The sequence below is a fragment of the Oncorhynchus nerka genome, linkage group LG24, assembly GCF_034236695.1.
Source record: "Oncorhynchus nerka isolate Pitt River linkage group LG24, Oner_Uvic_2.0, whole genome shotgun sequence".
NCBI classification, from domain to species: domain Eukaryota; kingdom Metazoa; phylum Chordata; class Actinopteri; order Salmoniformes; family Salmonidae; genus Oncorhynchus; species Oncorhynchus nerka.
In genome coordinates, this window is record NC_088419.1 from 62,141,751 (window position 1) to 62,194,228 (window position 52,478).

Consider the following 52,478-nt stretch of genomic DNA (forward strand, 5'->3'; position numbering starts at 1 on the left):
TCTGTCTGCTCGGAGTCCTGCACTGGGACTTGCCATCCCATAAGGTGCAGTGGGACAGAGCTGGGGTGACCGCTGGACCAGGGGGCTCACAATAGGTGCTAGCTGTGTGCAAACAGACTACTCCAGCCTCTCCTCGGATAGAATAATGCTATTTTTGAGTAAATGTACACCCCAGTGTCAGCTTTAACCCCCCCAACGGAAACAGCTGTTCAGAGCCATTGTGTTGCAGCAGGCTCACATTGTTTGGGTTTTATGAATGTTTGGTTTACCCGAGGTTATCTTGGTATCTCCTTCAACCAGAGCACCATTCATGATAAAGCTAGCTAGCCAATCAGGAGTGTTGAAAGGGTGTCCTTGATACCTCTCCTGACCTGAGCTCTGGGTTTAGTTTATATGGTCTGGTCAATCTAACCCTACAGATTGAGGAATCATCATGTTTGTTGATTATTGTAATCTTTACCGCATTTTTGTGATATCCAATTGTCTCATCGCTTCAACAGCCTCTGGAGAGGTGAAGGTCGAGACATGCATCCTCCGAAACATGACCCGCCAAGCTGCACTGCTTCTTAACACACTGCTCGCTTCACATGGAAGTCGGATGTATTATTTGCCACGAGGTTGTTTTAGTTTCTCTGAAAGTAAACAGAGAGAAGCTCATTAAATCTGAGCAGGGCACTGAGGGCAGCCAACTCTTAAGAAGTGGCTTTATTCTCCTGTCCTCCTGAACTAGCGACCCACACATTCCTTCATCCCTGCTCAAAGTATTAAAACACCATTGGGTGTTTGATGGAGTTATGCAACTGTGCTAGGCTTTCTTAGACTGACTCACCGACAATCCTCTTTTCCTAGCTCAGTGTTTGGCCTAGTTTCACATCCCACAGTCACGCTGAGCCTGTAGCCTGACCAGTCGGTCCACTGTGGGCTTTGAGCTGAGTGCTAAGATCAGGCCCCACTCATCCCTGCCCTCACCTCCCAGCCCACTGCACATAATGTTCTTCATGCCTCGTTACATTTTCTGTAGAGATGTTTTGGCGCAGGGGGACTTAAAGAAATCCATCAGTGTGGATAATCCTCCCCCACCCCCTTGAGCCCATCTGTACTGCTTTAGTTTAGCCCAGAGCTGCTGTCTACTATGTGACTCTCATACAGCCTTATTCTTCTGTGCAGAGGCACATGAGGCATCAGCTGAATAGAGCAGGCAGAAATGTTTTGTTCGGGGACATTGGACAGCATAGAATTGTTTTTCATTTTCACTGTTTTACTCTCATATTACATTCAGCTGTTTTATATAGCTGCAGCAGTAGCCTCAGGTGGGAGTTGTTGACTGTTCCCAGCCCAGAGCTAACTAACCCTGCAATCTGTCTGTCTCCTGCAGTGTGGCTCAGCAGAGTACATGGCTCCTGAGGTCGTGGAGGCCTTCAGTGAGGAGGCCACCAACTATGACAAGCGCTGTGACCTGTGGAGCCTGGGGGTCATCCTTTACATCCTGCTGAGCGGCTACCCGCCCTTTGTGGGCCGCTGCGGCAGTGACTGTGGCTGGGATATGGGAGAACCGTGCCACACATGCCAGGTAAGGAAGGAAGCAAAGACCACCTCCGGCTGCATCAGATTCTCGCTCTAGCTTTCTCTCCCTTTATCATGTGTGCTCCTGAAACTGTATTCTGTTTTTTTAGTAGGACGTATAGTAGTCCTAGATGCATGTATACATTTTGTGAAATTCAAGCTGTATGTTCTTTACTATGTGATGGTCAAGAAAGCTCTTTCTTCTCCAGAACACATTGTTTGAGAGTATCCAGGAAGGGAAGTATGAGTTTCCTGAGAAAGACTGGGCTCACATCTCCTCAAGTGCCAAAGACCTGATCTCCAAACTGCTTGTTCGGGACGCCAAGAACCGCCTGAGTGCCGGCCAGGTCCTGCAGCACCCATGGGTGCAGGGGGTAAGTCTCGAGCGCTCTCCCTCCCACTCCTTGACACACATTTCAGTGGGTAGAATGGGTGGGGGTTGTTTTTGTCTAAAATGGGTCCCTCTGCTTTATTTTTTATTTTATTAGGGCTTCTCTGACACTCTGCCAACATCTATCCTACATCAAAGGTGAGTTCATATTTTCAGAGTTCCTGAGGGATAGGGGGTATGTTTAGTGTAGTGTATCCTGATCAACTCATTATAGGAAAGTACAACTATTGAAAATGCAGTGTCACCTTCTGCATTGTTAATGTCTATATTTGGTGTCATCCTATCAGAAACAGTGCCAAGGACCTGACGTTCTTTGCTGGCAAGGCGGTGGCCATGAACCGACAATTGGCTGAGCAGGCTGTGATGGAGGAGCAGCAGCAGCTTGACGAGGCTCCCATGGTCATCACAGCCAGCTCCGCCTCCATGCGCCTCTCCCCTCCATCCAAATCAAAGCTGGCCAAGCGCAGGCAGAGGGGCAGCCTCTTGAAGACTGGGCCCGTCTCTGCCTCCGAGCTCAGTCAGCTCCTCACACCCCTCGTCATCACGTCATCATGTGCCTAAACAACCACCTTTGCCCCCCCCACCCCCACCCCCAACTCAGATCTCTAGACGACCGCTCAGCCTGGCCTCTACCTGACCGCAGCTCTTCAGCCACACTGACTGCAGGCATGTCCCCATCTTTAACAGGAGACCACCATGCCTGCTGTCTGTTTCCTAACTGCCTTCTGCCCCACAGCAGCACTTATAAAGCACATCAGCCAGGGCATGCATACGCATGCACATCCAGCCTGCTGGGACTGGGAGGTCGATGGGATGGGAGGGCTCTTCAAGCTCTGTTTTTATTTAGTTAAGTCTAAGGCAGAACGTTTGAACCAAGCTCAGACACCAAAGGACTATCTGTTGTGCTGCTTTCACGTTATAACTAGATCAACTGTGACTTAAGTTTACCTGGAATGTTCTCTTTGCCTGTATGTATGTGTATGCATGAATGCCCCATCAGCAGATGCATACATGCTTATGCAATAGCCAAGATGATGTGGAGGGATTCAGTGTAGAGTTCAGAATGCTGGAAGCGGATGCTGTTAGGTCCTGGTGTAGTCCATTGTTTGGCTGGGACTTTCAAAGCTTTCAGATTATTTTGATTTATCTTAATGGATAAATTCCTCTTCAACTGAGCCTCGTCTCTAGAAGGTTTTAAGCCCACAGTACAAAACATTGTGGCTGTGTACTTGAGCCTCTAGTACCAGAGAATGTGTATCTATAACAGCCCTTATTACGCTGCAATGTCTACCAATTCAGTTTCATAGATGAAATGAACTATGCCAAACTAGCACTGGCCATGCATCATTCAACATTCATTCCTCCTGCATTTCTACAACGCAATATGGGTTGAATTCCATTTGTTTCGCCTGCCTCTGCAAGAGAGACTTTATGCACCAACCCAAAGTTTTTGGTGCATGTAACTAATTTGATACCAGACAGGTATACCACAAGGCAGGAAAAAAATTAGCCAGCTAACTTGGATTAAAAATCAGAAATAACTTGATTTCTTCATTTAAGAAAGCTAAACGTAATGTTTTTTGGGGTTTAGTCACTAACCATGTTTCCATCCTAACTTTATATGAATTTTTTAAAAATTAAATGGCTTGTCTGTCACAGCAGGCCTGACGGAAACGCCAAATTTGTTGGTGAACTTTAACAAATGCTTAAACAAAATATGATAGACAAGGTGAGATTTGTCAGTACAATTAATTATGTGAGGAGATGGTGACGCAATTGCCTTTTATTGCGCAAATATTGATATAACATATTGTAGTAAATTTGGAGTCATGCGATTATGTTGTGGTCGGCCCACTACGGCTCATCACAGAATGTAGTTTATTAGGCTACAGATGACAAGTTATGATTAACTTCACAAGGTGGAGAAAGATCATGCAGTGATTTGATTGTTCCTTTCCAATAATATTGAGGGTCTTATTCTGGAAACATGATGATGGTGCTTGGCTGCTTTTTGACACATCTGGCTATTTCGTCCATAATCTCATGTAGGCTATCCTACCAGCACTCTATCTGCAAGCTGTTGACTAGAGCACATGTATCAATACGAGTGGGCATATTTGCAATACAACACCATTTTTATTTTGTTGACAACCATCAGAGTTGCAAATGCGATGGAAACTTGTATTTGGTACATGGGAATTTAACCGCAAGTTATTTTTATGTGCACTACGTCATCACGTACAGCATTTTTATCCTCAACAGGTCAACTTGATGGAAACTCATCTCTGGGAAAATGCGTGTATTTGTTTTTATGCAAAGTTTCAGACTATTTACATAAATCTGTTGCCAATTGGATGGAAACTTAGCTAATGAGACTTTCCATTTCAAGCTTCTCTTTCAAAAAGAAAAATAATTTTTGAACATTTTTAGGCACGTTAGCTGGCTAACTCCTTGATCCAGCTTAGTTGTTTACCCCGCTGACATTTCAAAGGGGTTTGCCTGACGCTACCCTCGCTTAAAAATGGCAAATTTGGTTCCCCATGCCAAGTTGTGTACTAAATTGTCATCAGACCATTTAGATGTTCACATCTAATACATCGTCAGTAATTTGACTGCTGGTTAGTGTGAAGTCATTTTATGCCATGGCTGTCATAACCTGCCAAGCATAGCAGGGGTAGAAAAGCACATTTTGGCTGCTGTGACTTAGCTATTCTATTTGGATTTGAAACCTGATCTCAGAACAATCAGGCTTTTCCGTTAAGAGGGTAACCTGATACTGTCCTTTTATAATGTGACACACCCTCTCAGAATGATTCTAAACTGCATCATAACTTTGCATAAAACATGGTGAAGGAGACTATTGGGGGGAGAAAAAAATATATACAAAATGGAAAAGCATTCCGAAGAAAATAACTATTCTGAGGCCATGTAGCTGTAATTAATCAGTTATTTTTAAAAAGTTTACTTTAACTCCATGTCAATGTTTAAATGTGCCACTGATATTTTAGTTTTTATGTCAACCTGCATGTGGTGTTCAGGTGGAATACTAGATTTTTTTTAAAGTGTTGATGGGGGGTATTTTTTTATTTTTTATTAAACATTTATTTGTATCTGGAGCAAAATAATGAAGGCTTTTACTGTTTTGTATGTGAAAAGTGTTGGTAACTATCTGTTTGGAAAGAAGTTAGGCTCTTTCTGAAATTTGAACAATTTATTTTATGGTGATGGTCTCAAGACACTGTAGCCATTTGCCAAAGAGGGTGAAAGTCATGAAAAACAAGTGTTTTTTTTTACCTGAGGTTTCTCACAGGTTTATGACACGAGCATGCATTCTCAAGGAGTAAAACTACTAAACCTATGAATGTCCATGTGGTGTTGCCAGCACCGCAGTGTGGTACTCTGGGGGGGGAGAATGACTCCCTTGACTTCATATGGCCCATTATGCTGATAATAGGACACTGATTGTAATCTTTTAAAGAAACCTTCTACCAATGCATCTTTGTGGGGTTTTATGTCTTATAGTAAGACTTACTTGAATTTGTGTATGCAGCTGTTTTCTTTGTTTGTGAAACTACCATGCTATCAAGAATCTGAACAAAAGCATTAAGCTAAGTAAGGGGGTCTTTAGGGTTTTGAAAATACATATTCAAATCAGTTTCTACTTTAAAACAAAGTATTAAATATGTTTCTCTCTCTGTTTTGTTAGGGTTGGGATTCTCAGAAATGCAGAAAGACTTAGATATAATTAAGAGTACTACCAAAGGTATGAGTTACCTTCGTCATAATCATTTCTACTTTTACCCAATGCAGTAGTTTAGGACTGCTTTTTTTATTTGGAGAGCATGAATACAAGCTATCCCTAGCCTCTTATTTTTAGCTTTTTGTAATACCTTTTTTTATAAAGTCAGCTGGACAGTCATAATCCACTTCCCCACAATTTGAATAGCCCACCGGCAATGCATTTTAACGTTGAAATTAAATAAACATTTTTATAAATAGTTGAGTTTGAGGGAGGTAACATGTAGATTTGTTTTTCTACCATGTGGTTATGATATCCTCAAGCCTTGAGGCTTCTCTTGCGTGTTGATACTTGTTTTTAACCTCTCCCAGCACAAAAATATTGATGGAAAAATGTTGGAAAGTACATATTACATCCGAGACAAACATTGATTTTAAATAAGCACTTTACTGTACCATGTGACTGATTTTGCAGTTCACGTAAAGCAACATTTGACTGGAGAATTGTGTTTTTCTAAAGATTCAATAAAAATGCTTTGAACCACTTTTGCTTTTATTTATTCTGCTAAGAATACTTTAATGCCTTCAGAAAATGCACACCCCTTGAGTTTTTCAAAATGTTTGTTACTTCCTGAATTTTAAAATGTATTAAATAAGAGTGAATTCACTGGCCTACACACAATACCCCATAATGTCCAAGTGGAATTATGATTTTAATTTAAAATGAAAAGTTAGTCTTGAGTCAAGTGTTCAACTCCTTTGTTATGGCAAGCTTAAATAAGTTCAAGAGAAAATGTGCAATAGTGTTTAACATGATTTTTCAATGACTACCTTGTCTCTGTACCCCACACATTAGTTTGGTTGTGTATGTGGACACCTCGTCGAATATCTCATTCTGAAATCATGGGCATTAATAAGGAGTCGGTACCGCCTCTTTGCTATAATGGCCTCTAGTCTTCTTTGAAGGTTTTCCACTAGATGCGGGGACTTAATTCCATTCAGCCATAAGAGCATTACTGAGGTCGAGCAGTCCGCGTTTCAATTCAACCCAAAGGTGTTTGATGGGATTGAAATCGGCTCTGTGCAGGCCAGTCAAGTTCTTCCACATCGATCTTGACGAACCATATCTGTATGGACCTCGCTTTCTGCACGGGGGCATTGTCATGCTGAAACAGGAAAGGGCCTTCCTCAAACTGTTGCCGCAATGTTGGAAGCACAGAATCGTCTAGAATGTCATTGTATGCTGTAGCGTTAAGATTTCCCTTAACTGGAACTAAGGGGCCTAGCCCGACCCATGAAAACCAGCCCCGGACCATTATTCATCCTCCACCAAACTTTACAGTTGGCACTATTCATTCTGGCAAGGAGCGTTCTGCTGGCATCCGCCAAACCCAGATTTGTCCGTCGGACTGCCAGATGGTGAAGCGTGAGTCATCACTCCAGAGAATGTTATTCCAGAGTCCAATGGCGGCAAGCTTTACGCCACTCCAGCCGATGCTTGGCATTGCGCATGGTGATCTTCGGCTTGTGTGCGGCTGCTCAGCTATGGAAACCCATTTCATGAAGCTCCCGACGAACAGCTCTTGTGCTGACAACGTGTTGCAACTAAGGACAGAAGATTTTTATGCGCCTCAGCACTTAGTGGTCCCGTTCTGTGAGCTTGTGTGGCCTACAACTTTGTGGCTGAGCTGTTGTTGCTTCTAGATGTGTCCACTTTACAGTAGCAGCACTTACAGTTCACTGGGGCAGCTCAAGCAGGACAGAAACTTGAACTGACTTGTTGGAAAGGTAGCATCCTATGATGGTGCCTTGTTGAAAGTTACTGAGCTCTTTAGTAAGGCCATTCTACTGCCAATGTTTGTCTATGGAGATTGCATGGCCGTGTGCTCGATTTTATACCCCTGTCAGCAACGTGTGTCAAATAGCCGAATCCACTAATTTCAAGGGCTATCCACATACTTTCATATACAGTCGGAAGTTTACACACTTAGGTTGGAGTCATTAAAACTTGTCTTTCAACCAATCCACAAATTTCTTGTTAACCAACTATAGTTTTCGCAAGTCGGTTGGGACATCTACTGTGTGCAAGACACAAGTACTTTTTCCAACAATTGTTTACAGACAGATTATTTCACTTATAACTCACTGTATCACAATTCCAGTGGGTCAGAAGTTTACATACACTAAATTGACTGTGCCTTTAGGTGCAATCTTACTGGCAGCGATATCCTTGCCTGTGAAGCCCTTTTTGTCCAAAGCAATGATGACGGCGCGTGTTTCCTTGCAGGAAACCATGGTTGACAGAGGAAGAACAATGATTCCATGCACCACCCTCCTTTTGAAGCTTCCAGTCTGTTATTCGAACTCAATCAGCATGACAGAGTGATCTCCAGCCTTGTCCTCTTCAATACTCACACCTGTGTTAACGAGAGAATCACTAACATGATGTCAGCTGGTCCTGGATTCAGTCCATTTACATGGCAAAGAGGGACTTTGCAATTAATAGCAATTCATCTGATCACGCTTCATAACATTCTGGAGTATATGCAAATTGCCACAAAGACCAGGGAGGTATTCCAATGCCTCCCAACAAAGGGCACCTATGGCTGCGCCCTTGAATTGATTTAAATTGACTGATTTCTTCATACAAACTGTAACTGAGTAAAATCTTTGAAATTGTTGCATGTTGCGTTTATATTTTTGTTCAGTGTATTTACACTTTGGATGGTGTGTCAATACACCCAGTCACTACAAAGATAAAAGCGTCCTTCCTAACTCAGTTGCTGAAGAGGAAGAAACCGCTCAGGGATTTCACCATGAGGCAAATTACAGAGTTTAATGACTGTGATAGGAAAAAACTGAGGATGGGTCAACAACATTGTTAGTTACTCTACAGAATATTTTTTTCCAAAACATGCATCCTGTTTGCAACAAGGCACTAAAGTAATACTGCAAAAAATGTGGCCAAGCAATTCCCTTTGTCCTGAATACAATGTGTTATGCTTTGGGCAAAAACAAAACATTACAACACACAACACTGAGTATCACTCTCCATATTTTCAAGCATAGTGGTGGCTGTATCATGTTATGGGTATGCTTGTTAAGGACTGGGGACATTTTCAGGATAAAAAATAAATGAAATGGAGTACAGGCAAAATCCTAGAGGAAAACCTTGTTCAGTCTCCTTTCCAACAGACACTGGGAGTTGGATTCACCTTTCAGCAGGACAGTAACCTAAAACACAAGGCCAAATCTACCTTGGAGTTGCTTACCAAGATGACAGTGAATGTTCCTGACTGGCCAAGTTACAGTTTTGACTTAAATCTACTTGAAGATCTATGGCAAGAGCTGAAAATGGTTGTCTAGCAATGATCAACAACCAATTTTACAGAGCTTGACATTTTTTGAAAATAATTTTTAAAATCCAGGTGTAGAAAGCTCTTAGAGATTTACCCAGAAAGACTCACAGCTGTAATTGCACAGCTGTAGGTGCATCTACAAAGTATTGACTCAGGGGGGTGAATACTGAATACTTATGTAAATGAGACATTTCTGTATTTCCTTTTCAATAGATTTGCAAACATTTCTAAAACATGTTTTCACGTTGTCATTATGGAGTATTGTGTTTTGATGAAAAAAACTATGTATTTAATCAATTTTGAATTCAGGCTGTAACACAACAAAATGTGGAATAAGTCAAGGGGTATGAATACTTTCTGAAGGCACTGTAGATGCCTTGGGGCCAATTCAAGGAAGTAACTGCTGAACCATCTGTAGCATGTTGTCACTTGTTAACTGGCACAATCACCATAGTTTTACTCTGCCAGTTTATCTCTTGACCAAGGCTGAAGTCATTTGACCACCCCCAGCCAGCATTCTACTGTAAATTGCTCTTGAACAGATACAAGGCCGATACCTGAGTATCGGCTTGTTTGACCTTGGCTTGGGGGTGGTTAGTAAATATTAGTTATCAACCTAGTCACACGTAATGGTTTTGTCCCTAGTCAGAGGTGTTAAGGATTCATGACTGTCTATTCACATTAAGAAACTGATGCAGCTTGCTGTAAGAGCTGCCACTTAATGTTTCCCCAGGAGATCTGGCAGTGTTGCTTACCATTCCAGGGGCTGTGACACTGAATGCCTGCAAATACTCAGTGAGCACACACAAGTCATATGCTCTGAATCTGATACTGTACTTTCCAATTACCCAACATCATACAAAAAAGGAATGTCCACCTAGGTCTCTATCATATATCTTGTATTATGTAACAGACACACTGCTAACCCATTGCCCAATGGGTTACTTGTTGCGCAAATAGGGCTCGAGGAAATGAGACATTAGCAATGCTAGTTTGCTTGGGGCTGAGCTATACTCCCCTACATATTTATATGGACAGTGAAGCTAAAACGTTTCATTTGGTTCTATAGTCCAGCTTTTTGGATTTGAGATCAAATATTTTACAGAGAGGACAGTACAGAATGTCACCTTTTATTTGAGGATATTTTCATACATTGGCCTATCTGTTTTACCTTTAGAAATAAAAGCACTTCAAATATCTAGTCCCCCCATTTGAAGGTGTCATAAGTATTTGGACAAATTCACTTATAGTGTATTCATTTTAGTCACAAGTTTAGTATTTGTTCCCATATTCCTAGCCCGCAATGACTGCACCAAGCTTGTGACTCTACAAACTTATTGGATGCTTTTGCATTGTGTTTTATTTGGAGAATTAGGCCTTTTATAAACGCATTTCATGCAATTCTATATAATTTTACATGACTGGAGACTTTAGCAGAATATTTTGTAATACCGCACAAATGATTGAAATGTCAGGCTACTTTGACACTGACAAACTGAAAATGTGAGATCATTAAAAACGACCTAGTCTTGAATCCATCAATAGCCTAGTCCTAAATGTGTGGAGGAGAAACACATATTGTACAATATGAGGGGAAAATTATAGTCCTAAAAAAGCTTTTCAGTTGCACAGACTAACCCAATGATGTGCAGCTCACTCACCAGCGATGGCCGATACACTCGTGCCAAAATCCTATTTCTCTCCTTTTATACTGAACAAAAATATAAACTTAACATGTGACAATTTTAATGATTTTACTGAATTACATGACACTGCTGTCCAAATAAATTTGTAGGAGAGTTTATATATTACATTATATATTTGGGGCATCAGGTTGCCTAGTGGTTAGAGCGTTGGGCTAGTCACCGAAAGGTTGCAAGATCGAATCCCTGAGCTGAGAAGGTAAAGATCTGTTGTTCTTCCCCTGAACAAGGCAGTTAGCCCACTGTTCCTAGGCCGTCATTGAAAATAAGAATGCGTTCTTAACTGACTTGCCTAGTTAAATAAAGGTAAAGCAAAAACATTAGTTTTTTCTGGTTTAGTACATTTAGATCAGTGCTCAAATCCTAAGAGAATGTGTCCCCCTAGTGTTTACTTTCTGAAACTACTCCAGCTCACCTAAAAACATTGCACAGAATTAAGGGATAAATGCAAAATAATAATATCTGTATTTATTTGATGTTGGTCAAAATAAATTATTATTTCTTCAGAAAGAGGACTCATGTTGAGGGAAATAAACTTTTCTTCCTTCAGGACTCCTGTTGAGGGAAAATAAGAAATTATTACTAAAGGGCAAATATCTTTGAATGATAACATTGCATTGTATCAGCCATAGAGTACATTTATGTTGGTACTCACAGTCATAAAAAATATGTTCCAAACCTGCAGGGTCTGCTAGTTGACACTGATGGCTGCTCTGACAGACAGGTAGTCTGTGTCTGTGGAGATGGGGATGCATTGTCTCTTCCCTCCCCTTCTGTGCTCCTTGCTATCAACTCTCTGTGCACGTTGGATCCTTTGTGTAGTGAATATTTATTTAGATTGGATCCACATTTCAAACACGTTGTGAGTACTGGATACTCGGAATGGAAACACTTCTTAGAAAAAGGCCCAAAAGCGACTTTGGGAAATCCTCTTTCTTGAATCTCAGCGGCACTGGATTCTGATAGGCTATGGGAGTTGTTCTGGTTGTTCTGTTGTTTTTTACTAATTTCTTTGAGGTCGTTAGTTTTGGATGTAGCTGATGTCTGAGGCTCTTTGGGCTCCACAGGGATATCCTTAAACTTAGAGGCCGCTCGGGGGTGTTGGACTTTGGCTCCAGGGTGACTTCTCTTGTACAGGTCTTTGGCCACACCCTCAGGAACCTCAAATGCCTTCAGAGAGTCCATTATCCGTTTTGGGTAACCCCAGTTTTTGTGAGCCTTCTTTTTCCTCACATTGCCCTCTAAAGCCTCTTTCTGTTCGTCAGTCAAAAATGGCAAGTCACTTGTCATCACCTCTATGTCATACTTTGGCTTTGGGGAAACTCTGCTATGGTCTATATTTGGTGCCTTGGGAATTAGGGCTTCAATAGACTTTGTCACCACATGAGGCAGACCCCAGAGGTGTTGGATTTTCTTGCGTTTGATGTGGAACTCTAGCTTGTCTCTCATTTCTTTGCTGATGAAAAGTGTCTTAGAGCAATTCAATTCCAACTCTACCTCTGATGATGTCACTTCCTTAGGCTGAGAAGTTTCTTCGGGTGTGATCAGTTCCATGGACTTGCTGAAGATGGTGGGCGCTCCCAATACATTTTCCAAACGCTTCTGTTTCAGGTTCATCTCAAGAAGTTGAATGGATGCCTTTTCCATGAATAAAACATGTTTCACTCTGGGTATAGGGATGTGAATACCTGGTCTGACTAGCTTCTTCACTAACCTGTTAGGACAGGCATTCCCCTGTGGCTTAGACAAGAGATCCATCTTTTCCCGTTTCTGATCATTGAAGGCTACCCGGGATATATCAGTAGAGTTCATTTTTGATAATTTGCCAAAAGATTTTTCCTTCATTTTGATAAGATATTCAAACATGGCAAGACTTTTTTGAAATGGGGTCTTTGCATTTTCCTGTTCGGGATCTGTAACTTTGTCACACACCATAGTTCGATGTTTTTCCTCTTCAACATTGAAAACAAGCTCAGGAATCTTCTTTGTGGCCTCTTTCCAGATACTGTTCTCTAGACTGTGCATCCCCTGCAATTCTACTGGTAGTGGGTTATTCAACTCTGACCTGCCAGCAGGACCTTTGTTAGTAGAGCATGGCTCATCCTTGGAAACCACTGGTGGAGCATGGATCGCTTCACTCATCTCAGATCTTACAGACACAAGAGTGGATAGACTGGATCTTGAGGAGCTGAGGGAGGACCAGGAGTTAAATGAGCTGATATAATCAGATGACCCCATAATGCTCAGAGGCCAAAAGCTGTCCTCAGTCTTACTGCTGGTGGTGGTTTTGTTTGTGGAATCTGGAGTGTCCACCCTGATGTCGACGCACCTGCCACCATCATTGTTACACAGGTGCATAGACCTGCACTGTCTGCAGTCAGACGGTAACTCGACATGCCATTTGGAGGAAAATGAAGGTTTTCCCTTTGTATCAAGTTCACTTGTCGTGTTGTAGAAAGAGTCAAATTCAGAGTCATATTCAGTAGTAAGGCTACAACCTGAGCTTGAGTCAACATGGGAATCTGGAGACTGCTGCCACCTTGGCTTCCTCTGTCTTCTGCTCCTACAGCTGACCTTGTGCACAGATCTGTTCTCCAGCAGATCATCCAGTTCATTCACATGGTCTAAGCAGCTACTGTATAGGGTGTAGCTCTGGGTGGTCAAATCCTTCAGCATGTCCCTTGTGAGAAAAGATACCACTGATATTTGTAAAAACATTTTTTGAAGAAATGTATGAAATGACTTAAGTGTTGGCTAGAGCACACACACACTCTCTCTCTCTCTTTATTGGCATGTTTACATTGCCAAAGCAAGTGAAATAGATAAAAGAGAAATAAACAATAAAAAATTAACAGGAAACATTAAAAGTTTACAAAAACTTCCAAAAGAATATATACAGTGTGTAATGATGTGCAATGGTGTTTGTTCTTCACTGGTTGACCTTTTCTTGTGACAACAGGTCACAAATCTTGCTGCTCTGATGGCACACTGTGGTATTTCACCCAATATGTATGGGAGTTTATCAAATGGAATTTGTTTTCAAATTCTTTGTGGGTCTGTGTAGTTTGAGGGAAATATATGTCTCTAATATGGTCTTACATTTGGCAGGAGGTTAGGAAGCGCAGCTCAGTTTCCACCTCATTTTGTGGGCAGTGTGCACATAGCCTGTCTTCTCTTGAGAGCCAGGTCTGCCTTCAGCTGCCTTTCTCAATAGCTAGACTATGCTCACTGGGTCTACATAGTCAAAGATTTCCTTAATTTTAGGCATTCTAGTTTGCTCTGTTTAAAAATATATATTTCCAATGTGCCAAGTAATTATCTTTTTATTTTCTCATGATTTGGTTGGGTCTAATTGTGTTGCTATCCTGGGGCTCTGTGGGTTCTGTTTGTGTTTGTGAACAGAGACCCAGGACCAGCTTGCTTAGGGGGCTCTTCTCCGAGTTCATTTTTCTGTAGGTGATAGCTTTGTTATGGAAAGTTTGGGAATCACTTCCCTTTAGGTGGTTGTAGAATTTAACGTCTCTTTTCTGGATTGTGATAATTAGCGGGTATCGGCCGAATTCTGCTCTGCATGCATTATTTGTTTTTTTTTACGTTGTACACTGAGGATATTTTTGCAGAATTCTTGGTTAGTGAGCATACCCCTGACCTCACAATCACAAAGGGCACAGGGTTCTACAGTGCCTTGCAAAAGTATTCATCCCCCTTGGCGTTTTTCCTATTTTGTTGCATTTACATTTACATTTACATTTAAGTCATTTAGCAGACGCTCTTATCCAGAGCGACTTACAAATTGGTGCATTCACCTTAAGACATCCAGTGGAACAGCCACTTTACAATAGTGCATCTAAATATTTTAAGGGGGGTGAGAAGGATTACTTTATCCTATCCTAGGTATTCCTGAAAGAGGTGGGGTTTCAGGTGTCTCCGGAAGGTGGTGATTGACTCCGCTGTCCTGGCGTCGTGAGGGAGTTTGTTCCACCATTGGGGGGCCAGAGCAGCGAACAGTTTTGACTGGGCTGAGCAGGAACTGTACTTCCTCAGTGGTAGGGAGGCGAGCAGGCCAGAGGTGGATGAACGCAGTGCCCTTGTTTGGGTGTAGGGCCTGATCAGAGCCTGGAGGTACTGAGGTGCCGTTCCCCTCACAGCTCCGTATGCAAGCACCATGGTCTTGTAGCGGATGCGAGCTTCAACTGGAAGCCAGTGGAGAGAGCGGAGGAGCGGGGTGACGTGAGAGAACTTGGGAAGGTTGAACACCAGACGGGCTGCGGCGTTCTGGATGAGTTGTAGGGGTTTAATGGCACAGTTGCATTACAACCTGTAATTTAAATAGATTTTTATTTGGATTTCATGTAATGGACATACACAAAATAGTCCAAATTGGTGAAGTGATTTTTTTTTTACTTGGTTAAAAAAATAATGAAAAAGAAAAATCTGGAAAAGTGGTGTGTGCATACTGTATATACAGTTGAAGTCGGAAGTTTACATACACTTAGGTTGGAGTCATTAAAACTCGTCTTTCAACCCCTCCACAAATTTCTTGTTAAACTATTGTTTTGGCAAGTCGGATAGGACATCTACTTTGTGCATGACACAAGTAATTCTTCCAACAATTGTTTACAGACAGATTATTTCACTGTATCACAATTCCAGTGGGTCAGAAGTTAACATACACTAAGTTGACTGTGCCTTTAAACAGCTTGGAAAATTCCAGAAAACAATGTCATGGCTTTAGAAGCTTCTGATAGGCTAACTGACATCATTTGAGTCAATTGGAGGTGTACCTGTGGATGTATTTGAAGGCCTACTTTCAAACGCAGTGCCTCTTTGCTTGACATCATGGGAAAATCAAAAGAAAAAAGCCAAGACCTCCGAATTTTTTTGTAGACCTCCACAAGTCTGGTTCATCCTTGGGAGCAATTTCCAAATGCCTGAAGGTATCACATTCATCTGTACAAACAATAGTACGCAAGTATAAACACCATAGGACCACGCGGCCGTCATACCGCTCAGGGAGGAGACGCATTCTGTCTCCTAGAGATGAGTGCAAATCAATCCCAGAACAACAGCAAAGAACCTTGTGAAGATGCTGGAGGAAAAAAGGTACAAAAGTATCTATATCCACAGTAAAACGAGTCCTATATCGACATAATCTGAAAGGCCGCTCAGCAAGGAAAAAGCACCTGCTCCAAAACCACCATAAAAATGCCAGACAAAGGTTCGAACTGCACAAAGATAGTACTTTTTGGAGAAATGTCCTCTGGTCTGATGAAACAAAAATAGAACTGTTTGGACATAATGACCATTGTTATGTTTGGAGGAAAAAGGGGGAGGCTTGCAAGCCGAAGAACACATCCCAACCGTGAAGCACGGGGGTGGCAGCATCATGTTGTGGGGGTGCTTTGCTGCAGGAGGGACTGGTGCACTTCACAAAATAGATGGCCTCATGAGGAAGGAAAATTATGTGGATATATTCAAGCAACATCAGTCAGGAAGTTAAAGCTTGGTCGCAAATGGGTCTTCCAAATGGACAATGACCCCAAGCATACTTCCAAAGTTGTGGCAAAATGGCTTAAGGACAACAAAGTCAAGGTATTGGAGTGGCCATCACAAAGCCCTGACCTCAATCTTTTAGAAAATTTGTGGGCAAAACTGAAAAAGCGCGTGCAAGCAAGGAGGCCTACAAACCTGACTCAGTTATACCAGCTCTGTCAGGAGGAATGGGCCAAAATTCACCCAACTTATTGTTGGAAGCTCGTGGAAGGCTACCCAAAATGTTTGACCCAAGTTAAATTTAAAGGCAATGCTACCAAATACTAATTGAGTGAATGTAAACTTCTGACCCACTGGGAAAGTGATGAATGAAATCAAAGTTGAAATAAATTATTCTCTACCATTATTCAGACCTTTGACCTAAGACAGGGAATTTTTACTAGAATTAAATGTCAGAAATTGTGAAAAACGGAGTTTAATTTAAAAATTTGGCTAAGGTGTATGTAACCATCCATCTTCAACTGTATTCACCCCGTTTGCTATGAAGCCCCTAAATAAGAACTTTTGCATCCAATTACCTTCAGAAGTCACACAATTAGTTAAATAAAGTCCACCTGTGTGCAATCTAAGTGTCACATGATTTGTCACATGATCTCAGTATATATACACCTGTTCTGAAATGCCCCAGATGTCACGTTCTTCAAAATGAGCAGACCAAGGCGCAGCGTACATAGAGTTTCACAAGTTTATTTAAATGAAACAAAACAGCAAGCGAAACATCTGGAGTGCTCACAGGCACTACACAAACACAAGATCCCACAAACTAAGGTGGGAAACAAGACTGCCTAAGTATGATCCTCAATCAAAGACAACGATAGACAGTTGCCTCTGATTGGGAACCATACCCGGTCAACAAAGAAATAGAAAAACTAGAATGGCCACACAAATCACACCCCGACCTAACCAAATAGAGAAATAAAAAGGCTCTCTAAGGTCAGGGCATGACACCAGAGTCTGCAACACCATTAAGCAAGGGACACCACCAAGCAACTAGCAAGTGGCACCATGAAAACCAAGGAGCTCTCCAAACAGGTCAGGGACAAAGTTGTGGAGAAGTACAGATCAGGGTTGGGATATAAAAAAATATCAGAAACATTGAACATCCCATGGAGCACCATTAAATCCATTATTCAAAAATTGAAAGAATATGGCACCATAACAAACCTGCCAAGAAAGGGCCGCCCACCAAAACTCACAGATCAGGTAAGGAGGGCATTCATCAGAGAGGCAACAAATAAACCAAAGATAACTCTGAAGGAGCTGCAAAGCTCCACGGCGGAGATTGGAGTATCTGTCCATAGGACCACTTTCAGCTGTACACTCCACAGAGCTGGGCTTTACAGAAGAGTGGCCAGAAAAAAAAGCCATTGCTTAAAGAAAAAAATAAGCAAACACGTTTGATGTTCGCCAAAAGGCATGTTGGAGACTCCCCAAACATATGGAAGAAAGTACTCTGGTACCTTGGCAATCAAGGAAAACGCTATGTCTGGTGAAAACCCAACACCTCTCATCACCCTGATAACCCCATCCCCACAGTGAAGCATGGTGGTGGCAGCATCATGCTGTGGGGATGTTTTTCATCGGCAGGGACTGGGAAACTGGTCAGAATTGAAGGAAGGATGAATGGCGCTAAATACAGGGAAATTCTTGAGGGAACCTGTTTCAGTCTCCCAGAGATTTGAGACTGGGACAGAGGTTCACCTTCCAGCAAGACAATGACCCTAAGCATACTGCTAAAGCAACACTAAAGTGGTTTAAGGGGAAACATTTAAATGTCTTGGAATGGCCTAGTCAAAGCCCAGACCTCAATCATATTGAGAATCTGTGGTATGACTTAAAAATTGCTGTACACCAGCGGAATCCATCCAACCTGAAGGAGCTGGAGCAGTTTTGCCTTGAAGAATGGGCAAAAATCCCAGTGGCTAGATGTGCCAAGCTTATAGAGACATACCCCAAGAGACTTGCAGCTGTAATTGCTGGAAAATACTTAGGGGGTGAATAGTTACGCATTTTTTTTGTCTTATTTCTTGTTTGTTTCACAATAAAAAATATTTTGCATCTTCAAAGTGGTAGGCATGTTGTGTAAATCAAATGATACAAACCCCCCAAAAATCTATTTTAATTCCAGGTTGTAAGGCAATAAAATAGGAAAAATGCCAAGGGGGGTGAATACTTTCGCAAGCCACTGTATAACTGATTCAAGTATTTTTAGCCAGATTCTAATTGGTATGTCGAATTTTAAGTTCCTTTTGATGGCATAGAAGGCCCTTCTTGTCTTGTCGCTCAGATCGTTCACAGCTTTGTGAAAGTTACCTGTGGTGCTGATGTTTAGGTCGAGGTTTGTATAGTTTTTTGTGTGCTCTAGGGAAACAGTGTCTAGATGGAATTTGTATTCGTGGTCCTGGCAATTGGACCTTTATTGGATCACCATTATTGTTGTCTTACTGAGATTTACTGTCAGGGCCCAGGTCTGACAGAATATGTACAGAAGATCTAGGTGCTTCTGTAGGCCCTCCTTGGTTGGGGACAGAAGCACCAGATCATCAGCAAACAGTAGACATTTGACTTCCAATTCTAGTAGGATGACGCCGTGTGCTGCAGACTGTTCTAGTTCCCTCGCCAATTCGTTGATATACAGTACCAGTTTAAAGTTTGGACACACCTACTCATTCAAGGGTTTTTCTTTTTTTTAAACTATTTTCTACATTGTAGAATGATAGTGAAGACTTCAAAACTATGAAGTAGTAACCAAAAAAAGCGCTTAAACAAATGTAAATATATTTTATATTTGAGATTGTTCGAAGTAGTCACCCTTTGCCTTGAGGACAACTTTGCACACTTGGCATTCACAGCCAGCTTCATAAGGTATTCACCTGGAATGCATTTCTATTAACAGGTGTGCCTTGTTAAAAGTTAATTTGTGTAATTTATTTCCTTCTTAATGCATTTGAGCCGATCAGTTGTGTTGTGACAAGGTAGGGGCGGTAAACAGAATATAGGCCTATTTGGTAAAAGACCATGTCCATTTTATGGCAAGAATAGCTCAAATGAGCAAAGAGAAATGACAGTCCATCATTACTTTAAAACATGAAGGTCAGTCTATCTGAAAAATTTCAAGAACTTTGAAAGTTTCTTCAAGTGCAGTCACAAAAACCATCAAGCGCTATGATGAAACTGGCTCTTATGAGGACTGTCACAGGAAAGGAAGACCCACAGTTACCTCTGCTGCAGATGATAAGTTCATTAGAGTTACCAGCCTCAGAAATTGCATCCCAAATAAATGCTTCACAGAGTTCAAGTAACAGACACATCTCAACATCAACTGTTCAGAAGATACTGCGTGAATCAGGCCTTCATGGACGAATTTCTGCAAAGAAACCACTACAAAGGACACCAATAAGAAGAAGAGACTTGCTTGGGCCAAGAAACACGAGCAATGAACATTAGACCGGTGGATATCTGTCCTTTGGTCTGATGAGACCATATTTGAGATTTTTTGTTCCAACTGCCGTGTCTTTGTGAGACGCACAGTAGGTGAACAGATGATCTCAGCATGTGTAATTCTTACCCTGAGGCATGTAGGAGGAGGTGTGATGATGTGGGGGTGCTTTGCTGGTGACACTCTCTGTGATTTATTTCAATATCAAGGCACACTTAACCAGCATGGCTACCACAGCATTCTTCAGCAATACGGCATCCCATCTGGTTTGCGCTTAGTGGGACTATAATTTGTTTTTCAACAGGACAATGACCCAATATACCTCCAGGCTGTGTAAGGGCTATTTGGCCTCCACAATCAGCCGACCTCAACCCAATTGAGATGGTTTGGGATGAGTTGGACCGCAGAGTGAAGGAAAAGTATCCAACAAGTGCTCAGTATATGTGGGAACTCCTTCAAAGCTGTCATCAAGGCAAAGTGTGGCTATTTTGAAGAATCTAAAATATATTTTGATTTGTTTAACACTTTTTTGGTTACTACATGATTCCATATGTGTTATTTCATAGTTTATTATTCTACAATGTAGAAAATAGAGGAAAAAATAGAAAAAAACTTAAATGAGTAGATGTGTTCACACTTTTGACTGGTACTGTATATGTTGAAGAGGGTGGGTTTTAAGCTGCATCCCTGTCTCACCCACCGGCCCTGTGGAAAGAAATGTGTGTGTTTTTTGCCAATTTTAACGACACACTTGTTGTTTGTGTATATGGATTTGATAATGTTGTATGTTTTCCAATTTGACATTTGCTCAGTATATTGTTTTCACTGAGGAAATGTACGAGTCTGGTGTTAATTATAATGCAGAGGTTTTCCCAAGGTTGCTGTTGACGCATATCCCACGGTAATTATTGGGGTCAAATTTGTCTCCACTTTTGTGGATTGGGGTGATCTTTCCTTGGTTCCAAATATTGGGGAATATGCCAGAGCTGAGGATGATGTTAAAGAGTTTAAGTATAGCCAATTGGAATTTGTGGTCTGTATATTTTATCATTTCATTTCGGAGATCATCAACCCCATAGGCCTTTTTGGGTCGGAGGGATTGTATTTTGTCCTGTAGTTCATTAAATATAATTGGAGAATCCAGTGGGTTCTGTTAGTCTTTAATAGTTGATTCTAAGATTTGTATTTGATCGTTTATATGTTTTTGCTGTTTGTTCTTTGTTATAGAGTCCAAATGATTGGAGAAGTGGTTTATCCATACATCTAACTCTTTGTGTTGTTGTTTATTATTTTAGTGGTTCACCATAGTGAAGGCCTATGCTCAGGTTTTCTGGGTCTCTGTGTTTTTGGTTGGATAGGGTCAAATATACTGTTTAGGTGTTATACTGCCATGTTTGCACCTTCACTATTACAGTGAAACATTTAGTCCAGGAAATTGTCTAGAATGGATTGAATTTGTTGTTGCAACTTTTTGTTGTTGTTGTAGATTTCCATACTCATTTTCTTCCACCCATTGCATTTCTTAATATTATTCAGTTCCTTCGGATTTGATGCCTCATGATTGAGCATAGCTCTGTTCAGGTGGAGTGCGATTTTGCTGTGATCTGATAAGTGTGTCAGTGGACTGACTGTGAACGCTCTAATAGGCTCTGGGTTGAGGTCAGTGATAAAGTAGTCTGCAGTATTACTGCCAAGAGATGAGCTATATGTGTACCTACTGTAGGAGTCCTCTCGAAGCCTACCATTGACTATGTACATACCCAGCGTCCGACAGAGCCGCAGGAGTTGTGACCCGTTTTTGTTTGTTATGTTGTCGTAGTTGTGTCTAGGGGGGCAAATGAGGTCTCTCTCACATATACACACACAAACACACAAACACACACGCAAACACACATGTTTCTAAACTTACAACAAATCTGTGTCGTCGAAGTCTTCATCCTTTCTTTTCCATAGATCCCATAAGCACCACAGTATGAGGCCCGAGCAGAATAAAAACACAACGGTCTTGATAAGGATTGCCACATCAAGACCCAGGAATAGAGGCCGAGAAGAGAAATTCAACCCGTTGCTGAAATCATTATTTGCGGTAGCAAACATATTGGCGATGGAAACCATCATCTAGCTAGCTTACTACATTTTGTGTTCAGAATTTTCCCCGTTAATGGTGCGTTTAGAAAATTCGCCAAGAACATACATTGGAGCGGTCTAAGCGTCATAAACGATTGCGTTTTGCGTTCTTATTTATGACACAGTAGACACACAACTATTTCAAGCAAAGTCAAAGACAACTATACACAGTAATAAAATGCATGCATTTGCTTTTAATCGACTTATTTACTTGAATGTCTATCATGAAAAAAGTGTTTGTTCCTTATAGTCTAATTAACCCTCCTATTGTGTTCGTTTCGTGTTAATTAATTCTGTGTTCCCGCTCCAAAATTATTATAGTTTATAGCTGATTATAAATCCATAACAATCCATATATTATCACCTAATGTTTTGTTAAATCTTTTTTAACTTAAGTTCTTGTGAACATTATACGTTTTGAACTTCTATTTGATATTTATGGCCTGTAGGCCTCATTGACCTGAGCTCATACAACTCGTTTTTGAGTAAAAGAAGCATAATATATGGATTATTTTGACTATAACAAATACTCAGAGGAAACATATTGTGCTATTTATTCCAGACTACTTCCTCCTCTAATGCATCTTCATTGTCAGTGTCTTGGCCTCTCTCCTCCTCACCAGTGTCATGATCAAAGATATGATCAAGAGCCTCACAAGAGCCTTCTCGTGGGGGTTGCCATGGAAACCAAGAAGGAGAGTGAGGTGTGTGTGTGTGTGTGTGTGTGTGTGTGTGTGTGTGCGCGCGCGCTCAAACACACATGCATGTGGGGGTCTGGGAGAGGAAGTGTGTCCATCTGATGAATGGGCATGTGCCTGAACTCAATTTTATACACTAATTGTAGTCTCACCTATTAATTTCTAATGACTGGTCATTTTTGACCGGGAACACCATATGTGTACAAAAGTCAAATAAAACACCCCACATTTTATGAAAATCATCAAAATGTATTTTGTGTGTTCAGGTGCCCTGTGTGGACAAATTCATGGAACCTTATGACAATCAGATTAAATTAACTACATTTTTCAGAGAAAACTTGTAAATCGGTCCATTTCGACGGGAACACAGCAGGAGGGTTATTAGCCTAAGCATAGCACTGATAATAGAAAAACGCTATAAAAGTTTCATACATTCAAATGTATTGTTATTAGGTCTACATAGCCCAACAATTTGCATAATTGATTGGTTTAATTGATCAGCTGTGCGCAACAGGTGAAGAACATGTATAAAAGGGCAGAGCTTGCCTCGTATGCGAGTCGGTGATTTTGAGGTTCAGCTCAGGAAGGTATGGTTGGGTTACTGCGTGCATGCCCATTATGTCGGCTTTTTTAATTATTTTTTTTAAAGCGGGGACATTATTTGTTTATGGTTCTATTTATTTTATAGACTCATATCCTTCATTGGCGTCGTATTAGGTTAAAACGCATTTTGCCAAAATTGAATAATCAGACTTAAAGTAAATGGGTGTACTGTGTGTGTGTGTGTGTGTGTGTATGTGTGTATGTATATATATCTATATTAAAGTTTGTTTGAAACGGATGTTACCACATTCAATCTCAAATCAGTGCAATTCTGGTAAACACATTTTTCGTTCTCTTATAGCCCTACCTACATGTTTGATTAGGACGAGTGCAGTTTCTCATCAAGATGTCAGCTGTTCTGATTACCATATAAGGACTGAAAAATAACTTTGTGAAATAAACTTTTGTCTGGTTTCTTTAATCGTGAACACCGATCGAGTCACAGCTATTATGCTATAGAATGCTGCGTTTACACAGGCAGCCCAACTCTGCCCCCTCCACACACACACACACACTGGTCTTTTGACAAATCACATCAGTTTCTTTCAGATCTGATTGGTCAATAGACATATTAGTCAATAGACCAATTAGTGAAGAAAAAAACAGCATCTGGCTGCCTGTGTAAACGCCAGAAGGGAAACTGAACACATTAGTCTACCTTGGACCTGACTACTGGGCCTCAACTCATTGTACACACTGACAGACTTCCAAGACCAATCTAATGGGTGCTACCACTTTTTTTTGTAATTGCTGTTACCTGTCAGCAAGGCTGAGATATCAGGGTGAGCTGTTAATGTTAAGTCACTTTCGTAAGTCCTTAGTCACGTTTATACAATGAGATGGCAAATTAACACAATTTCAAGGTGAAAATGAACGCAAGTATGCCGTGGGTAGCTTTCTTACACCCATGTGCTCATTGCCTTGGCTTGAATTTCCACAGGCAAGTACTTGGTGTTCTCATATACGTCTATATGTGCGACGTGGGCTTCTCGCGATAGCTTTTTTTTGGCCATCCAACATGGCGTCGTAGGGATGCTGTATTGTTGTTTTACATGTACCTAGCTATGTGACAAGTGGATTCCTCTCGATTTATTACAACTAAAAAACGAACTACACCAAATTGTCAGTCTCGATTCTGCGGGTATGAAAGGTCTAGGAAGACTATGCTGAGATCCACCGGTTTCTTCCGTGGAATTGACTGCCCGTTTTACACGGATAGCTGCAATGGGAAAAGCGGCAAATATGGGTGCAACAGACCATACTGCCACTTCAGACACAGCAAACATAGACGTGCGTCTTATGGCTCAAATGACACTAGAACATCAAAAGAACTTTACTCCAAACAAAAGGGTGATTTGCATTTATTTTGTATTCCTCTAACTTAACTATGTTAGCTAGCTATCCAGTGTTTGTCGCAGTGGCTGCATAACGTTAGCTACAGTGTTTAGCTAAATATTTTAACCATTGCGAAATATAAAAAATATATTTCGCCTTACTGAGGGGTTGATAACATCACATATTGTACATGAAATAAATCCTCAATCGGCTATACTGTGTAATTCGTTATGGCTGCATTAGCTAACTAGCTAGCTAGTACATGTTAACTGTTAGCTAGTAAAGTCAGAGTGAGGTAAGGGGGTGTCCTTATCTTAACCCGTAGAACTCAATGGTTCTTCGTGTTGTGACAAGTCAGGTTTGTTGACAATGGCATTTGAAACCTTATTTCGATGCAAGGTAGGGACATAATATAACATTCAACTGAACTGTTTGAGTTCCTTAAAAATGTGGATTATGTTTACCATAGCACATGCTTGACAATTTGCTAATCCTAATTGGTATCTAATGGCTTCCTTTAGAGCAAGGTGGCTATGACCCATTCAACCCAGAGGTAGTAAGACCAGAGGAGCAACAGAATGGAGAGCCTGCTGCTGCAACAGTGGACATGGGTGCCCTCGAGCTTGAGTTGGTCAATCGTGCCATCGAGGCGGTACGCAGTGAGGTGGAGCGGGAAAAGAAGAAGCTCTCACAAATCGGGGACCTGGAATATGACCCTTCTGCCAGTTCTCCTAAAGTGTTGCTGAAACCACTCTCACAAACTGGAGACCAGAAATATGACCCTACTGCCAGTTCCCCCAAGCTGGTGCCAAAACCACCATCACGATTTGGGGACCAGGAATATGATCCTACTGCCAGTTCCCCCAAAGTGATGGCTAACTGGCCAAAACCACAGGCCGTGGCATCCCACTTGGCGTATGACCCAGGCAGTTATCAGATGACTACAACAGCTGATTATAATCCCACCCCTCGCTCCAGTAAGTACACCTTGGACTCTGACAGCAAGGACAACCATGCCAGCTCCATGGAATATGTGCCCACCTCGGTTACCAAAACAGCTTTGAAAAAGCCTGCTCCTCGAACACGATCTCCTCATCTACCCTCTCCCCCTACTAGTCCTAAGTACTCTAATAATGCAGCCTTCTCCAAGAACAAGTACACAGTGGATAATTCTAAACCATCCACAGACATGGAATATGACCCTCTCTCCAACTATTCAGCTAAAATTGCTGTCAAGGATAAGAAAGACCAGAGGACAGGTGCTTCTAAGGGAGAAGTGAAAAAAAGACCTCACCTGTCAGGGACAGGAAAGCTGTCAACGGATGAGGAATATGTGCCAACCACTAAGAAGCCTCGACAGGTGATACCAGACCCACTGAAGTACACTGCCAGTTTCTCTGAGTCTGATGAGGAGAGCTCTGGGACAGAGTATCGACCCACTACTCTCAGCCGTCTGCAGAGGAGGAAGAGTAGCAGTGGGTCAGTGGAGGAAGCCTTTGGTCCAGGGAAAGGAGAGAGGACTGAAAGGACTCTAGGTGGGCTGAAACAACAGAGGAGTCGGGAGGCTAAAGAGCAGGAAGACTCTGAGAACCAGGAAGTAGCAAGGCAAAAAGACAAACCAGAAACTGAAAAAGTGCCAGGTAAAACCAGCCACATGAAGAGCATCAAAGTAGAGAAGGTGCATAAATCTGAAAAGGAGTCCAGTAAAAAGAGTGGTAGTAGTAAAGAAAAAGGAGCAGGGGACGGTAAGAAAATAAGTGATTCAAAGACATCGAGCCACGAAACTGCAAAGAAGGACAGCAAGAATCAGGGAAAGAAAGAAGAGGAGAAAATCAAGATCAAGGATAAATCCATAGACAAAGGCAAGGAGGGACAGGAAGAAAAGAGAAGTGATGGAAAGAGAAGTGATGGAAAGAGAAAGCTAAGGACAGACAAAGTAAAAGGGGCGTCAAGCAAGAGTGAGAGAGAAAAGGGGGGTGGGGATAGTAAAAAACTGAAGACTTCAGACAAGGAAAAGGACTCTTCAAAGTTTAAAGAACACAAGAATGGTAAACATGACAGCAGTGGAAGAGAAAGGGGCTCCAATAAAGTTAGCAAAGGGAGTTCTAACAGCAGTAAAGACAAGGTGAAGAAAAACAGCAGAAGCTTCTTGGATGGCAAAACAGGAAAGGTGAAACAAAGATCTCTGAGTCACGTGGATCTGTTTGGGGATGAGAGTGCAGAGGAGAAACACGAGGAGGATGATGAGGAGGATAAAATTGTGAGGAAGTCAGCTGCTGCTTTCAAGAGGGGGCATTTGAATAAGAGGAATGCCTCAGAGCTCACCCCCTCATCCTCAGAGGATGATGACGTTGGTCCAGAGGATGACAGAGGCTATGATGACATGGATGGTGGTGGGGTGGACTACTCTGGTCTGCAGATGGACATGGACTTTGACCTGGATGAAGACCCAATGGAGGAGTGCTTACGGATCTTCAATGAATCCAAGGATGTGAAGACCGAGGACAAGGGAAGGCAAGCCAAGGTACCCATAGATTGCCATCTCCCTTCATTACAAGTTGTTTTGTACAATATTTCCTTAGGTTAGCATTCACTGCAGTGTATCCTGTTCATACAGGTCAGTAAAAATGTGTGTAACTCATTTTAGAATGGCACTGAATGTAATGTGTTTGTTTCCAACATTCTGTTCATTAAATATTGTGTGAAATGTAAATCTGCTCAGTTTTTCCTCTCCCTTCCCAGCCCTCTAAAGATTCTGATGATGAGGATGCCACAGACAGTAATCAAACTACTCTCTTTCCTGGGCAGAAGAAGAGGGTTTCACATTTCTCCGCCAAAGGAAGTGTGAGTTTGTTCTCTGGTATTTACCCACATCTCTATCGTAACCACCGTAGCAAAAAGCCTTTCATTGAATACAAACTGGATTCTGTGTTTCAGACTGAGGCAACACCAAAGCCTCCGCCGTACAGGAGACTGACTGCCCAGGAGATCTGTTACCAGCGCATGCAGATTGCCCAGCAGCAGGCCTCTCAGCTTGCAGCAGCCGTGAAGACTGCCTCTACACCCAGACCCAGGCCAAGCCTCAGCCCCTTCCCTGGGGAGAGGAAGAGAGTAGCTCACCGCCCCACCCCCTTACCATCCTCCTCCAAGTCTGGTACGAATGCTTGGCCTAAGGCCTTTCTATCTTTCACCCCATATATGGTCATGTCATCTAGCACAGGTTTTCCCAAAATCAGTTCTGCCCCCCTGCCTGATTCAAGTAATCAAAGCTTGATGATGAGTTGGTTATTTGAATCAGCTTTGTTGTGCTAGGGCAAAAACCAAAACGTGCACACAGGGGCCCCAGGACCGAGTTTGGGAAACCCTGATCAAACACGGAGTTTGTATGCATTACGACAGCCCAAAAATACGAGACCAGAAAAGTGTAATTTAAGGACTGTGTTGTTGAGAATCCTTTCTTTATTTGACTACAGGTCTTGTCGAGGCAAAGCTAGCAGGCAGCAGAGTGTTGTCGCCCACCAGGACTCTCCCAGGTGGTGTCTCTGTGAAGGCCCAGACATCAGCCGGCATCTTGTCAAAGACCACCACCACTATTGCACAGAAGAGGGTGGCACACACTCCCACAATGAAGGTAACGCCAGGAATTTATAGTATGTCAGAACATTATCATGAAAACATGACATTTGTGTCTATTTAGTTTACATTATTTTTATGTTCTTCTCAGAGCTCTGCAATGAAGCGCCCAGTGATTCCCACTGAGTTTGGAGCCAAAGTGCCCACCAACGTCCGCCAGCGATACCTCAACAACTTTATAGATGAGTGTATGAAGTTCTGCCCCTCTGAAGACTTGGCCTTCCAAATGGTATGTGAGACCACACAGGGTTGAACTGATTTATCATTTCATCTATCCATGTCTACTGTTAAGTATGTGTGCTCATGGCACTGCTAGTGGTATCCCATTTTAGAAAAGGGTGGATGAGTTATGTTTGTGAAATATTTGATGTGAGTTGAAGTTCTAACAGTGGACTGTGTCTCTAGGCCCTGGAGGAGGAGAAGGTGGTGTATGACCGGAGCAGCAGTAAGAACATCTACCTCAACGTGGCAGTCAACACACTGAAGAAGCTACGCAGCAAGAGCAGCTCCCCCACCTCACCCGTTGCCAGTATGTCACAGACCCATACATTAACTATGTAGCAATTACAAACAGATGGCGTTTGGTGTAGTTGCAGCGCTTCTGTAAGTCGTTGCCCTTTTGCACAGATCTAGGATCAAATCTCCCTCCAAAAATGGCAACCTTTATCGTTAGGTGAAAAGAACCAAACTGACATAGATCAGAGTCTAATCAGCCTGCTTGTCTTCTTTCAGGGAGCCCTGCAGTGGTGGGGAACAGGAAGGCCCAGTCCCATGAGGAAGTGCTGGGGGGACGCCTCGCTGCCAAGACCAGCTTCACCATTAACAGGACTGGCAAGCAACAGGAGGAGAAACTCAGTGGTGAGTAGCTAGTCCTCCTCTGGTTGGAGCTGGTATTACAGGAAGTAGATGTTTGATTAGGCAGGAAGGGCTTTCTATTTTAGCTATGTGTTGTCTGCACGGCTGCAGGTGTCAGGCTGTACAGGAAGCTGAGGGACTATCTGATGACGGAGGAGCAGCTGCAGGAGCATGGATACCCCAGGCCACACCCTGAGCGCTCAGGTCGAGCCGTGGTCCACAACGTCCCGGAAAAGAAGAATGTTGACCGTAAGTCTCTACAAAGCACTACACACCCTCCTCAGTCTGGTTGGATCAAATCCTTCTCTGCCAGACTAACAGATTTTTTTATTTGTTCAAAGCTTTTGCCAAGGTGTGCTGTCGATGTGGGGCCGAGTATAAGATCAACGCCAACGGCAACTGTGTTCGCAAGGAGGAGTGTAATCATCACTGGGGCCGTCTGCGCAGACATAAAGGTAGGTCTGTCTGTGTGTATACAGTGAGTTTCAAAAGTATTTGGACACTAGCTAGGTTTCCATCCAATTTCCAACAGATTTTCATGCAAATATTCTAAAATCTGCATAAAACAATATGTGCATTTTCCCACCAGAGATGTTTCGAGCAAACAGACTTTTTGCGAATAAAAGGCTGTGCGTGACGATGTAGTGCACATAAAAATACACTATATATACAAAAGTAAGTGGACTCTCCTTCAAATGAGTGGATTTGGCTATTTCAGCCACACCCGTTGCTGACAGGTGTGCACAAAGCGAGGTCCATACAGAAATGGTTTGTCGATCGTTGTGGAAGAACTTGACTGGCCTGCACAGAGACATGACCTCAACCCCATCGAACACCTTTGGGATGAATTGGAACACCGACTGTGAGCCAGACCTAATCACCCAACATCAGTGCCTTACCTCACTAATGCTCTTGTGGCTGAATGGAAGAAAGTCCACACAGCAATGTTCCAACATCTATTTGGAAAACAGCAGAGGGGGGACCAACTCCATATTAATGCCCATGATTTTGGAATGAGATGTTCGACGAGCACTTGTCCACATACTTTTGGTAATGTAGTGTAACTTTTCCCGTTAAATTCCCATATACCAAATGAAAGTTAAATGGGTTTTCATCGCATTTTCAACTTTACTGATGGTCTTGTCAAAAATAAACTGTTGCATTATATAGCAAATGTACCCACTCAGATAGTGCGGGTAGGCTACCTACATTATGATAATATTATGGATGAGAGAGATATTATTTGTATTTGTCAAACTGCAGCCAAGCCTCGATGATCATTTCACCAGAATAAGACCCTTGATATTTATTGGAACTGAGCATCAAGCTCATCACCTTGCACTTTCACCCCCCTGTGAAGTTCATCATAACTTATTTCATCTGTAATAAACGGCATGCTTTCCCGAGTTGTAGTGGGAGGACCACACAACATGTCATAGCCTGACTTTGATATGATGGTTATTATTTCAATATTTGCGAATAAAGGCGTTTCCACCTCCCAGTTAATTTTACAGACCCAAAAAGATCCCACCATATCGAATGAACAAATTGTGGTAATTTATACATTTTTTATGACATTGCATGTTTCCATCAGCACGATTGTAACTTTTTTTAATGAGTCAGGTAATTCATCCGCATGAAATAGTTGGGTGGAAATGTGGTTAGTGGCAATTTGGGGGTTTTGGCTCCGTACTTCAGCACTTTGAAATGATACAATGACTGGGGTTAAAGTGCAGCTTTAATTTGAGGGTATTGTCATCCATATCGGGTGAACTGTTTAGAAATTACAGCACTTTTTGTGCAAAGTCTCCCCATTTTAGGGGACCAAAAGTATTGGGACAAATTCACTTGTGTGTAATAAAGTGGTCACAAGTTTAGTATTTGGTCCCATATTCCTAGCTTGTGACTTGTTTTGGTTGTGTTTGAGATTATTTTGTGCCCAATAGAAATGAATGGTAAATAATGTATTGTGTCATCTTGGAGTCACTTTTATTGTAAATAAGAATAGAATAGGTTTCTAAACACTTCTAGATTAATATGGATGCTACTATGATTACAGATAATCCTGAATGAATAATGATGAGTGAGAAAGTTAGACGCACAAATATCATATCCCCCCCCCCAAAAATGCTAACCTGTTTATTGTATTATATTCTTATTTACAATAAAAGTGACACCAAAATGACACATTATTTAACATTAATTTCTATTGGGCACAAATATATCTGTAACACAACCAAAACAAACTTAAACGGGGGGACTATGTACAAAAAGTGCGGTTCACCTGATATGGATAAAAATACCCTCAAATTAAAGCTGACATTCAGCGCTAACATCATAGTTATTGTATCATTTCAAATCCAAAGTGCTGGAGTACAGAGCCAGAACAACTTACATGGTGTCACTATCCCAATACTTTTGGAGCTTACTGTATTTGTCTATGAACTTTTTCAGTGATTGAATTTGTGCATGTTGTAAAATGAATGTTAGGATTTGAATGTAGTGTCATATTTTGAGTTGGACTAGCAAGAGCTTCTGTGTGTCTGTGGTAACAGTGTCGGGAGGCTGGGAGACCAACTACAGCTGCTGCTCAGGGACTGTGGGCTCTCCTGGCTGCTCTGTGTCTAAGGTAACACACCTAACAGTTCTGCTGTGTGATCAGTAATAATGTCAATACTGAGTTTGAACTGAGAAACAATGGGAACACAAGGGGGCAGTGGTGTCCAAGGCACATCGTGACTGGTTCTTATTGAGCTTGATGACTTCCATTCAAAGCAGAATACTTTCTCTGTTTGTGTTACATTTTAAGAATCAACTAATACCTGCCATTTGATTTTTCACCTTGCTTCCTGTCTGTCCACAGCAACACGTTCAGGACGGACGCAAAGAATCATTGGACGGCTATGTTCAGACCTTTGAGAAACAGCTGCCCCCAGACGGCAACGGTGGAGTCTACGCCCTGGACTGTGAGATGGTGAGTTTGCTGCTGCACTGCTTTTCTTTGGGCACAATTAGCTGTACGAGTGCTGAGAGGGCATCTTAATACCTTATATAATGTGTCGTCTTTGTCGCTCTCCATCTCCTTGGTAATAGTGTTACACAAAGCAGGGTCTGGAGCTGACCAGGGTGACTGTTATCAACTCTGAGCTGAAAGTCATCTATGACACATTTGTCAAACCCGAAAGCAAAGTGGTTGACTACAACACACGGTAAGGGATCGAGAATAACAGTTTTCAATCTTGAGTGTGGAGATATACAATATCTAGCATATGCGCGTACACACGCTAGGACAAATATACAAGTTTTCATCATGGTTTGCGCAGGTTTTCGGGTGTAACAGAGGAGGACCTGGAGAATGCGACCATCACCCTGAGAGACGTGCAGGCTGTGATCCTCAACATGTTCAGCACTGAGTCCATCCTCATAGGACACAGCCTGGAGAGTGACCTCTTTGCCCTCAAGGTACACATGCACACACTCCCCTAATCTGATTGCCCTCTGGTCAGTACGTGTGTGTGTTTTACTATACTATTCGTGTGAGTTCCAGAAGTCCTCACACGAATAGAAAACCAACAAAAATTCAGAGAAGTTTGGACATTTTGACGGTCCTCAGTTGTAGAAAGGCTATTTTAGTGGGGTCTCCCGAGAGGCGTCACTACAGACCCGTGTTCGATCCCGGACTGTGTCACAACCGGCTGTGACCGGGAGTCCCATAGGGCGGCGCTGAATTGGCCCAGCGTCGTCCTGGTTACGGGAGGGGTTGGCTGGTGGTGCTTTACTTGGAGGGCCGGGCGCCTGCAGGCTGACTTCGTCGTCAGTTGAACAGTGTTTCCTCCGACACATTGGTGCGGCTGGCTTCCGGGTTAAGCGGGCGAGTGTTAAGAAGTGTTGTTTGGCGGGTCATGTTTCGGAGGACGCATGACTTGACTTTCGCGTCTCCCGAGCCCATTGGAGAGTTGCAGTGATGAGACAAGATCGCAATTGGATATGACGAAATTGGGGAGAAAAGGGGTAGAATACAAAAAAAGGCTGTTTAGGGATTAGGTTAGGGAAAATAGGATTTTGAATGGGAATCAATCCTCCTCCTATAGTACGACGTAGGTAGGTGTGTCTGTGTAATGGCCCTCACTCTGTATCTCATGCGGTCTTTGTAGGTCATACACAGCACTGTAGTGGACACAGCCATTGTGTTTCCCCATCGCCTGGGCTTGCCATACAAGAGGGCCCTGAGGAACCTCATGGCAGACCACCTCAAACGCATCATACAGGACAGCGGTGAGCAGCTAAACTCTCATTACACTGTTTATGTATGATATACATTGGTCACATGTCAACAAATCACTAGAAGGCCATTTCCCTCTGGTTTCAGTTGAAGGTCATGACTCCAGTGAGGACGCCTGCGCCTGCATGGAGCTCATGATATGGAAGATCCGAGAAGACGCCAAGGTGAAGAGATGACTTCTGCTCCCCTCTAACCGGACCGCTGTAGAGAGACGGACAGGGAGGGGGGAGAAGGGGAGCTGAGGGCCCTAGAGAGAACTGTCTGTCTGAGAGGCCAACAGCACAGCACTTGAGTTATACTGTGGTGGGACCTTGGCAGTGACAGGGAGCAAGATGCTGAGAATGGGCTCCTCTAAAAAGATCTGCAGGGATGGCCAAGTCACTGTGTTGCCTGGTCAGGTAGGCCATAGTGGACAGGTGCTGCTGGAGTACATTGTTGGAGTGCCAGCAGAGCCAGAGCCCTCGATAGAGTGAGTTGGTAAAAGGCAGAAATCAACAGTGTTTTCATTTACCGTTCCTGTTTTATTTAGAAAATCCATGATCATGATTGTCACCAGTTTTTGTTGGTATGTATTCTTCTCCTCTGGCGATCTAACTCTGAAAGACTGGGGGGGTTCTTGTTCACATTGTTATTGTTATGTGAATAAGGATACAATTCTATTGCTGCTGAGCTGCATCCTTGGCCCAACTTGCACTATAGAAATGCTCTCTTCTCCTATTGGGCTAAAGTACCTCATCTGTGTTGAATGAATACAGTACTGAAGACTTGGTACTGAGGAACTTGCTACATCGTTGTCTAAACATGGTTATTCTCAAACATGGAATGGTGCCACCACACATGCACTTGGTGTTGGGGTTTGCACTTAGTTTGTACCACATCTGTGCTGTTAGATGAAATGTGGTCGATCTCTTAGTATTTTGTCGGCTCTCAAACTTGATTAATCATGACAGTCAGACCCCAAAACAGAAATATTTATGTGTCTGAAATTGTCCTGGTATGGTTTGATTAGAGATATTGTGTTGAATAGCTTGACCATCAAATCTCACTATCTATCTTTGTGTCCTGTGCACTGCATGAAAGTGAACTTGGGCTATTTTTATAGCCACACAGATAGAACCTATTACTCCCAGGGTATGTAGAAAACTATGTCCACATTATGCAACAATTAGTTATTCAATGCAGACAGATATCAAATTGTTTATAGTAGCTAAAGGCTATAATTTTGTTAAATATGGTATAACATATGAGGGTAAAAACTGGTGCTGTAAATATGCTGTAAGTTGTTTCCTTTTGTATTTTTTTTGTTTTGTTTATTATTTTCTATTAAAAAGATTGAAAAGATCTGGTTTATGTAATTTATTTTTGCTGCCAATGTCAAAGCGTAATAAACATTGTGTATAGTTGCCCAAATGTAGGTGGTTTACTTCAATATTAGTGCCTATCCTGCCTATCCTGTGCATATACAGTGCCTTAAGAAAATATCCGCACCCCTTGACTTTTCCCACGTTTTGTTGTGTTAGAGTGGGGTTAAAATGGATTTAATTGTAAAACATTTTGTCAACAATCTACACAAAATACTCTGTCAAAGTGGAAGAAAAATTCTAATCATTTGTAAAAAATAAATAAAAAAATTAAATAAAAACAATTGAACTCTATATCTTGATTAGATAAGTATTCAACCTCCTGAGTTTAGAATCACCTTTGGCAGCGATGTGAGTCTTTCTGGGTACGTTTCTAAGAGCTTTGCACACCTGGATTGTACAATATTTGCACATTATTTTTTATATTATTCAAGCTCAAGGTTGTTGATCATCGCTAGACAGCAATTTTCAAGTCTTGTCATAGATTTTCAAGCAGAGTTAAGTCAAAACTAACTAGGCCACCCAGGAACATTCAATGTTCTCTTGGTAAGCAACTCCAGTGTACAGTTGAAGTTGGAAGTTTACATACACTTAGGTTGGAGTCATTAAAACTCGTTTTTCAACCACTCCACAATCTTTTTGTTAACTAACTATAGTTTTGGCAAGTCGGTTAAGACATCTACGTTGTGCATGACACAAGTTACAACATGTAAGTTTTCCAACAATTGTTTACAGACAGATTTCACTTAATTCACTGTATCACAATTCCAGTGAGTCAGAAGTTTACATACACTAAGTTTACTGTCTTTAAACAGCTTGGAATATTCCAGAAAATGATGTCATGGCTTTAGAAGCTTCTGATAGGCTAATTGACATCATTTGAGTCAATTGGAGGTGTACATGTAGATGTATTTCAAGGCCTACCTTCAAACTCACTGCCTCTTTGCTTGACATCATGGAAAAATCCAAATGAATCAGCCAAGACCACAGATTGTTTTTGTAGATCTCCACAAGTCTGGTTCATCCTTGGGAGCAATTTCCAAATGCCTGAAGGTACCACGTTCATCTGTACAAACAATGTTATGCAAGTATAAACACCATGGGACCACACAGCTGTCATACCGCTCAGGAAAGAGACGCGTTCAGTCTCCTAGAGATAAACAGACTTTGGTGCGAGAAGTGCAAAACAATCCCAGAATAACAGCAAAGGACCTTGTGAAGATGCTGGAGGAAACAGGTACAAAATATCTATATCCACAATAACACGAGTCCTATTTCAACATAACCTGAAAGGCCACTCAGCAAGGAAGAAACCACTGTTCCAAAACCGCCATAAAAAGACAGACTACGGTTTGCAACTGCACATGTGGACAAAGATCATACCTTTTGGAGAAATGTCCTCTGACTGATGAAACAAAAATAAAACTGTTTGACCATAATGACCACTTCAACCCTATAGAAAATGTGTGGGCAGAACTGATAAATTGTTTCAGGAGGAGTGGGCCAACATTCACCCAACTTATTGTGGGATGCTTGTGGAAGGCTACCTAAAACATTTGACCCAAGTTAAACAATTTAAAGGCAATGCTACCAAATACTAATTGAATGTATGTAAACTTCTGAACCACGGGGAATGTGATGAAAGACATAAAAGCTGAAATAAGTCATTCTCTCAACTATTATTCTGACATTTCACATTCTTAAAATAAAGTGGTGATCCTAACTGAACTAAAACAGGGAATTTTTACTGGGATTAAATGTCAGGAATTGTGAAAAACTGAGTTTAAATGTATTTGGCTAAGGTGTATGTAGACTTCTGACTTCAACTGTATATTTGGCTTTGTGTTTAAGGTTATTGTCCTGCTGAAATATGACTTTGTATCCCAGTGTCTGTTGGAAAGCAGACTGAACCAGGTTTATCTCTAGGATTTTGCTTGCGCTTAGCTCTATTCCATTTATTTTTATCATAAAAAAACTCCCTAGTCCTTGCCGATGACAAGCATACCCATAACATGATGCAGCCACCAACGTGCTTGAAAATATGAAGAGTGATGTGATGGATTTGCCGCAAACATAACACTTAGTACTCAGGACATAAAGTTAATTTCTTTGTCAGTTTTAGTTCCTTATTGCAAACAGGATGCATGTTTTGGAATATTATTTATTCTGTACAGGCTTCCTTCTTTTCACTCTGTTATTTAGGTTAGTATTGTGGAGTAACTACAATGTTGATCCATCCTCAGTTTTCTCCTATCACAGCCATTCAACTCTGTAACTTATTTACAAAAGATAGAATTTGTAGATAATTGGCCCTCTTTCTGGGACTCACCCACAAACAGGACCAAGCCTGACCTGCTGAGGAGTGACGGACTCCATCCTAGCTGGAGGGGTGCTCTCATCTTATCTACCAACATAGACAGGGCTCTAACTCCTCTAGCTCCACAATTAAATAGGGTGCAGGCCAGGCAGCAGCCTGTTAGCCAGCCTGCCAGCATAGTGGAGTCTGCCACTAGCACAGTCAGTGTAGTCAGCTCAGCTATCCCCATTGAGACCGTGTCTGTGCCTCAACCTAGGTTGGGCAAAACTAAAAATGGCAGTGTTCGCCTTAGCAATCTCACTAGGATAAAGACCTCCTCCATTCCTGTCATTATTGTTAGATCCCTTACTTCAAAGGCAATTATAGTCGATGAACTAATCACTGATCATAATCTTGATGTGATTGGCCTGACTGAAACATGGCTTAAGCCTGATGAATTTACTGTGTTAAATGAGGCCTCACCTCCTGGCTACACTAGTGACCATATACCCCGTGCATCCCGCAAAGGCGGAGGTGTTGCTAACATTTACGATAGCAAATTTCAATTTACAAAAAAAATTACGTTTTCATCTTTTGAGCTTCTAGTCATGAAATCTATGCAGCCTACTCAATCACTTTTTATGGCTACCGTTTACAGGCCTCCTGGGCCATATACAGCGTTCCTCATTGAGTTCCCTGAATTCCTATCGGACCTTGTAGTCATAGCAGATAATATTCTAATCTTTGGTGACTTTAATATTCACATGGAAAAGTCCACAGACCCACTCCAAAAGGCTTTCGGAGCCATCATTGACTCAGTGGGTTTTGTCCAACATGTCTCTGGACCTACTCACTGTCACAGTCATACTCTGGACCTAGCTTTGTCCCATGAAATAAATGTTGTGGATCTTAATGTTTTTCCTCATAATCCTGGACTATCGGACCACCATTTTATTACGTTTGCAATTGCAACAAATAATCTGCTCAGACCCCAACCAAGGAACATCACAAGTCGTGCTATAAATTCACAGACAACACAAAGATTCCTTGATGTCCTTCCAGACTCCCTCTGTCTACCCAAGGACGCCAGAGGACAAAAATCAGTTAACCACCTAACTGAGGAACTCAATTTAACCTTGTGCAATACCGTAGATGCAGTTGCACCCCTAAAAACTAAAAGCATTTCTCATAAGAAACTAGCTCCCTGGTATACAGAAAATACCCGAGCTCTGAAGCAAGCTTCCAGAAAATTGGAACGGAAAAGGCGCCACACCAAACTGGAAGTCTTCCGACTAGCTTGGAAAGACAGTACTGTGCAGTATCGAAGAGTCCTTACTGCTGCTCAATCATCCAATTTTTCCAACTTAATTGAGGAAAATAAGAACAATCCGAAATTCATTTTTGATACTGTCGCAAAGCTATTCCTTCAAAGCTCAGTATTCCTTCAAAGTTCAGTTGTCCTGAGTCTGCACAACTCTGCCAGGACCTAGGATCAAGAAAGACACTCAAGTGTTTTAGTACTATATCTCTTGACACAATGCTGAAAATAATCATGGCCTCTAAACCTTCAAGCTGCATACTGGACCCTATTCCAACTAAACTACTGAAAGAGCTGCTTCCTGTGCTCGGCCCTCCTATGTTGAACATAATAAACGGCTCTCTATCCACCGGATGTGTACCAAACTCACTAAAAGTGGCAGTAATAAAGCCTCTCTTGAAAAAGCCAAACCTTGACCCAGAAAATATAAAAAACTATCGGCCTATATCGAATCTTCCATTCCTCTCAATTTATTTTGAAAAGGCTGTTGCACAGCAACTCACTGCCTTCCTGAAGACAAACAATGTATACGAAAGTTTGTCTCTGTGACAGTTTGTCTCTGTGAATGGTTTGTCCTCTGGCAAATCAACTATACATTTCGGTGTTCCTCAAGGTTCCGTTTTAGGACCACTATTGTTTTCACTATATATTTTACCTCTTGGGGATGTCATTCAAAAACACAATGTTAACTTTCACTGCTATGCGGATGACACACAGCTGTACATTTCAATGAAACATGTTGAAGCCCCAAAATTGCCCTCGCTAGAAGCATGTGTTTCAGACATAAGGAAGTGGATGGCTGCAAACTTTCTACGTTTAAACTCGGACAAAACAGAGATGCTTGTTCTATGTCCCAAGAAACAAAGAGAGCTTCTGTTGAATCTGACAATTAATCTTAATGTTTGTACAGTCGTCTCAAATAAAACTGTGAAGGACCTCGGCGTTACTCTGGACCCTGATCTCTCTTTTGAAGAACATATCAAGACTATTTCAAGGACAGCTTTTTTCCATCTACGTAACATTGCAAAAATCAGAAACTTTCTGTCCAAAAATGATGCAAAAGAATTCATCCATGCTTTTGGCACTTCTAGGTTAGATTACTGCAATGCTCTACTTTCCAGCTACCCGGATAAAGCACTAAATAAACTTCAGTTAGTGCTAAATACGGCTGCTAGAATCCTGACTAGAACCAAAAAATGTGATCATATTACTCCAGTTGCTAGCCTCCCTACACTGGCTTCTTGTCAAGGCAAGGGCTGATTTCAAGGTTTTACTGCTAACCTACAAAGCATTACATGGGCCTGCTCCTACCTATCTCTCTGATTTGGTCCTGTCGTACATACCTACACGTACGCTACGGTCACAAGACACAGGCCTCCTAATTGTCCCTAGAATTTCTAAGCAAACAGCTGGAGGCAGGGCTTTCTCCTATAGAGCTCAATTTTTATGGAATGGTCTGCCTACCCTTGTGAGAGACTCAAACTCGGTCTCAACCTTTAAGTCTTTACTGAAGACTCATCTCTTCAGTGGGTCATATGATTGAGTGTAGTCTGGCCCAGCAGTGTGAAGGTGAACGGAGAGGCTCTGGAGCAACGAACCGCCCTTGCTGTCTCTGCCTGGCCGGTTCCCCTCTTTCCACTGGGATTCTCTGCCTCTAACCCTATTACAGGGGCTGAGTCACTGGCTTACTAGGGCTCTTTCATACCGTCCCTAGGAGGGATGCGTCACTTGAGTGAGTTGAGTCACTGATGTGATCTTCCTGTCTGGGTTGGCGCTCCCCCTTGGATTGTGCCGTGGCGAAGATCTTTGTGGGCTATACTCGGCCTTGTCTCAGGATGGTAAGTTGGTGGTTGAAGATATCCCTCTAGTGGTGTGGGGGCTGTGCTTTGGCAAAGTGGGTGGGGTTATATCCTTCCTGTTTGGCCCTGTCCGGGGGTGTCATTGGATGGGACCACAGTGTCTCCTGACCCCTCCTGTCTCAGCCTCCAGTATTTATGCTGCAGTAGTTTATGTGGGGGGGCTAGGGTCAGTTTGTTATATCTGGAGTACTTCTCCTGTCCTATCCGGTGTCCTGTGTGAATTTAAGTATGCTCTCTCTAATTCTCTCTTTCTTTCTCTCTCTCGGTGGACCTGAGCCCTGGGACCATGCCTCAGGACTACCTGACATGATGACTCCTTGCTGTCCCCAGTCCACCTGGCCGTGCTGCTGCTCCAGTTTCAACTGTTCTGCCTGTGATTATTATTATTTAACCATGCTGGTAATTTATGAACATTTGAACATCTTAGCCATGTTCTGTTATAATCTCCACCCAGCACATCCAGAAGAGGACAGGTCATCCCACATAGCCTGGTTCCTCTCTAGGTTTCTTCCTAGGTTCTGGCCTTTCTAGGGAGTTTTACCTAGCCACTGTGCTTCTACACCTGCATTGCTTGCTGTTTGGGGTTTTAGGCTGGGTTTCTGTACAGCACTTTGAGATATCAGCTGATGTACGAAGGGCTATATAAATACATTTGATTTGATTTAGTCACCATTGGTCTAATGGTGAAATCCCTGAATGGTGTCCTTCCTCTCCAGCAACTGAGTTAGGAAGGACACCTGTATCTTTGTAGTGACTGGGTGTATTGATACACCATCCAAAGTATAATAACTTCACCATGCTCAAAGGGATATTCAAGGTCTGCTTTTATTTTATTTTTTCCCATCTACCCATAGGTGCCCTTCTTTGTGAGGCATTGGCAAACCTCCCTGGACTATGTAGTTGAATCTCCGTTTGAAATTCACTGCTCAACTGGGATACCTTACAGACAATTATGTGTGGGGTACAGAGATCAGCTAGTCATGTTAAACACTATTATTGCACACAGAGTGAGTCCATGCAACTTAAAGTTGAAGTCAGAAGTTTACATACACCTTAGCCAAATACATTTAAACTACGTTTTTCACAATTCCTGACATTTAATCCAAGTAAAAAATTCCCTGGCTTAGGTCAGTTAGGATCACCACTTTATTTTAAGAATGTGAAATGTCAGAATAATAGTAGAGAGAACGACTTATTTCAGCTTTTATTTCTTTCATCACATTCCCAGTCGGTCAGAAGTTGGTATTTGGTAGCATTGCCTTTAAATTGTTTAACTTGGGTCAAACGTTTCGGGTAGCCTTCCACAAGCTTCCCACAATAAGTTGGGTGAATTTCGGCCCATTCTTCCTGACAGAGCTGGTGTAACTGAGTCAGGTTTGTAGGCCTCCTTCCTCGCACAGGCTTGTTCAGTTCTGCCCACAAATGTTCTATGGGATTGAGGTCAGGGCTTTGTGATGGCCACTCCAATATCTTGACTTTGTTGTCCTTAAGCCATTTTGCCCCAACTTTGCAAGTATGCTTGGGGTCATTGTCCATTTGGATGACCCATTTACAACCAAACCTCCTGACTGATGTCGTGAGATGTTGCTTCAATATATCCACATCATTTTCTTTCCTCATGATGCCATCTATTTTGTGAAGTGCACCAGTTCCTCCTGCAGCAAAGCAACCCCACAACATGATGCTGCCACCCCTGTGCTTCCCGGTTGGGATGGTGTTCTTCGGCTTGCAAGACTCACCCTTTTTCCTCCAAACATAATGATGGTCATTATGGCCAAACAGTTCATCAGACCAGAGGACATTTCTCCAAAAAGTACAATCTTTGTTCCCATGTGCAGTTGCAAACCGTAGTCTGTTTTTTTTTATGGTGGTTTTGGAGCAGTGGTTTCTTCCTTGCTGTGAGCGGCCTTTCAGGTTATGACAATATAGGACTCGTTTTACTTTGGATATTGATACTTTTGTACCGGTTTCCTCCAGCATCTTCACAAGATCCTTTGCTGTTGTTCTGGGATTGATTTGCACTTTTTGTACCTTCAGGCGTTTGGAAATTGCTCCCAAGGATGAACCAGACTTGTGGAGGTCTACAATTTTTTTCTTAGGTCTTGGCTGTTTTCTTTTGATTTTCCATGATGTCGAGCAAAGAGGCACTGAGTTTGAAAGTAGGCCTTCAAATACATCCACAGGCACACCTCCAATTGACTCAAATTATGTCAATTAACCTATCAGAAGCTTCTAAAGCCATAACATCATTTTCTGGAATTTTCTAAGCTGTTTAAAGGCACAGTCATCTTAGTGTATGTAAACTTCTGACCCACTGGAATTGTGATACAGTGAATTATAAGTGTCTGTAAACAATCGTTGGAAAAATGACTTGTGTCATGCACAACGTAGATGTCCTAACCGACTTGCTAAAACTATAGTTTGTTAACAAAACATTTGTGGAGTGGTTGAAAAACGAGTTTTAATGACTCCAACCTAAGTGTATGTAAACTTCCAACTTCAACTGTATATGACTTTAACATATTTAGGTTTGCCATAATAAAGGGCTTGAGTACTTATTGACTTGAGACATTTCAGCGTTTAATTTTTTATTAATAAAAAAATAAAAAATCTAAATATAATTCCTCTTTGACATGATGGGGTTGTTGTGTGTAGGCCAGTGACACAATCTCTTAATTCAGTTAATAAAACATTTGGGCTGTAACACAACAAAATGTGGAAAAGGTCACAGGGTATGAATACTTTCTGAAGGCACTGTACAGTAAAAGTCTCTTTTTGTGTATACCCTTACGGCAGGTGCGCTGGTATTAAGTCTCCTTTTCTTAGCAGATGATTGTGTGGGATACAAAACGGGACAGAAATGCTAAATGGAGAGGCCCATCCTTTCTTTTTCACCAGGCTCTGCATGTTTGCCTATTGAGCTTCTCCCGTCACGTGTCAGCATGCATTTCCCCAACTCAGGCCAGAGATCTTCTAGACCCCAGGTATTAAAGACCCAGTTAGCACAGATCAATAACCACACAATGTTCTAGTGACAGGGAGGAGATTCCTAGTGTTTGAGCGTGGCAGCGATTTGAGCATGTGGGGCGAAGCAGCTTAGAGGTCTTCTTCATTATCAAAATCGATCAGTGCGTACTCTCTGATCACCTTTGACTGCTGGGGGTCGCTTGGTGGCGACCGCTTAACGGAGCACACACATTACCCCATGCTGGGACAAAGCTGGCTTTGCCCTCAAGGTAAAACACTGACCACATCCCTCTCACTCTTACTGGTTTTAAACATTTCATCAACCTTGGTTAGGTTTCCATTTATCTATAAAAATGTTACTTCGTATAACATATTCCTGTATTATGCCAGTTGTACTTTGCATCAAGAACATAATGGGCAATTCCACAGTAATGGAATGATGCTGAGACTCGGATCTTTCACTTTAAAATGTATGCCAAACATAAAACAGTGATTGCAAAGTTTAACAAACCATACAACTCTATGCACAAGAACTACTTTTAACAATTTCCATAAGATTTTACAAAAACACGTTCACTTCAAAAACAGTGCAGATGCAAAATTTGGTAACAAAATGACGGTTTGTGCTGTTTGTACTGTCATTACTAGTCCTTGTGCATAGAGTTGTATGGTTTGTTTAACTTTGCAAAACAAATGTTTGTTTGGCATACAAGTGAAAAATCTGAGTCTCAGCATCACTCAGTTACTGTGGAATTGCCCATATCGTGACGGCAGCATATTTGTGTTGGTGCTGAAGACTGAAAAGGGGTCAAGCTTTTGTGAATTAGAATTTCATATTGAACAAAAAGATAGCAATTTGAATTGTACCATACAATGAAATGACTTGTGCACAGAAACTGAAAAATATAATTTAAATTCTCTTTCCAAATCTGTATGAATCATAGCGGCTGCTTGCAAGTTGACTGAAGCCTTTGTTGAGAGTTTGGATTATGGCCCATAATAGGCGAGTCCATTTAAAAGGTCACTTGTGTGCTCTCTTTGGTCCTAGCCAGCCTCTAGCCGGCCCTCCGTTGCTGCCCTTGACCCCCCAGACGGCCTAGCAGCCGCTTGTCCCGCTCTCGGTCATTAACTCAGACTCATGCTGCCCCACTAAGTGACTGTTCTTTATTCAGTCTCTCATATTGATCTGCCAGATGAGCTGCCTCTGGCAAAGCTCCCTAGGGTTTGGGTGGAGATCATATGAAGTTAATGTCTCTAGGCTTCATAAGAATGGAATTACTAGTGCCCAGTTTACCAAAATCAATGAGTTTCAGAGATCTCAATGCGCAACTCTAGATCTATTAGATGAGAATGATAGATTGGTTAGAAGCTGGTTGAACAATTTGAGAGCAACTGGTAGGAATCAGTCCGCAGAGGTTTGCAAAACTTTGCATTGGCATCAAGATATGCTGTCCTGAGCATTCAGTATTACTCCACATAAGTTTTAGTCAAGTTCTATTCTAAAGCAGTAATCCTATGTTACAGGGACAACACAGATGCCACTATAGCTCCATTATTAGGTGTGTACGTGAGGTCATTGTCAGTCTAAGCTGTGTGTGTGTGTCATAGCTAGTGTCAGGGCTCACAGCGTGATCCTAACACTCACTGGGGCTTAAGAAGGGCTACTGACCCGCCGCTCGCTATTCCTGTCCCCTATGGGTCAAAGGGCAGCCGGCCCCATCGATTTCCTCCAATGAAGAAGTCTTTAGCCTCTTCCCCGCTCTCCTCTGGTCCTCATGCCACAGCCCTGACAAGGCAGGCCTGAAAGCCTCTGTATTGTGTTTTTGCGTGCCGATCGATCCAGTTGGTGTCCAAGGGGCCTCTCCTTTGAGCAGCTCTCCCACAGATAACTGACAACTACAAAGCTTGCCTCTTGACAGGTGCTTGTCAATACAAATGTCCACTATTGATAAGTAATTAAAGACAGGGAAAAGGAGAAAGCGGTGCTTTAGGGGGTGCTCTGACTGCTGCTCTCCAACTGAAACATCTGTTAAACAGGAGACATGAACAAAAACACTTTTAGAAGACAAAACCTGCCCCCTCCGCCCTCTCTGGCTCCCCTGTAGTTTTTACCAATCTGAGGAATATTAAAACACAATTCAGTGAATGGGAAAGATAAAAGAAACCTTGTATAAACGGATAGTTGTTTGTTCTTTAAACTGTTCCTGCTCCAATGTGTCTGATATCAGGAGTATGAACTTGCTCTGTCTTCTTTTGATAAGATTACCATGAACATATTAAAGTAAACATTTTGCTTTTACAACACAATCATTTCTTATGACCTTTTCCACACAATTTTACTTAAAATTTAAAAAAATAATACTTTCTTTGCATGCAACATTCCATGCAACAGGAAAACGTTTTAATGTTTTGCCAGTGATTACATTTTTCACCCTTCCAACTATTTTTCGACCCAATCAGTCTTCCAAATTCCCAGTAATACCATGTCTATCCACTACAGTTATTAACCCTAATTTCAGCTGCCAAAGATTTACCTGCTTGATGGTGAGACCATTGTGATGTGACTTACTAAAGATAACCTTTGTCTTTTAGTGCTAGTAATCTGTGCATGTGTAAGTGGATCCACCAGGAAGAGTATAACTCCCTTAAGCCCTTTTAAATGAGGGACTGCAAGTCAGGAATGTATTTGCAGTAATCCAGGTTATTTGCTGAAATAATAATCTCAACTGTGTTGAAAATAAGTAAGCATGTGTATCATAATGAATCATGATAAATCCAGTCTCAAGTTATGAATTTTGAGTCATTGCTTAGAGACGCAAATGTCATTGGACATCAGTACTGTGTATTCTTCAAGTTCTATCGTCCTACTACTTAGTGGGTGGTGTGTGGGGTTTAAGACAAACAAAGCAATCAGTGAGGAGCACTTTTAATGACTTGGAACAGTGGGAGGAATCAGTAAGGGCATCACTAATCTAGAGTGGAACCACAGTGCTGTGGTGGTGCCTGGGAAGTGGTGGTGGTGACAAGGGGAGGAGGTGTGCCTGTGGAGGGGAAGGTTTCCAGGGGGACAGTGAGTTAGGGTGGTGGCTATGGGGAGGGGGTGGCACACAACCAGAGTCTTTGTGTGCCTTTAATCCCCCCAGCCAACACGGCTTTGGCCAGGTTTCATCATGAAAGTGCCATGAAATAACTACTTTTTTTCTTAGCAGTAAATCTCCCCTAATCCTGCGGGCTGAGGAGACAAAGGCCTCTGGGACCTAATCCTGGAGCTTTTAGTGGGGTTCAGGGGCTGGCCTACAGAGCCTGTTCTAAATGACTTATTTTTTATCAGACACTAATATAGCTTGACAGCCAAGAACAGAGAAAAGCAAAGGGTAAGAAAATAGAAAAGATTTCACATATTTTAGGAATCTGGATGGTGTACAAGTATGAACAAAACATTTACATTTTCAGTCAAATTGAAATGCTTCTCTACACAGAATATGTGCATTTGTTCACGACAACCTTTTTAGGCAGATAAGGATGTAATATTTTGTGTAGTGCATGATAGGCTATAAGCAAGATAGGGTAGTGGAGCTCATAGAAAAGGGATTATGTGACCTCTGAGACTGACTATGTGGGTCACTGAAAATATTCAGCAGAAATTAGAACAGAAACGTGATTGATAGTGAGGGAACCAGCCAAGAGGTCTGAGAAATCTATTCAGGTAAAATCATTTTTCCAACAATTGTTTACAGACAGATTATTTCACTTATAATTCACTGTATCACATTCCCAGTGGGTCAGAAATTCCAGAAAATGATGTCATGGCTTTAGAAGCTTCTGATAGGCTAATTGACATAATTTGAGTCAATTGGAGGTGTACCTGTGGATGTATTTCAAGGCCTAGCTTCAAACTCAGTGCCTCTTTGCTTGACATCATGGGAAAATACAAATAAATCAACCAAGACCTCAGAAAAATTATTGTAGATCTCCACAAGTCTAGTTCATCCTTGGGAGCAATTTCCAAATGCCTGAAGGTACCATGTTCATCTGTACAAAAAATAGTACGCAAATATAAAAACCATGGGACCACGCAGCCGTCGTACCTCTCAGGAAGGAGACGCGTTCTGTCTCCTAGAGATGCGTTCAGTCTCCTAGAGATGAACGTACTTTGGTGCGAAAAGTACAAATAAATTCCAGAACAACAGCAAAGGACCTTGTGAAGATGCTGGAGGAAACCGGTACAAAAGTATCTATATCCACAGTAAAATGAGTCCTATATCGACATAACCTGAAAGGCCGCTCAGCAAAGAAGAAGTCACTGCTCCAAAACCACCATAAAAAAGCCAGACTACGGTTTGCAACTGCACATGGGGACAAAGATCATACTTTTGGAGAAATCTCCTCTGGTCTGATGAAACAAAAAATAGAACTGTTTGGCCATAATGACCATTGTTATGTTTGGAGGAAAAAGGGTGAGGCTTGCAAGCCGAAGTACACCATCCCAACCATGAAGCACGGGGGTGGCAGGATTATGTTGTGGGGGTGCCTTGCTGCAGGAGGGATTGGTGCACTTCACAAAATAGATGGCATCATGAGGAAGGACAATTATGTGGATATATTCAAGCAACATCTCTAGACATCAGTCAGGAAGTTAAAGCTTGGTCGCAAATGGGTCATCCAAATGGACAATGACCCCAAGCATTCTTCCAAAGTTGTGGCAAAATGGCTTGAGGACAACAAAGTAAAGGTATTGGAGTGGCCATCACAAAGCCCTGACCTCAATCCTATAGAACATTTGTGGGCAGAACTGAACAAGCGTGTGCGAGCAAGGAGGCCTACAAACCTGACTCAGTTACACCAGCTCTGTCAGGGGGAATGGGCCAACATTCACCAAACGTATTGTGGGAAGCTTGTGGAAGGCTACCCAAAATGTTTGACCCAAGTTAAACAATTTAAAGGCAATGGTAACAAATACCAACTTCTGACCGACTGGGAATGTGATGACAGAAATAAAAGCTGAAATAAATCATTCTCTCTACTATTATTCTGACATTTCACATTCTTAAAATAAAGTGGTGATCCTAACTGAACTAAGACAGGGAATATTTACTAGGATTAAATGTCAGGAATTGTGAAAAACTAAGTTTTAATGTGGCTAAGGTGTATGTAAACTTCCGACTTCAACTGTAAGTATTCAGACCCTTTGCCATAAGACTCAAAATTGAGCTCAGGTGCATCCTGTTTCCATTGATCATCCTTGAGTTGTTTCTACAACTTGATTGGAGTCCACCTCTGGTAAATTCAATTGATTGGACATGATTTGGAAAGCCACACACCTGTCTATATAAGGTCTCACAGTTGATAGTGCATGTCTGAGCAAAAACCAAGCTATGAGGTCAAAGGAATTGTCTGTAGAGCTCCGAGACATGATTGTGTCGAGGCACAGATCTGGGGAAGGGTACCAAAACATTTCTGCAGCATTGAAGAGCCCCAAGAACACAGTGGACTCCATCATTCATAAATGGAAGAGGTTTGGAACCACCAAGACTCTTCCTAGAGCAGGCTGCTCGGCCAAACTGAGCAATCGGAGGAGAAGGGCCTTGGTCAGGGAGGTGACGAAGAACCTGATGGTCACTTTGACAGAGCTCTAGAGTTCCTCTGTGGAGATGGGAGAACCCTCCAGAAGGACAACCATCTCTGCAGCACTCCACCAATCAGGCATTTATGGGAGAGTGGCCAGACGGAAGCCACTCCTCAGTAAAAAGCACATGTCAGCCCACTTGGAGTTTACCAAAAGGCACCTGAAGACTCTCAGACCATGATAAACAAGATTCTCTGGTCTGATGAAACCAAGATTGAAGTCTTTGGCCTGAATGTCATGTCTGGAGAAAACTTGACGCCATCCCTACAGTGAAACTTGGTGTTGGCAGCATCATGCTATGGGGATGTTTTTCAGCGGCAGGGATTGGGAGAGAGTCAGGGTCGAAGCAAAGATTAACGGAGCAATGTACAGAAATATCCTTGAAGAAAACTTGCTCCAGAGCACTCAGGACCTCAGAATGGGGTGACCGTTCAACCTCCAATAGGACAATGACCATAAGCACACAGCCAAGACAACGCAAGAGTGGCTTCGGAGCAAGTGTATGAATGTCCTTGAATGGCCCAGCATATTTCCCAGGGTACTTTTCGAGTGAATGTTAGAGTTACCCACCCATGACTGTGTTAGTTATCGCCAAAATCAGTCCCTTCCCCCTTATTTGCATGTTCATGCACGCCTCACATGCACCGTAATATGTTTGGAGTTTGTGCATGGTAATACAAAAGAATGGAGAGGTGTGATTAATTATATGCCACGTCAATTTGTTATTTTCTGATTTTGAGATTTGACACATGTAACAGATGAAATACCTCCCAAATGAAATGTTTAGCTGTTACTGAGGTTTATATTTTGTAAAATGACAGGGGGATTTGTTAATTCGAATTTCACGTTTGTTTTAGTATTTAAAAGTGGAAACTGAATTGCATCATTCAAGTCACGAGTGTGTCCCGAAGTTGATGCATCTATTGGTTTCCCAGCCACTCTTTGGAAGTCATCTTCTTAGTTTCATGCTGGGATTTTTGATTTTTGAGGCCCCTCCCATTAATTTTTCACTCTGAAAGAGTTAATGGAAATGAACAAAGTGTTGATATTTACCAGCAGCATACAACCTGCATCCCACCCAGCATACCACCCTGCATCCCACCCAGCATCCCACCCAGCATACCACCCTGCATACCACCCAGCATACCACCCAGCATACCACCCTGCATACCACCCAGCATACCAACCTGCATACCACCCTGCATACCACCCAGCAAACCACCCAGCATACCACCCTGCATACCACCCTGCATACCAACCTGCATACCACCCTGCATACCACCCAGCATACCACCCTGCATCCCACCCAGCATACCACCCAGCATACCACCTTGCATACCACCCAGCATACCACCCTGCATCCCACTGCTGGCTTGTCTCTGAAGCTAAGCAGGGTTGGTCCTGGTCAGTCCTTGGATGGGAGATCAGTTGCTGTTGGAAGTGATTTTGGAGCACCAATAACATTTTATTTGAGTAGGAAGCACCCTTTCCTCTGGCCTAATAAATATATCCAAATTCCCCAGGGCCCTGTATAGGGTTCTGTCTTTCAGATGGGATGTTAAACAGGTGTCCTGACTCTCTGTGGTCACAAAAGATCCCATGGCACTTATTCTAAGAGTAGTGGTGTTAACCCTGGTGTCCTGGCTAAATTCCCAATCTGGCCCTCATACCATCATAGTCACCTGATCATCCCCAGCTTACAATTAGCTCATTCATCTCCTCTGTGACTGTTCCCCAGGTTGTTGCTGAGAATGTGAATTCAAATAACACATAATTTATTCTCTGCAAGTGTCGTCAATTTCAGTCTCATTGGTGTTAGCCCCACTGAAATCAGCACTCAGATATAACACTCACACAACACTTTATACCTCAACACCGAGATTTTAACACCTGCAAATATGCTGTGTTCCTTTTCTGTGGTAATGGGTTCTCCTCTCCTGACTGTATTTGGCTGATGTATTTGGTGTTAGCCTAGGGTTTCCCAAACTTGGTCCTGCCCCCTCCCCCATCCCCCTTTCCCCAGGTGGATTTTGCTCAAGCACTACACAGCTGATTCAAATAACCAACTCTTCATCAAAAACTAAAACGTGCACTCAGGGGGGGCCCCAGGACTGAGTTTGTGAAACCCTGTGTTAAGGTAAAACACCCTCAGACTCTGGGACACAACTGATACCTGTGGCATAATATCACTCTGATTGCTTTGCCTTTCCACCCTCTGCCAAGGCCGTAGTGGAATTTACCTGTCCAAACCCTTCAGCCGAAAGCTAGAACTAGGTTATTTGAGATTATCTTATTGGAGAATGTTATAATTAAGCAATAAGGCATGAGGGGGTGCAGTATATGGCCAGTATACCATGGCTAATGGCTGTTCTTATGCACTAAGCAACACAGGGTGCCTGGACACAGCCGTTAGCCGTGGTATATAGGCCATATACCACAAACCCCAGAGGTGCCTTACTGCTATAAAACTGGTTACCAGTGTAATTAAAACAATATAAGGAAATGTTTTGTCATACCTGTGGTATAGGGTCTGATATACCACAGCTTTCAGACAATCAGCATTCAGGGTTTGAACCACTGGATTATAATTTGGAATGGGTCACAATGCACTGGTACTGTATGCCAGGACTTTGGTGAGAGAATAAATAAACTTTGTTAGGTGTACTGTGATTTCCATATTAGTAATTGTCTTATCATGTGCCTTTTACTGAGGAGTGGCTTCCGTCTGGCCACTCTCCCATAAAGGCCTGATTGGTGGAGTGCTGCAGAGATGGTTGTCCTTCTGGAAGGTTCTCCTATCTCCACAGAGGAACTCTGGAGCTCTGTCAGAGTGGCCATCGGGTTCTTGGTCACCTCCCTGACCAAGGCCCTTCTTCCCGATTGCTCAGTTTGGCAGGGCTACCAGCTCTAGGAAGAGTCTTGTTGGTTCCAAAATTTGGCCATTTAAGAATGATGGAGTCCACTGTGTCCTTGGGGACCTTCAAATGTTGCAGAAATGTTTTGGTACCCCCCCCAGATATGTTCCCACACAATCATGTCTCGGAGCTCTATGGATAATTCCTTGGACCTCGTGGCTTGGTTTTTACTCTGACAGGCCCGGTCAACTGTGGGATCTTCTATAGACAGGTGTCACGGCCGTCGTTGGAATGAGACCAAGGTGCAGAACCTTATTTTCTTTTATTTGTTTAAATGGCGCCAACAAAACAAGAAATAACAAAAACAACAATAACAAATAACAAAAATGACCGTGAAGCTTACAAGGGCCCCTAACAAAGACAACTTCCCACAATTACAAAAGGGAAAAAGGCTGCCTAAGTATGATTCCCAATCAGAGACAACGATAGACAGCTGAGAACCATACCCAGCCAAAACATAGAAATACAAAAACATAGAAAACAGAACATAGAATGCCCACCCAAATCACACCCTGACCAAACCAAATAGAGACATAAAAAGGCTCTCTAAGGTCAGGGCATGACAACAGGTGTGTGCCTTTCCAAATCATGTCCAGTCAATTGAATTTACCACAGGTGGACTCAAATCAAGTTGTAGAAACATCTCAAGGATAATCAACGGAAACAGGAGGCACCTGAGCTCAATTTCAAGTCTCATAGCAAAGGGTCTGAATACTTATTTAGGTATTTATGTTTTTTATTTGTAAGACATTTGCAAAAATGCCTAAAAACCTGTTTTCGCTTTGTCATTATGGGGTAATGTGTGTAGATTGATCAATTTTCGAAATAGACTTTAATATAACAAAATGCGGAAAAAG

At 42.2% G+C, this 52,478-nt stretch overlaps 2 protein-coding genes across 3 annotated transcripts in view; both read left to right on the forward strand.

The window, feature by feature from the left end:
- mknk2b (MAPK interacting serine/threonine kinase 2b) overlaps positions 1-6,237 on the forward strand; it is a 16,767-nt gene extending 10,530 nt beyond the window's left edge. For both annotated transcript variants that reach the window (XM_029632641.2, XM_029632642.2), the window contains exons 11-14: positions 1,376-1,570; positions 1,773-1,937; positions 2,052-2,092; positions 2,242-6,237. In XM_029632641.2, the coding sequence (XP_029488501.1) occupies positions 1,376-1,570; positions 1,773-1,937; positions 2,052-2,092; positions 2,242-2,515 (675 nt within the window). In that variant the 3' untranslated portion in view covers positions 2,516-6,237. The remainder of the gene's footprint in view (positions 1-1,375; positions 1,571-1,772; positions 1,938-2,051; positions 2,093-2,241) is intronic.
- A 17,929-nt stretch (positions 6,238-24,166) lies between these two features.
- On the forward strand, positions 24,167-34,620 carry LOC115108386 (RNA exonuclease 1 homolog). The gene is made up of 16 exons (XM_029632643.2): positions 24,167-24,524; positions 25,031-27,033; positions 27,252-27,353; positions 27,447-27,663; positions 27,983-28,140; positions 28,234-28,371; positions 28,548-28,671; positions 28,875-29,000; positions 29,109-29,246; positions 29,339-29,452; positions 31,553-31,626; positions 31,861-31,971; positions 32,091-32,206; positions 32,321-32,459; positions 33,152-33,272; positions 33,367-34,620. Exons 1-16 carry the CDS (start codon positions 24,338-24,340, stop codon positions 33,453-33,455), a joined length of 3,957 nt encoding a protein of 1,318 aa, XP_029488503.1. The 5' UTR covers positions 24,167-24,337; the 3' UTR covers positions 33,456-34,620.
- Positions 34,621-52,478: the final 17,858 nt, after the last annotated feature.

Excerpts from the sequence above, each read along its gene's own strand:
- LOC115108386 (XM_029632643.2), top strand. The coding sequence starts at position 24,338 with ATGCTGAGATCCACCGGTTTCTTCCGTGGAATTGACTGCCCGTTTTAC. Across the intron at positions 27,664-27,982 it reads ACCATCCTCCTCCAAGTCTG|GTCTTGTCGAGGCAAAGCTA; the intron begins GTACGAATGCTT and ends ATTTGACTACAG. Across the intron at positions 29,453-31,552 it reads CCGTCTGCGCAGACATAAAG|TGTCGGGAGGCTGGGAGACC; the intron begins GTAGGTCTGTCT and ends CTGTGGTAACAG.